A 72,089-nucleotide genomic window follows, 5' to 3' on the forward strand; every position below is an offset into this window, starting at 1 on the left:
AAATGGTCTAGAGATATAGTCGAGGATGATTCTATCCTCGGCATCCCAACGCGATCCTGAAAGAAAGTGCAAGTACGGTATAGGAACAGTTTAAGGAAAAACTGAACACCTCCACATTGATGGAGAAATGACCCCTGGACAATATGGCGACAAAGGACAAAGGAAAGGCTGCCATTACTGCAATTAAATACTCTGCGCCAGACAGAGCAATACTTTTCAGCTTTTACAACCACCCCCAACCACTTTTGGGTATGGGCTGATGGGACAAGTATCAGCCTTGGAAAGCTGAACCTACACGTGGACGTTGAAGGAAGAGTAAAGGCTAATATAAAAAGAGAAGTGAGCAATCCAGAAAGGGGGGCTGGGAAAAAAGGCCAAGAACCAGAGCCTCCCAGGCCATGCCGAGGAGAAAGACTTCTTGAGCAAAGATGATTCACCTTTGTATGAGTACCATGACTAACCACCGTCCTGTAACCAAGACCTAGCCTTTCAAGCTCACGCTCTACAAATTTTATTGTTTGGGCCTTAAATGTGCGAACCCAATACCAGTTTAGGGTCGTTACAAATTGAATCCTTACAACAACAATAACAACAATATTTTAGTCTTAAATTTTTTGGGTTGATTATGGATACTCAATAAAAAAAATTATAATAACAAAAAATTAACAATAAATACGGTAAAAAACAAAAATAAATAAATCATTTATATATGAAAAAAAAAAGAAGCAAAATCTTTATGATATTTTTCTTGGGCTAAACTATAAAATTGATATATCATGTAAATACAACAAATTCAACACATTTTTATATAGTTTTATTTGAGAGCAAGTATATCACCACAAATTATAAAACATTCTTGCAAAACATAAATTAAATTAAAAAAATACAAGAAAAAATATACCTTTATCACTTTCCTCCAAGTCCATTTCCACCATGCTTTTACTTGAAACCAAATAAAATAGTATTCTGGTTTGTTCTATCCACCACTTGTCTTTTGCCTTTGCTTTGTTTTGTTGTCTTTATGGCTTTTAAGCCATTAAGTTGAGAACCCTACTATTATATCACTTATTTTAATGTGCTGGCATGGTCCTATTGGTTGGGACTATAATGTCAGCATGATGCCATGGAGATGTGTGATGTTAATTGGAAAGAGTGAATGTGGCTTCAAAGTCGAAATAAATGCAGACATATGTGGTGGTGTAATTGAAAGAGATATTGTCATAGGACTCGATGAGCTGGCAGTTCAGTTGAGGTAAGCAAGTTTTAATGTGCTGGCATGCTCCTATTGGCTGGGATTATAAGGATAGCATGATGACGTGGAGATGTGTGGTGTTAATTGGAAAGAGTGAATGTGGCTTCAAAGTCGAAATAAATGCAGACATATGTGGTGGCGTAATTGAAAGAAATACTATCATAGGACACATCTCCTTGGCATTATCATCATCCATCTTGTCCCTTTATTGAGAAAAGTCCCAAAACTCATTGAAATTTAATTCTAATTTAAATAAGGGTCTGATTGATGTATGGCCTTAAAAAAATATATTTTAGAGAAAATTTATCAAAAATTGAAAATGTTATCTTTTTCAATTCTCAATAAAAATTTTCTTAAAATGATTTTTACTAAAATATGCCCAAAGAGCATAAAATTAGTAAAAACCCTTTATATAATTGTTTAATTTTCCTTTTATCTCCGATTATTTTATTTTATTTTATTTGATAACACGTTTATCTCCATTTTTAGCTGATGGACCAGGACCAGCTTATTTAACGGATTAGCTCTGACCCTCACACCCAAAAAAAGCGTAAGAACTTATATATAATACCACTCCCAAAATTACCGCTTCATAACCTTTCTTCCTTACAAGTTTTTTGATCTAAAATCAAATGGAGAAATCTGGGTATGGGAGAGATGGGATATACAGGTCAATGAGACCACCATTAGTGTTACCAAAAGACCCAAATCATTCTATAGTCACATATCTCTTCAGAAACGCATCCTCGTACCCAAACAAACCTGCTCTCATCGACGCAGAAACCTCCGAAACCTTAACCTTCTCGCAATTGAAATCCACAATCGCAAAAGTGTCCCAAGGATTGCTCAGCCTAGGCATCACCAAAAACGACGTTGTCCTCCTTTTCGCTCCGAGCTCGATCCGATACCCAATCTGCTTTCTCTCCATCGTCGCAATAGGTGCAATCGCCTCAACAACCAACCCTCTCTACACAACCCAAGAGCTCGCCAAACAGGTCAAGGACTCGAACCCAAAGTTAGTCATTACCGTTTCTGAATTGTTGGACAAAGTCAAAGGTTTCAACCTGCCAGCTGTCATTTTAGGACCAAACTCCAACACCAACCACAACCTTAATTCAAACCCAAAAGTTATCCATTACAACGATTTGCTAAACCTTAACCAATCATCATCAGATTCCGAGCTGAACATCAACAATGTTAAGCAAAACGATACCGCCGCGTTGCTGTACTCGTCGGGAACCACGGGGACGAGCAAAGGCGTGATTTTGAGCCATGGGAATTTCATCGCGGCGTCGCAGATGGTGACGATGGATCAAGAGGTGGCCGGGGAGAGAAACAACGTGTACCTGTGCGTGTTGCCGATGTTTCACGTGTTTGGGCTGGCGGTGATTCTGTACGCGCAGTTGCAGGCTGGGAGTACGCTGGTTTCGATGGAGAGGTTTGAGCTGGAGAAGGTGTTGGCGGCGGTGGAGAGGTATAGGATCAGCCATTTTTGGGTGGTGCCGCCGATAATACTGGCTCTGGCGAAACAGAGTGTGGTGAAGAAGTACGACTTGTCGTCGGTGAAGCATATTGGGTCCGGTGCTGCGCCTTTGGGCAAGGATTTGATGGAGGAGTGCAGTAGGAATGTCCCAAACGCTGTCGTTATGCAGGTACTTTACAACTTGTTATAAACCATACATTATTTTTTTTTTATTGATAATCTTCTATTTTAAACTACTTTACAAGTTTATTGAATTAAAATATAATTTTTCCTATGCAAAGTATGACCACCACATGTACCTTGTGTCAACTTTGTCAAAAAAAAAAAAAAAAAAGTTATGTACCAATCAAGAGTTAACACGTAAGGAAGTGTGATTCTTTTTAAACCATGCCTAAGAATCTTTAAGAGAGAAACTGAGAGAGCAAAATAAAGGCAAGGATAATAGTTGAATATGATGTGTTTTGGATTTCTATTCTAGCTTTATGAATTGGTTATGGGTGTTTGTTGTCTGATGGAACGACTGTAACATCTTATGTTTTTGAAAAGTTCTATTTGTTGATTTTTTTAAAATTACATTTAATCAAGGCTTTAGAAATCTCTGGGGTTCTCGGCATCGGCAAGACCAGGACTCTTTAACAATCTGGCTTCATAAAATTTTTTGTCTATTTTAGTATAAGAATATATTTTTTTTATTTTACATTTTTATTTTTCAAAATACTCCATATTAGATTATCTATTTTATACTGCATTTCTTTAAAAAATCAAATTTTCTGGATTTTTAAAATTGTTTCTCATTTTTCACACACAACAAGTATCATCCATTCTCTTTCTTCATTCTCAAGATATGTAAAGAAAGAATAAACAACTAAATACAAAATGAATAGTATCAATGTAAATTTATACAATTACTATAGCAGACTTATACATTTACACAATTATACATGATTGATGTAGGTCAATTTTAGGCAAAATTGTGTAAATTCTACATTTTTTTATTATTATATACAATCCATGTATAATAAAATATGCCACTATCTGTGTCTCAATGATTGTTGGAGTTTAGTAGAGGTATAAAATTTTAAATCCAAATTAGTCATTGTTGGATCTTGAAACTTTAAATATTGGTTTTTGTTTATTTATTATTTTGTTTGTTTTTTATATTTCGTCTCTAGGTAGGAACGGTAGGGGCATGATTTGGAGCCCAAGCTCAAATTGTATGGAGTCTTGGTCTAATGAGCCCAATACAATGAATTTATAGAATATGGGTCAAAGAACTAGATCTTAATGAGTTGGGTAACAACTAATGTTGAATTAAAAGACAATTAAGCACAAATAAGAGACATTGGTGTCAATAGATTTTTAGTCTGAGGAGGCCAAAGTTAACGTATATTGATCACAGTTGGATATTAAGATAGTTAAGTATGCTATAGTGTTCTCTCTCTACTTTTTCACCACCCCTTCTCATGGGGGTTTTTCCACATTATATAGCTCATTTCTAATCATCTAGACCCTACACTTGTTGATCATCTGGAGCCCTACTTGAGTGCCCATCCTATCAGACACCCCTTTTAGCCTTTTGTGAGTTGTGGTAGCCAAGACAGCACTGTTTAGAGGTCCTCTCCACATTAATGTGGCCAGAAAAGTAGTTGCAGTGCACTTAATGCGGTGGTAGCAGTTTTGCCTTAGATATTTCGAGTTTCCTTCCCTCTCAGATGTTCATGGGATGCATTTCAATTGCTAGAGTATATACTTGGATTGCATTTGTCGTGTCCGAGGAGGAATTCCTCCTCGGACCTCTTTCCCTTCATCCCCTACTAATGAGACTTTTATTGGGAGTCATTTAATAGTTATCTCCTCCTTCTCGAACTTGTTAGTGTCCTCGGATAAGGCTCAAGACCCAATACATTATTTTGGGCCCTAGTCCCTACAAGACCATAGAAAAGAAAAAGAAAAAGAGAAACCAAAGGTAAGCATTCACAACAAGTTTGCTAAAAATTTTAATTTTTAGCAATTCAAAAAGCTACTTCATCTATTTTACCACCTTATTTAACAATACATCTTACATCAAATGTTTTATTTTAGTATACAACACATTAAAATAAAATAAACAATTTCTACTCACAAACACCATTCCACAACCTCAAAACACCCACAACAAAACACTTATCCACAACCACAAAACAACCATACCCATAGCTAAGCAACCATATTTCATGGCAAGCTACCAACCACAACTCTCTCCACATAGAATTACTTTGAAAACTCATAAAAGTTCTTAGCAAAATACAATTCCCATACACCCTTTCATCTTTAACCTCAAAACACCCACTACAAATTTTCTTTTAATCGACACAAAAGAAAATCTCATGAAAAACAAAGAAGCTTTTGAACCATATCATGGAGTTGAAGTTCACATTGATCCAAATCACTCTAACGCCAAGCTAAGAAATGCAAGAAGAAAGAGAAATCTAAGAAGTTGAAGATCAAGAAAGCCATGGAGAAAGTTAGCATTGATAGAGCTCAAATTTGCGCTGAGAATGCAATCCAGAAATGCATCGAGCAGATGAACTATCTCCGCCTCACTTCTCGCCTCGACACTGTCGTAGCTCATCTCAACACGTAGGCGAAGATGTTGACGATCAACAAGTCCATCGGGAAGCTGGGTTCAGTTAGAGAGAAAAGAGGAGAAAGGTTAGGCGAGGCTGGGTTCGATCAGGTGTGGCAAGGTTGCGTTTGGTTAGGCGTAGGGGAAGGGGAGAGAGGGGTTGGTGAAGAGGAGAGAGGTTGGTGTGTTTGCATGGGTGAGATAGAAAATTTTAGGAACCATTAGAAGGAGAAGACAGAGACGGGAGAGAGGCACCTTAGTTTCACAAATAAACTAAGATTATTTTGTTATAACATTCAACTACACTAAGCTGCTGTAGATGGTAGTTCACTGTAGGTAGGAATGGCAAAAATTGTCCAACCCAAGGGTACCCGACCTGACCCTAATGGGGCGGGTTTTACCCAACCCGTAAAGCAAACAGGGCAGGTTTAGGTTTTAAAAACCCAACCCATAGTGGGTTTGGGTTGGGTGCAGATATTATGCATATTTGCCCTAAACTTGACCCGTATACATATGTAATATTAAAAAATTTTAAAAACCCTAAATATAAATACTGCTCTTTCCCATTTCTCTATTTTCACTTCCCTAACCATAATCACTCTCTTAGCCACCCTCCATCTCCCTCACTCTCACTCTCACTTGTTGTAGCCGCTCTTTCCTCCCTGCCTTCCCCTATTGTGCCACTCACTTCTCCATTTGGGTGGGGATGGGGAATATTCCTTTGTTTTGTGGAAGAGAAGTTGCTATAGTGTGAATGATATTGGATTTTGTTCTAAAAGAAAATTTCCAATAGAATCTCAATTAAAGAATGACCCTAATCACCATTTTTGTGATGTATTCATTTGGCGAGGATTGGTAGAGTTGAAAGCTTGTGGTGAGTCTCGTGGGAGTGTTGGATGATTATGATTTAGGTCTTTGTTGGAATGGGCTAAGCGGCGTTGTTTCGCTGTGACACACTATGTTAGGGCTACTGCACTTTGAGTGGATGGATCGTCGCGGTTGTGGTGGTTCTGGTTTGGTCTTAATTGGAAAAATGAGGGTTTTTTTTTTGGGTTTCCAGGTGTTTTGTGGTTCTGTTTTTGGAGTGTTTTACATTTTATTTATTTATTATTTCATCTTGAAAAATATTTAGAAGTTCTATATTTGGGTTTGTGATTTTGAAAGGAAAAATGATATGAAATTAAATTATTGTAGATTTGTGTGATATATTGATATTGATATATATATATATATATATATTTAGATTGAGCCAGGATTTAGGGTCTTCAAATTGGGCCTTGTGTTTGTGTTTGTGATTTTTGTGTTGGTGATAGGATTTGTGTTTGTGATTGTGATTTTGAAAGGGAAAATCATAAATCAGGAAAATATAAAATTGATTTTTATTTTTAAACATTTGGTCATGGATTGGGCCACGGATTAGGGGCTTTAGATTAGGCCCTAAAGTGGCATGGTGGGGCGGGGCCTGCGGGGCTGGACGAGGCAGGTTTGGGGGTTAAAAAAAACCATTTAGTTAACGGGGTGGGTGGTGGGTTGGGTTCGAGCATAAGGAAACTCGCTTCAAATCCAATCTAGATTCCTAACTGTAGGTTGTAACTGAAACTCAAAATTTTTTAAGTTAGACACTTTTGATGTAGTGAGTGTTTTTAGTGTGTTGAGTATTAAATTAGCTTTTTAGTCATTTTATTAACTTAGTATGAATGCTCAATAATAACTAGTCTATAGTAAGTGTTCATCAAAAAAAAGAAAGTTCATAAAAAAAAACTAGTCTATAGTAAGCAAAACTAAGCTCGCCTCGTCGTCCCTGCTAGGCTATAGATTAGTCCTATGACAGTAATTGTTTCAATTACGACGCCACATTTATTGATCTTTCAACACGACAGATCTCCGCGTCATTATCACTATCATCATTTGTCTTGTGTCTCTTTTCCCCTTATAGAGAAAAGTTCAAACTCATTGAAAGTTTTTTTTGGTAAACAAATCATTGAAAGTTGACACTTAAATAATTGTTTAATTTTTTGTTATGTTCAACTTGGATTTCACATCCTCTACCTCTTCCTCTCTTACCTATTTTGATGAAATAGATATTAGAAAGTGGTTGAGTGCGCTTTAAGTGGTTTTCTTCGAGAGAAACTGGGCCACCTTTAGAATTTAATTGAAATAAACTGATCTACCATTCTATTTCATACTTCTAAATATAAATACACATTACAAGATAATGATAAACTTACTACCAACCTATATTGGATAGCTATTATAGCTCATCCTTTATTTGAAACCCTTGCTAAGATAATGCTTAGCTTATTGGAACTTGAAATCAAACTAATCTAAACAACCCAATCTAAACAATACCAATCTAAACCACCGATCCTAAACAATTAAAACCAAACCAATTTAAACAAGAAGTGATATCAGGAAACGTCATATATTTCTCTTTAGCAACGTGGCTGGCTATGGAAATCTTCTTGTCAACGTGGCTATGCAAGTCTTCTTCCTTAGCATCGTGGCCATGCAAGTCTTCATTCTCTGCAACGTGGTTATCTGAGGATGCTTGTAACATTTTCCCTCAATGTTATCTTCATTTTTAGCTTATTTAATGGAATAGATCTGACCCCCACCTCACACCGAAAACCCAAAAACTTATATATAATACCACTCCCAAAATTCCCACTTCATAACCTTTTTTCCTTCCAAGTTTATTGAGCTAAATAGTACAATACAAATGGAGAAATCTGGGTATGGGAGAGATGGGATATACAGGTCAATGAGACCACCATTAGTGTTACCAAAAGGCCCAAATCATTCAATGGTCACATTTCTCTTCAGAAACGCATCCTCGTACCCAAACAAACCTGCTCTCATAGATGCGGAAACCTCCGAAACCATAACTTTCTCACAATTAAAATCCACAATCGCAGTAGTGTCACAAGGATTGCTCAGCCTAGGCATCACCAAAAACGACGTTGTCCTCCTCTTCGCTCTGAACTCGATCCGATACCCAATCTGCTTTCTCTCCATCGTCGCAATAGGTGCAATCGCCTCAACAACCAACCCTCTCTACACAACCCAAGAGCTCGCCAAACAGGTCAAGGACTTGAACCCAAAGTTAGTTATTACAGTTTCTGAATTGTTGGACAAAGTCAAAGGTTTCAACCTGCCAGCTGTCATTTTAGGACCAAACTCCAACACCAACAGCAACCTTAATTCAAACCCAAAAGTTATCCATTACAACGATTTGCTAAACATTAACCCATCATCATCAGATTCCGAGCTGAACATTAACAATGTTAAGCAAAACGACACCGCCGCGTTGCTGTACTCGTCGGGAACCACGGGGACGAGCAAAGGCGTGATTTTGAGCCATGGGAATTTCATCGCGGCGTCGCAGATGGTGACGATGGATCAAGAGGTGGCCAGGGAGAGACACAACGTGTACCTGTACGTGTTGCTGATGTTTCATGTGTTTGGGCTGGCGGTGATTCTGTACGCGCAGCTGCAGGCTGGGAGTACGCTGGTTTCGATGGAGAGGTTTGAGCTGGAGAAGGTGTTGGCGGCGGTGGACAGGTACAGGATCAGCCATTTTTGGGTGGTGCCGCCGATAATATTGGCTCTGGCGAAACAGAGTGTGGTGAAGAAGTACGACTTGTCGTCGGTGAAGCATATTGGGTCTGCTGCTGCGCCATTGGGCAAGGATTTGATGGAGGAGTGCAATAGGAATGTCCCAAACGCTGTCGTTATGCAGGTACTTTACAACTTGTTATAAACCACACATTATTTTTTTTATTGATAAACTTCTATTTTAAACTTGTGGGGCCCAAATGATTTATGGGCCAGGCCCATCTACCCGGGGAGAATCCGAAGGCCCAAGCCGAGGAGAGCTATGGCCCAAACTCGACAAGATAGCCTTTGGATACCGCTGAGGGCAGTTCAGTCCTCGGCAGACCCAAAGTACCCCCAGAAAGAAGGGTAAAAACAGTATAGGACTGAAACTTGGAAGAAAGATCTAAAATATCCAGGGAAAGCTGCTGTTACTGCCATTTAATGCTCTGAACCTGACAGAGCCGTATTCTTTGGCTTTTACAACCCTTCCCAACGACTTTGGGTATGGACTGACGGGACAAGTATCAGCCTTGGAAAGGTTAACCCTATACGTGGATGAAGGATAGTGGACGCAGGCGAGTATAAAAGGAAAAATAAGGAACCTAGAGAGGGGGTTGGGAAAAATGGCCAAAAACCAGAGCCTCCCAGCTCACCTCCAGGAAAAAGACTCCAGGGGTGAAGGAAAACTTAAACTTGTACGAACACCATGAAAAACCCACCGCTTGTCGATCAAGGCCTAACCTTCCAAACCCACGCTCTACAAATGATATTGTTAGGGCATTTTCACGCGCGAACCCGACACTGTTACGGTCCGCCACGAATTGTGTCCTTACAATTGGCGCCGTCTGTGGGGAAGGCTTGTGTGTTGGTATAGGATGTGGGTCGATAGAGTTTCTTCGTTATTTCTAACTGTTGGTTATAGAGTTCTAGTATAAAGTTCTGCTAGGGGCTACGTTTCTTGACTAGGGGCTTGGCTGAGGAGCTAACTCCCTTAAAGCCAATGTCCCCCGTAAAGAGCAAACTAGGCACTTGATAGCGTTAATCGTATGGATAAACTCTAGGGGCTTGGTTGAGGAGCTAACTCCCCTAAAGCCAAGATCCCACACAAAGAGAAAACTAGGTTTTGGACAGAACCAAGGCATTGTATGGTCCACGGACTCAAGCCTATGGGGAAACCAACTACCTGGATGAGGAAAACTAGGTTTTGGACAGAACCAAGGCATTGTATGGTTCACGGACTCAAGCCTACGGGGAAACCAACTACCTGGATGAGGAAAACTAGGTTTTGGACAGAACCAAGGCATTGCATGGTCCACGGACTCAAGTCTATGGGGAAACCAACTTCCTGGATAAGGAAAACTAGGTTTTGGACAGAACTAAGGCATTGCATCGTCCTCGGACTCAAGCTTATGGGGAAACCAACTACCTGGATGAGGAAAACTAGGTTTTGGACAGAACCAAGGCATTGCATAGTCCTCGGATTCAAGCCTATGGGGAAACCAACTACCTGGATGAGGAGCATTGCATGGTCCACGGACTCAAGCCTATGGGGAAACCAACTACCTGGATGAGGAAAACTAGGTTTTGGACAGAACCAAGGCATTGCATAGGACTCAAGCCTGGGGAAACCAACTACTGGATGAGGAAAACTAGGTTTTGGATTGCATGGAACTCAACCTACTCAAGCCTATGGGGAAACCAACTAGGATGAGGAAAACTAGGTTTTGGACAGAACCAAGGCATTGCATGGTCCTCGGACTCAAGCCTATGGGGAAACCAACTACCTGGATGAGGAAAACTAGGGACAGAACTAGGTTTTGGACAGAACCAAGGCATTGCATAGTCCTCGGACTCAAGCCTATGGGGAAACCAACTACCTGGATGAGGAAAACTAAGTTTTGGACAGAACCAGGGCATTGCATGGTCCTTGGACTCAAGCCTATGGGGAAACCAACTACTTGGATGAGGAACCAACTATTTTAAAAAAAAAACTATGGCACATAAACCTCAAAATCCATGGCACATAAACCTCAAAATCCATGGGAAGAAAACTCTTCGTTAACAGATGGGTTAATCCCTCGATTGCACGGATTCCCCGGTCTACCCTCGGATCCCCAGTACCAAAGGAGTTGATGCGGTACGGTGTAATATATTACCCAAAAGCACAATCAAAGTCTCTCGCTACTCGGCTACCCTCTCGGACGAATTATTTAGAGTTTATCGTTCTCGGACATTGGTCTAGCATGCATCGCGCAGCACTCAGCGATTATCTCGGTTAGTTCCAAGAGTTTAATTTATTGAGGATTAACCTTGTTATACTTGATAATATTTGTGAGTTTAAACCAGTAGGACTCTGTGTTAAGGCATTTTTCCGCCTGGAGTATCATTAAAGGCGAGCTTACATTTAATATTCATGCACCAAGTAGTTGTTGCAGAGAAGGAAAGTATGTAAAAAGAAATAAACACATCTTTTATTAAGACAAAGGAACAGTACAGTGTACAACGAAAAACTGAAGCAAGCTTACATTAAAGCTAACTACGCAAGTAAAGAAAAATACAAGAGAATGAAGAAAAGCCGAAGAAGAAAAGGCGCAGATGAGAGATTGGCTACTGTTCCAAGATGTCGTCTAAGGAAACTATTCCTCGACGCTTCTACATGCCCATAACTCAGGCAGCCAAAGAACCCAACTTGGGGCCTGCACCGATGAAGAAAAGGTGCAGGAAACCTGACCTCAGGCTAACACCATCTACAGAAAAGGTGCAGGGAGCCGGAAGTTGGGGAGCCCCCGCAAAAATTTGCCTGCTACAAGGCAGACGGCGCTGATGGCGGAAATTCCTTCTTCTGACATACCAAAAATCTGTCATAACCAGAACCTGCTTCGGATTTTGACTAAAAGAAGGAGGAATACCATCTTCCTCCTGTCAAGACGGAGGACTGGCTTGAATCTGTGCCATCCTTGTCCATACCATATCACCTTAAGGATTCGGTGCCTCTGAAGCGTGCGGAGACCTTTCATCCCCATCCACGCCTCAAACATCTTGCTTTAAGGTAGTGGCACTAGAAAGAGAGATCGCGGATATGGAAGAAATATGGTTCTGAAGGGAACAGGAGAGTTCATGTGCAAGTGAAGTGATCCCCTATCCCATTTATACCCAGAAGTAAACCGGTGGCATTTAATTCACGCAGCGTCCCAAGGAACGCTACAGACAAAACGTCTCTGCCTCGATTTCCAATGTCGTCTGCAACCCTGAGGTTAAAGGAGTCTCGAAAAGGCGCACCTCGAACACTGGGACGCCAAAAAGTACCGCGTGATCAAAGACTACGGAAATACCTCTTAATTTGCGGGCCCAGTAAATTCGCGGCCCAGGCCCGTTCAGCATAGGAGCCCAGGGACAGAACCAAGGCCTTGCATGGTCCTCGGACTCAAGCCTATGGGGAACCAAGTACATAAAAAATTACAAGTTTTGGACAAAACCAAGACCTTGCATGGTCCTTGGACCCAAGCCTATAGGGAAACCAAGTACAAAAAATTATAATTATTACAAGTTTTGGACAGAACCAAGACCTTGTATGGTCCTCGGACCCAAGCCAATGGGGAAACCAAATACTTGGATAAGAAAAGGTTTGAATTTCGTAAGATGGGTTACTTGATAAAAATGTCAGGTCACTTCATCCACGGCTTAAACACCATAAAAGGTTAAGGCCAATAAAGGTGTAAGGAAGGTGGTGGAACGCCCCAGCATTTAGTCGTATAAGAAGGCTGTTCATTTGGTGGGTGATATATCTTCAAATGGTTATTCCTCACACGGCATCAAACCTTCGTTTTTCTCCTCGGCTAGCATGGGGTAAGTATTACTTTTCACTGGTCGGCCTTATTGTGCCAAGCATTTCTATTAAAGTTATGGCGACATCTTTTTATTATCAAGTATTTTGGTCTTAGTCGTCATTGATTTAGATGCTATATTATGGTGCCGAGCAGCGTTTGTAAATTTAAAAAAAAAAGGCATAGAGACAAAACATGCGAAATAAAATAACAACAATTTTTATTAATACGAAAAATTATTACAACGTACAAAGAAGGGCTCAAACGAGCCTATACAAAATGTGAACTGCCTAAGCAACAATTACATCCGTAGTACAGATAAGTAAAATGTCAGACGTTTTTTAAACTCGTCTTCAAAGTCTCTCCAATCTCTGCCTCAATATTGCTCATATTACGATAAGAACCTTCTTTGGGAAAAAATGAATAAGAAGGAAATAGTAAGGAAGAAATCAATGAAGAAGATGGAGGAGATGAATGAAGAAGATGGAGGACATGAGTAAAGAAGGAGGAGAAGAAGAGAGAAGAGATGAAAAAAAAGAAAAAGGAGTAAAAGAGGAAGAAGTGAAAGCACCAGGATGGATCTGGTGCTGGGAAGACTAAGAAAGGGAGACGGAGGATAGCACCAGTGAAGGAAGAGAGGAAGAAGTAGAGACACTTAGTCCCTGCCTCGATCCTGACTCCCAACACACTGGAGCCATACTAGGTATGCTCATAGGAGAGCGGTTGGTACTGATGATGGGTGTTCTCGACTCAGTCACGCCGAAAGTTTGACGTGACAAGTCCCTGCTTCGGATTTGGACTGAAAGAAGGGTGAGGTTGATTTTGAGTCTTCGCCATCCCTGTCCCGATCGAGCCATAATGAGCTTTATTGGAACATGGCGTTTATGGGAGGGGTTTGGCTCCTGCATCACTCGTTGTTATGGTAAAGTGTATCACGATTTAGTGTATAAACCAGTGGGTAAAATGAACCCTAGGGGAGGCCAAGTATTTCAAATCTCAGAAGGATGAAAAGGGATTCTTTACAAAAACAATAACCTCCTCCCTTCCCTCTTATACAGAGGGTAGAGCGGGAGACATTTAATAGGTTCAGATCTCCAAAGGAATCTGCCAACACAAACATGCCGGTTCCGTTTCTCCACCCCATCAAAACAAACCGCCGAATTAAAGTAGTCTCGTAAATAGTGGTCATTAAAAGCGCGTTTTGGATACCCAAACGATAAGAACGCATCAAGCGCGAAATCAAAAAACTGTCTCATAGACCGGTGCATTTCTTGGACAGATGAAGAGCCGCCAGCATTATTAATAGGCCAAATTGATTGGGCCGTAGGAAGAGGTTCGGCATCACCAAAACCCCCCTTTCCAACCAAGAGGTTGGACAGCCGGGTTTTGAGGGGCTATTGTGGGGCCCAAATGATTTATGGGCCAGGCCCATCTACCCGGGGAGAATCCGAAGGCCCAAGCTGAGGAGGGCTATGGCCCAAACTCGACAAGATAGCCTTTGGATACCGCCGAGGGCAGTTCAGTCCTCGGCAAACCCAAAGTACCCCCAGAAAGAAGGGTAAAAACGGTATAGGACTGAAACTTGGAAGAAAGATCTAAAATATCCAGGGAAAGCTGCTGTTACTGCCATTTAATGCTCTGAACCTGATAGAGCCGTATTCTTTGGCTTTTACAACCCTTCCCAACGACTTTGGGTATGGACTGACGGGACAAGTATCAGCCTTGGAAAGGTTGACCCTATACGTGGATGAAGGATAGTGGACGCAGGCGAGTATAAAAGGAAAAATAAGGAACATAGAGAGGGGGTTGGGAAAAATGGCCAAAAATCAGAGCCTCCCAGCCCACCTCCAGGAGAAAGACTCCAGGGGTGAAGGAAAACTTAAACTTGTACGAACACCATGAAAAACCCACCGCCTGTCGATCAAGGCCTAGCCTTCCAAACCCGCGCTCTACAAATGATATTGTTAGGGCCTTTTCACGCGCGAACCCGACACTGTTACGGTCCGCCACGAATCGTGTCCTTACAAAACTACTTTACAAGTTTATTAAATTAAAATATATGGTTTAAAATATAATTTTTCCTATGCAAAGTTTGACCACCACATGTACCTTGTGTCAACTTTATAAAAAAAAATAAAAAAATTTATGTACCAATCAAGAGTTAACATGTAAGGAAGTGTGATTTTTTTTAAACCATGCCTAAGAATCTTTAAGAGAGAAACTGAGAGAGCAAAATAAAAACAAGGATAATAGTTGAATATGATGTGTTTTGGATTTCTATTCTGGCTTTATGAATTGGTTATGGGTGTTAGTTGTCTGATGGAACGACTGTAACTTCTTATGCTTTTGAAAAGTTCTTGTGGGGTCAGTTAATCAGGAAGTATTTTTAAAACAGTATGAATTGGGCCTATGGCCCTATTCGAGGACGTTAGACCATCTGAGGATGTCAAAATAAGGTTATAAGGAGAACAAAATGAAGAGAGAAGTAGAGACAATATGAGATAGGTTCAATAAGCATCTGAGGAAAAAAGCCTTCTCGGCAACATGTGTCCGAGGAAGATTTGAGTGTCATATCATCACGGACTTACTTCGGAGCTACACCACAACTAAGGGTGGGACATTGGACTAGGGGTAAAAAAAAGAAAGGTAAACAAATATTTTTAAAAGCTGCTATCTCCGCATTAAATGCCTCCCAACCAACTCTCTGGCCGCATTAATGTAGAAGTGATGCCTGAACAGTGATCAAGCAGCCTTACAGCTACTGGTTGATGGTTCTGGGAGGTGCTGGATGGGACAGGAAGGAGTCTCCCGAATCTAACCTACACGTGTGTGGTAAGGATGACACCAAGGTTGTAGTATATAACATGGAAAGATGTACTGAGAAAGGGGGAGAGGAAAAAATCAAGGAGAAGGACTATAACTCTTGTATAATTTGATTATTCAACAAAACCATATGATACAAACTCTTAATTGATTCTGAGGATAGATTTTCTAATCTTACTTGTGTCGAATCGTCTTGAATCGTTAAATCTAATCGTTTTTATTCTGAGATAGATCTAGTTCTTCTATCCACACTCTACAAATTTATTGTTTGGGTCATTGGGGTTTGAGCCCAATCCGGTTTTGGGACCAATCCGATTTTAGTCCTTACAGTTCTATTTGTTGATTTTTTTTTTAAATTACATTTAATCAAGGCTTTAGAAATCTCTGGGGGTTCTCGGCATCGGCAAGACCAGGACTCTTTAACAATCTAGCTTCATAAATCATAATAGCTCAGGTCTTATAATTAGTCTTCACTTGATGACGCCCATTTTTTCTTTTTGTAGCCCTTCATGCTTCTTTATTGTCTAGGAGCATTCATATCAGGGTGCAAATTTTTTTGTCTATTTTAGTATAAAAATCTACTTTTTCTATTTTACATTTTTATTTTTCAAAACACCCCCTATCAGATTATCTATTTTACATTACATTTCATTAAAATATCAAATTTTCGTGATTTTTAAAATTGTTTCTCCTTTTTTCACATACAACAAGTACCATCTATTCTCTTTCTTTATTCTCGAGATACATAAATAAAGAATAAACGACTAAATACAAAATGAATAATATCAACGTAATAGCAGACTTGTACATCTACATAATTGTGGGGCCCAATAATTCGTGGATCAGGCTCATTTATTCGTTGGGGTCCAAAAGCCCAAGCCGAGGAAGGTTATGGCCTAGGCTCAGCAATACAAGTACGAAATAGCCTTGGGATACAGCCGAGGACGATTCAGTCCTCGGCATGTCCGAGGTCCCACCAAAAGGAAGGGCAAAAACGATATAGGACCAACTTGGAAGAGAATCTAAAATATCTAGGTCAATAGAGAAGGATACACTGGAAAGTACAACGACCAGGGAAAGCTGCCCTTACTGCCATTCAATACTCTGTACCTGATAGAGCCATACTCTTCAGCTTTTACAACCACCCCCAACCACTTTGGGTATGGGCTGATGGGACAAGTATCAGTCTAGGAAAAGTCGATCTTACACGTGGACGAAGGATAAGGAACACATGCGAGTATAAAAGGGAAAGATGGGAATCTAGAGAAAGGGGCTGGGAAAAATGGCTAAAAACCAGAGCCTCCCAGCCCGCCTCCAGGAGAAAGACTCTAAGGGCGAAGACAACTTAACCATATATGGATATCACGAAAAACCCACCGCTTGGTGACCAAGGCCTAGTCTTTCAAACCCACGCTCTACAAATGATATTGTTTGGGTCTTTTTACGGGCGAGCCCAACACTGTTATGGTTCGTTACGAATCGTGTCCTTACAATAATTATACATGATTGATGTAGGTTAATTTTAGGCAAAATTGTTTAAATTCTACACATTTTTTTATTATATACAGTCCATGTATAATAAAATACGTCTCTATCTGTGTCTCAATGATCGTTGGAGTTTAGCAGATGTATCAAATTTTAAATCCAAATTAGTCACTATTGGATCTTGAAACTTTAAATATTGGTTTTTGTTTATTTACTATTTTGTTTGTTTTTTTATATTTCGTCTCTAGATAGGACTGTAGAAAAGAAAAAGAAAAAGAAAAACCAAAGGTAAGCATTCATAACAAGTTTGCTAAAATTTTAATTTTTAGCAATTCAAAAAGCTGCTTCATCTATTTTACCATCTTACTTAACAATACATCTTACGTCAAATGTTTTATTTTAATATACAACACATTAAAATAATATAAACAATTTCTACTCACAAACACCATTCCGCAACTCAAAACACCCACATAACAACCATACCCACAGCTAAACAACCATTTTTCATGTTAAGCTACCAACCACAACTCTCTCCACATAGAATTACTTTGAAAACTCAAAAAAGTTCTAAGCAAAATACAATTCCCATACACCCTTTCATCTTTAACCTCAAAACACGCACTACAAATTTTCTTTTAATCGACACAAAAGAAAATCTCATGAAAAACAAAGAAGCTTTTGAACCATATCATGGAGTTGAAGTTCACATCGATCCAAATCACTCCAATGCCAAACTAAGAAATGCAAGAAGAAAGAGAAATCGAAGAAGTTGAAGATCAAGAAAGCCATGGAGAAAGGCAGCATTGACAGAGCTCGAATTTGCGCCGAGAATGCAATCCAGAAATGCATTGAGCAGATGAACTATCTCCGCTTCGCTTCTCGCCTCGATACTGTCGTAGCTCATCTTAACACGCAGGCGAAGATGTCAACGATCAACAAGTCCATGGGGAAGCTGGGTTCAGTTAGAGAGAGAAGAGGAGGAAGGCTGGGCGAGGTTGGGTTTAGTCAAGTGTGGCGAGGCTGCGTTTGGTTAGGCATGGGGGAAGGGGAGAGAGGGGTTGGTGAAAGGGAGAAAGGTTGGTGTGTTTGCGTGGGTGAGATAGAAAATTTTAGGAACCGTTAGAAGAGAAGACAGAGATGGGAGAGAGGCACCTTAGTTTCACAAATAAACTAAGATTATTCTGTTATAACATTCAATTATAGTGAGCTATTATAGATGGCAGTTCACTGTAGGTAGGAATGGCAAAAATTGTCCAACCCAAGGGTATCCAACCTGACCCGAACCAACCTTAATGGGGCGGGTTTTACCCAACCCATAAAGCAAACGGGGTGGGTTTGGGTTGGGTGCAGGTATTATGCATATCTGCCCTAAACCCAACCTGTATACATATGTAATATTAAAAATTTTTAAAAACCCTTATAAATATTGCTCTTTCTCATTTTTCTATTTTCACTTCCCTAACCGTAATCACTTTCTTAGCCGCCCTCCATCTCCCTCACTCTCACTCTCACTCTCACTTCTTGTTGTTGCTTACTCCACCGCACCGCTCCCTCCTCCCTACCTCCCCCCACTGTGCCACTCACTCCTCCATTTGGGTGGGGATGGGGGATATTCCTTTGTTTTGTGGAAGAGAAGTTGCTGCAATATTGATGATATTGGATTTTGTTCTAAAAGAAAATTTTCAATAGAATCTCAATTGAAGAATGACCCTAATCACCATTTTTGTGATGTTTTCATTTGGTGAGGATTGGTACAGTTAAGAGCTTGTGGTGAGTCTCAGGGGTGTGTTGGATGATTACAATTTGGGTCTTTGTTGGAATGGGTTGAGCGGCGTTGTTTCACAGAGACACATTATATTAGGTCTACTGCACTTTGAGCGGATGGATCACCGCAGTTGTGGTGGTTCTGGTTTGGCCTTAATTGGAAAAATGAGGTTTTTTTTTTTTTGTTTTTGTTTTTAGAGTGTTTTACATTTTATTTATTTATTTATTATTTCATCTTGAAAAATATTTAGAAGTTCTGTATTTTGATTTGTGATTTTGAAAGGGAAATTAAGAAATATGAAATTAAATTATTGTAGATTTGTGTGATATACTGATATTGATATATATATATAGATTGGGCCAAGATTCAGGGTCTTCAAATTGGGCCTTGTGTTTGTGTTTGTGATTTTTGTGTTTGTGATAGGATTTGTGTTTGTGATTGTGATTGTGATTTTGAAAGGGAAAATCATAAATTGGGAAAATATAAAATTGATTTTTATTTTTAAACATTTGGTCATGGATTAGGGGCTTTAGATTAGGCCTTGAAGTGGTATGGCAGGGCGGGGCCTACGGGGGCTCAACGAGGCAAGTTTGGGGGTTAAAAAAAAATCATTTAGTTAACGGGGAGGGTGGTGGGTTGGGTTCGGGCATAAAGAAACTTGCCCCAAATCCAACCTAGATTCCTAATGGTAGGTTGTAGCTGAAACTTAAAATTTTTTAAGTTAGACACTTTTGATGTAGTGAGTGTTTTTAGTATGTTGAGTACTAAATTAGCTTTTTAGTCATTTTAGTAACTTAATTCTAAATGCTCAATAATAACTAGTCTATAGTAAGCGTTCATTAAAAAAAAAAAAAAAATTCATAAAAAAAAACTAGTTTAAAAACTAAGCGTGCCTCGTCGTCCCCCTAGGGTATAGATTAGTCCTGTGACAGTAATTGTTTCAATTACGACGCCACATTTACTCTCAACACGACAGATCTCCACGTCATCATCTATATCGTGATTTGTCTTGTGCCTCGTCTTCTTATAGAGAAAAGTTCAAACTCATTGAAAGTTTTTCTTGGGTAAACAACTCATTGAAAGTTGATACTTAAATAATTGTTTAATTTTCCCTCAACGTTATCTTCATTTTTAGCTTATCTAATGGATTGGATCTGACCCCCACCTCACACCGAAAACCCAAAACCTCATACATAATACCACTCCCAAAATTCCCACTTCATAACCTTTTTTCCTTTCAAGTTTATTGAGCTAAATAGTACAATACAAATGGAGAAATCTGGGTATGGGAGAGATGGGATATACAGGTCAATGAAGCCACCATTGGTGTTACCAAAAGACCCAAATCTTTCCATGGTCACATTTCTCTTCAGAAACGCATCCTCGTACCCAAACAAACCCGCTCTCATAGACGCGGAAACCTCCGAAACCTTAACCTTCTCACAATTAAAATCCACAATCGCAAAAGTGTCACAAGGATTGCTCAGCCTAGGCATCACCAAAAACGATGTTGTCCTCATCTTCGCTCCGAACTCAATCCAATTCCCAATCTGCTTTTTCTCCATCGTCGCAATAGGCGCCATCGCCTCAACAACCAACCCTGTCTACACAACCCAAGAACTCGCCAAACAAGTCAAGGACTCGAACCCAAAGTTGGTTATTACCGTTGCCGAATTGTACGACAAAGTCAAAGGTTTCAACCTCCCGGCTGTCATTTTAGGACCAAACTCCAACGTTACTTCAAACCCAAACGTTATCCATTTCAACGATTTGCTCAACCATAACCCATCATCATCTGAGTCCGAGCTGAACATCAACAACGTGAAGCAAAACGACACCGCTGCGTTGCTGTACTCGTCGGGAACCACGGGGACGAGCAAAGGCGTGGTTTTGAGTCATGGGAATTTCATCGCGGCGTCGCTGATGGTGACGATGGATCAAGAGGTGGCCGGAGAGAGACACCACGTGTTCCTGTGCGTGTTGCCGATGTTTCATGTGTTTGGGCTGGCGGTGATTATGTACGGGCAGTTGCAGATTGGGAATGCGTTGGTTTCGATGGAGAGGTTTGAGCTGGAGAAGGCGTTGGCGGCGGTGGAGAGGTATAGGGTCAGCCATCTTTGGGTGGTGCCGCCGATAATATTGGCTCTGGCGAAACAGAGTGTGGTGAAGAAGTACGACTTGTCGTCGTTGAAGCACATTGGGTCTGGTGCTGCGCCTTTGGGTAAGGATTTGATGGAGGAGTGTAATAGGAATATCCCAAACGCTGTCGTTGCTCAGGTACTTTTTTTTTTTTTTTTTAATTTTTTTTATTGATAAAATTAACTAAACCTGTGATTGGTTGGAAGTGAAATTGAGAGGATAAGGAAGAAAAGAGGGAAAATGGAAGAAAAAATAAAATTTGATGTCGTTTGGTAGGAGGGAATGGATGGAAAATTTTTGGTCGGACTTATGCATTTTCCCTCCTTTTCTTTTCTTTTCTTTTTTTTTGCCTCACCAAAAATCGATCTCTTTTTTTAAAATGGAGAGAAAACATGGGTGGAAAACTGGTCCAATTTGTTTTACAAGACTACCCCTGTTACAAGCAATTTTTTTTTTTATTTTTTGGCTCTCACTAAGTAACATGCTACTTCTTTTTATTTTTTTCTCTTCTTTGCTCTTCTCTGCTAAATCCAAATTAGTCACTATTCGATCTTGAAACCATATACATTGTTTTTTTTTTTTTTAATATTATTTTGTTTTTTTTTCATGAAACTTCAAATTTTGGTTTTTATTTTTTATTTTTTTATTTTGTTTTTGATTTTTTTATATTTCAGTTTCTAAATATAGTACTGTTTACCAAATCACTTAAAAATATAACTTATCAGTACGGAATTAAGATTTGAAATTGAAGGGACAAGTATAATTTTCAGAGAGGTAAATATAATTTTTTAAAAACTTATTTTCTAAAATCCTAAATATATGCCTCATGTAACACGTTCAAATAATATAAATCATTTCTACCCACAAACATCATCTGACAACCTCAAAATACCCACAAACAACCACAACACGGCCTAACACTTGCCCACAACCACGTAACACGCATACGCGCAGCCAAACAACCATATTTCACGGCGAGCCACCAACCACAATTCCCTCCCCATAGAATTACTTTGAAAACCCAGAAAAATTCTCAGCAAAATACAATTCCCATACACCCTTTCATCTTCAACCTCAAAATGCCCACCACAGATTTTCTTTTAATCGTCGCAAAAGAAGATCTCATGAAATACAAAGAAGCTTTTGCACCAGATCATGGAGTTGAAATTCACATCCAAATCGCTCCAACGCCAAGCTAAGAAATGCGAGAAGGAAGAGAAATACAAGCGTTGAAGATCAAGAAAGCCATGGAGAAAGGCAACATCGACAGAGTTCGAATCTATGCCGAGAACGCAATCCAGAAAATGCACGAGAAGATGAACTATCTCCGCCTCGCATCTTGCCTCGACGCTGTTGTAGCTCGTCTCAACATGCAAGCGAAGATGTCTATAACCAAGAAGTCCATGGGGAAGTTGGGTTCAGCCAGTGAGAGAAGAGGAGCGAGGCTAGGTTCGGTCATGCATGGGAGAAAGGGAGAGAGGGTTGGGTGAAGGGGAGAGAAATCAGGCGTGTCTACATGGTTGAGATAGAAAATTTTAGGAATAGGGAGAGGAAAAGATAGAGAGGGGAGAGAGGCACGCGTGTTTCACAAATAATATAAGATTATTCTATTTTAACCTTCAGCTACAATGAGCTGTTAGAGATGTAGTTTACTGTAGCTTAAACTCAAAATTTTTTTAGTTCACTATAGCTAAATTAGTTTTTTAGTCATTTTAGCAATTTTAGTGTGAATGCTCTAAAATCCAATAATAACAAGTCTTAGCAAGAAAAACTCAAAGCTCGCCTCGTCGTCCCCAATAGTCCTATGATAGAAACTCTTTCAATTACACCACCACATATTCCTAAATTTATTTCCACTTTGAAACCACATTCACTCTTTCATTCTAGATTTTCTTAATGCTGATGTTAATGGGCTGTATCTAAACAAATCTATTGAGCCTCTTTTGGCTGTTTCTTTAATATATTCCTCCTTTTACCCCCAAAAAAAGAAGTCCAAACTCATTGAAAGTCAATACTTAAATAATTGCTTAATTTTCCCTAAACATTATTTTCATTTTTAGCTTATTTAATGGATTAGCTCTGACCCACCCACCTCACGAGAAAATGCAACATGCATGGATGGCATGTTTCCTCCCCTCTCACATGAAGTTAAACCCCACAAGTGGAGTTTTACTTTCACGTAAGGGGAGGAAATATGCATCTGATACATGGTATACCATCTCACACACCAAAAATCCAAAACTTATATATAATTCCACTCCCAAAATTCCCTCTTGATAACCTTTCTTCCTTTACAAGTTGTTTGAGCTAAGTACAATCTAGGTTGCACGGACACGCCATTTTTGGCGTCGTGTCGGTGTCGGACACGTGTCGGACACCGGAACGGGTACGACTCGCTAGATTCCGGTGTCCGGCGAGTGTCTCTTTTTTTTTTTTTTTTTTTTTTTTTTTTTTTTTTTTTTTTTTTTTTTTTTTTTTTTTTCGCTTCTCCGACACGGCTCCGACACGCCAACGGTGAAAAAAAAAAGGAAATCACAGATTTTGACTTACCAATAACATTGATTTTGTGAAACAACAAGCCTGAGAAGTCCCGAAACCCACATCTCAAGTTCTCACTTCTCAACCCACCCACCCTCTGCTCTGCCCGCTGCTGCCGTTGCCCTCTGTTCCTTGCCGGAGCTAGATCGGGCCGATCGGCGAGCTCCATCAACGTCGACGCCGTGTTTGTCCCTTTCGATCTCTCTCTCTCTCTCAGCGTCAGGTCCTACCTCTTTAAGCTTCTCTCTGTTTTTTCTTTTCTTTTTTTTTTTTCAGATATTCGGCCATTTGGTTTGGGTGAATGACTGTATGGGTTAGTGGGTTACTTATAACACGCTTTGTTTTTTTTAATCCCACTCTCACTATCTCGTTACTGTGTTTCTTTACTCAGCCCTTCAGCCTTTTGTTTTGCCTCAAATTATAATGTTTATTATAAATGGGTCCTGTTAACAAATCTATTTTTGAAAATTTTTTATTAAGAATTAAAATAGTTGTCAAAACTTTTTCAATTTTTGATAAACTTTTTTCAAAATTGGTTTATTATTTTGTACCCTTAGGACGCATATTAGTAAAATCCATTATAAATTTAGTGATTTTTGTTTTTGTATGTCCTGCTATAGTTTTATTTATTTATTTATTAAAGTTAAATATTATAGGTGATTTTACTAAAATGAATATTGAAAGTGAAAAATCAGCTCAATCAGTTGCCTAATTTAAATTCTAGACATAAACGTATTTTATGTCTAAAAATATTTAAAAATATGCCTAAATATAAAATTTAATTAATTATTTAACCGTCGTGTCCCCGCCGTGTCGTGTCCTTATTTTTAAAAAATTGGCGTATCCCTGTGTCCGTGTCTGTGTCGTGTCCGTGTCCGTATCCGTGTCCGTGCAACATAGAGTACAATACCAATACAAATGGAGAAATCTGGGTATGGGAGAGATGGGATATACAGGTCAATGAGACCACCACTAGTGTTACCAAAAGACCCAAATCATTCCATAGTCACATTTCTCTTCAGAAACGCATCCTCGTACTCGTACCCAAACAAACCTGCTCTCATAGACGCAGAAACCTCCGAAACCTTAACCTTCTCGCAACTAAAATCCACAATCGCGAAAGTGTCACAAGGATTGCTCAGCCTAGGCGTCACCAAAAACGATGTTGTCCTCATCTTCGCTCCGAACTCAATCCAATTCCCAATCTGCTTTCTATCCATCGTCGTAATAGGTGCAATCGCCTCAACAACCAACCCTCTGTACACAACCCAAGAACTCTCCAAACAAGTCAAGGACTCGAACCCAAAGTTAGTTATTACCGTTGCCAAACTGTTCGACAAAGTCAAAAGTTTCAACCTCCCAGCTGTCATTTTAGGACCAAACACCAACCTTACTTCAAACCCGAACGTTATCCACTTCAACGATTTGCTAAACCTTAACCCATCATCATCATCATCAGATTCCGAGCTGAACATCAACCACGTGAAGCAAAACGACACCGCCGCGTTGCTATACTCGTCGGGAACCACGGGGAAAAGCAAAGGCGTGGTTTTGAGTCATGGGAATTTCATCGCGACGTCGCTGATGGTGACGATGGATCAAGAGGTGTCCGGAGAGAGACACCACGTGTTCCTGTGCGTGTTGCCGATGTCTCACGTGGCTGGGTTGTCGCTGATTATGTACGGGCAGTTGCAGATTGGGAATGCGGTGGTTTCGATGGAGAGGTTTGGGCTGGAGAAGGTGTTGGCGGCGGTAGAGAGGTATAGGGTCAGTCACCTTTGGGTGGTGCCGCCGATCATATTGGCTCTGGCGAAACAGAGTGTGGTGAAGAGGTACGACTTGTCGTCGTTGAAGCAAATCTTGTCTGGTGCTGCGCCTTTGGGTAAGGATTTGATGGAGGAGTGTATTAGGAATTTTATTATTGATAAAATTATCTAAGAGTTTATCAAATTATATATATATATATATATATATATATTATTGATAAAATTATCTAAGAGTTTATCAAATTAAAATAGGCAAATTATAACTTACACACCTATCGTTTGACCAAAATTTAAGTTGTTTACTTGTGATTTGAAATTTGACACTTTACCCATTTAAGATTTGCTCACTTAAAGTTTCATAACCCATCTCTGTAAAAAAAAAGTTCTAAATATGTAAGTTTGCACCACTTCTATGTCTCTTTCCTCTAAAAATACAAAAAATATAAAAATACAAGATCAAATAAGATTAAAAAAATTCTTAAAAAAAAAAAAGATTAAAAAGAATTTTGTTGAACATTTGTATCATGAGATGTCGAACTACAGGTAAACAACTTAAATTTTGATCAAACCTCAAGTGGGTAAAGTGTCAAATTTCAAACCATAGGTAAACAATTTAAATTTTGGTCAAATTACATGTGGGTATGTTGTAATTTGCCCAATTAAAATATATGGTTTAAAATATAAATCTTTTTCTATGCAAAGTATGACTACCACTTGTACCTTGTGTCAACTTTAAATAAAAAAAAATTATGTACTAATCAGGAGTTGACACATTTTTGTCAACTATAGATTTGTGTAACTCTTTGTTGTCAATCTCTATGATGATTATTGAATTAATGTATTAAAAATCTTACCAGTGATTACATATGTTTTCATTATTCTTAACACGCACAATCAAACTAAAGGTTCGTTCACTTCGTGCACCACACCTAGGTTCGAATCCCGCTGCCCGTAGGAGTCCGTTGGTGGGCATCCTTAATGGGGTAACTTCCCACACAGTGGTATAGGCGGGCCCCCGAGATCGGGCTATCTCGTCCAAGACCATCTGGCGCCCTGCCCGAGGGTGTAATATAGCCATAAAGGCCCCCATTTTTTATTTTCTCAAAAAAAAAAAAAAAAAAACTAAATGTTTACCAATTGTTATTTATTATTTAATGTGTACATCCATGATCCATGCTTTGTGTATAATTTTAATTAATAAAAAAAAATTGAAAGTGAATTTTTCATAGACAAGATAGTTATTTATATATTTGATTATTTTGAAAATTTGTGAGGATGGTAGGGGGTATAGCGAGACGATATAATCTTGAAGATTTTTCAAAATACAATAAAAAAGTTATTGAGTTGCGTAATATTAACACACTACACTATATTTAATTTAAATTTCTGTCTATATGTATGTGTGTGTGCATGCGCGTGTGCACAATTCATGCCTAGGAATCTTATATGAATTCATGAGAGGAGCGCACAATCCATGCCTGGAAGTCTTATATGAATGTTGAGAGAAACACATGACCCATGCACAATTGATCTGGTACATGATAGGAACAGTTTGGCACTACTTTAAGAGAGGATCTGAGAGAGAAAAAGAAAAAGTAATGATAATAGTTGAATATGATATGTTTTGGATTTCTAAATTAGCTTTATGAATTGGTTATGAGTGTTAGTTGTTTGATGGAATGTCTGTAACGCCTTATGTTTTTGAAAAGTTCTATTTGTTGCTTTTTTAAAAATGTACTTGCTGACCCTAAAATGCACAATGATTGGAATAACAAATTTATTAAGTGGTCATGTTTACCTACAGTAAATTATAGAAAATAACAAATAACGATAGTTTAGCAGATGGCTTTAGACTCCAATACAATAAACATACTCATAGATATTATACTTTAAGGAGCAGTTTGTTATACGTATTGCAAATTGAATGAACTGTAACAATAACTACTGTTTTTCTGTTTTGGGGGAAATGTCAATTTTTATATTTAACTTTGTTCTGTTTAGTCCTGTCTCTCAAATGTCATGTATTTGAATTGATTTACTAGCTATTTTGTACCCTAATTTGAAAAAGAGAGAAGAATAATAGTTTAATGAAAACTGCTGGAGTTGTATTTCAACAGTTGAACTTATGAAGGAATCTCAGGATTGTTGACCAGAGAGACCATCTTTGTGACAACTGAGTTAGAGTTGCTGGGAATGGCTAAATGGCTCTAGTATGCAGTATATCTAGTTAGTGGCTTGTCGAATTCTTCAGTCTAGGCACTGAAAATTCAAGAATACTTCATTGAGATATTACACTTTTGCACTGCTGACATTCTGGGAAGTTTTTTTTGGCAATTCATTGCCTGCCTTGGCTTTTGATTTTAAATATCTTTCTCTTCATGCTTTTCATTTTTGTTAGAGCAGCAGGTGATGGAAAAGTTCCATTTTTATTTAGAGCGCTTTTTTCTTTCAGGGCTACGGTATGACAGAAACTTGTGGAATTGTTTCCGTGGAGAATCCAAGAGTAGGAATTCGGAATACTGGTTCAGCCGGAATGCTTGCTCCAGGAGTTGAATCCCAGATAGTCAGTGTAGATACATTGAAGCCTCTCCCTCCTAATCAGTTAGGGGAGATATGGGTTCGGGGGCCTAATATGATGCAAGGTAGAGTGCTTTTTATTTGTTTCAGTCCTGATCCTTGCATTCCTGGACCTGTTTACATGGGTATATTTGCTGCTTTATAGTAGAATATTCTGCTCTTTGGTTGAAAGGGAAAGCCAGGTAGCTCATCATTGACTGATTAAATTTTTTTTTGATGTCCAACATATAGATGTGGGAAAGTCAGACCATTGACTAATTAAATTATTTTTAGTTTTCCAGCATCATAGATGTGGCAATTTATTGTATTCAAATATGGAAACATGTTTGATAAGCATACCAAAGTTGTACTTCTGATGTCAGACAAATCCTATGCATATGTTCTGAATGATAACAACTTGTGCAAATCTTTGAGATACCTTGGTCCTAGTTAGGGGTGTGCATCTATCCCACCAATCCCATGAAACCAACCCAATCCAATACCTTGGGGGTTGGTTCTCATGGATTGGAAATTTATTTAAATTTATTTTTCATATGGTAGTGCCATTTGTTATCAGACAAGTTGATGGAGCAACCATTGCATTTTAGGGAACAAGTATCATCTTTCTTTGGAAGCCTAACATTGAGGCACCGTCCACAAAAAGTGCTTGTGGTAGTTAATTAGATAACTAATTTTTTATTTTATGTTTTGTCTGGTACTTCTATAGTCAAGGGTATTGTCATAATTCTGCAATTATTGGTTGTGGCTTGTAGGTTATAGATGTTGCCCTTGGGTTTTATGTTATTAATATTAACTATAGATAAGTCTTATTTAGTTTATTCATTTTTATTGTGGACTGTAGATCAATTCAATTAGGCACATTTTAACTAGTCAAAGTTGGAGTTCTGGTGCTATTCGGAAAAATTAAGTTCTGGATTCTATATAAATGTGGGAATTTATGAAATACGGAGAGTTTGATTAATAGAAAATTTTGGGAGTTACTGGATTTAAGGCATGTTGGTCTTAGTGTGATCTTTCCTACCTTTATCTTCTACTTTGGCATTCTATCATTATTTACGATACTGTTTATGGGTACTATTTATGTACACTGCTCGTGTTACTGTTCACATGCATGATTAATATTACCGTTCATAGCCTGTGAGCAAATTCAATTTTTGTTTCTTTCCATCTCTTTTGTAATCCAAAATCAAATAGTTCCCTTTCCTACCAAAACCTTATTATTTATTTTGAACACTAACCCTTCTTCTGAAGTTTTAAACCTTACATGAAATTGTCCTAACAATAAGCCCACAATAAGTACCATTTATCCAACGTCATCAGTAAGATGATCTTGGGATAACATGTTATCTTACCATTCAGAATTGCAATTGTTTTAGCTATTTTGATCAGAATTTTGTAATAATTCCAAGACTTTGACCAATTCAGTCTCATATATAGATTTTTTTTTCCTCTAGGATTGTTGTAACTTGTAACTGCATTTATCAGTCCGCTATTGGAATTTAAAAGAAGCGGGTGAGGTAGTCCAGTCTCATGCCAAATGATGGCAGGTGGGGTACTCTGTCAAATAAAGAGTATCCAGAAGTGTGGTTGCAAAGGGAATTTGAACATATACACATTGGTTCCCTGGCCTGCTTGTTATATTTGAAAAGCTGCCACTTTGATCCCCATCGCATGCTTATTGAAGATACAACTTTAGCAGCCAAATCATGGCTGTTCAGCTCATCTCTATATGGAGGCAATGTTAGTGCTAATATGCTACCTACCATGAGCAATAAGGCCTCTTGTCCATATGATCGTATGCCTCTCTCTGAACTACCCTCTCTCTTGGTGCATATTTGACATTAAGCGTCTCTAATTGCTCTTAGGGTACCAAATCATATGTCATTGAAAGAAGGGCGACCTTTTGACTTGATATAATCATTATATTAAAGGCATTTTAGGAGGGTTACTGACGCAGGACAACCAGAACAAAATTGAAAGAACGGAAAAATAAAAGATATGACCTAGGAGTCAGCACCTAGGCCTTGCTTGGAGTCAGCACCAAGCGGGAAACCACTAGGAGTCAGCACCTAGGATAGACCTGGAGTCAACACCAGACCAAAGAAAGACCAAACGGCCATTGTTTTCATTCATCAAAATATCAACTGTCTCCTCAAGGAGTACAATAGGTTGCTTATAAAGGATTACTAAACCCTAGTTCTAAATGGCTAGGAAACCCTAATTGCCTTATTACAAAAATACCCTTGCTGGCTAGGAAACCCTAATTGCCTTATTACAAAAATAACCTTACTTCTAAATTAAAATACTAAAAGCTCAATAAACTACTAGGATCTAAAACATAAAAATACAATTGACTTGCAAACATAAATAATATTAAATAATAATTCTCTTTCATCTCCCGCATCAGTTACCAATCATGAGATTAAGCAGTGGGAATATACATTTTAAACATATTTTGATATGCCTTATAAACTTTGCTGCTATTCCACTTTCATGTCAAGGATGAGAATTAGTACTTTTCTCTGTACGACATGTTCAGTCATGCTTGCTACATAAAAGTCATCAGTAACTGTTGCCTGCGATAGTGTCTGGCCTGTTTCTTCCATATAGTTGATCTTTGTACCGGAAGTGATACAACTTAATAAGTTTCAAATGCTATAGCCTTTTCAATTCTTTTGCATGTGAGATCTGCATTTCTTTAACATGTTCTAGGCATTTTCTTACTTTATTCATTCAGAATATGTAACATTATCATTGAAGCTCTCATTTTCAGGTTATTACAACAATCCACAGGCCACCAAACTGACTATAGATAAAAAAGGATGGGTACACACAGGAGATCTCGGATATTTTGATGGAGATGGGAATCTTTATGTTGTTGACCGAATTAAGGAGCTTATCAAGTACAAAGGTTTTCAGGTAACTTAGCTTGGCACAAATGTTTTAAATAGTTGGAAGGGGCCTTTGGTTCAGTATCATGATAAACATTGAACTATGGTTGAGCATTATCAACAAGTTTCCCATTCCTAAAACTGTGTTACGTTGTGTAGACTTGACTTTTCTGTTAACAGAGAATGTTTGTACTATATTTTTTTGGTCAAACGATCTGGTTTTTTCTTTGGTATGGTTTGCTTGATAAACTTTCCACCATTTTTTTCCCTTAGGTTGCACCAGCGGAGCTTGAAGGGTTGCTTGTTTCTCATCCTGAGATATTGGATGCAGTTGTCATTCCGTAAGTATAAGCCATGAAAAATATGCATTACTCACTCAGTCCACTAAAAAATGTATGTCAATTCCTATTTAATAAACACATTATTGAAAGTTGAGTCATTTCCACCCTGCAGATTTCCTGATGCTGAAGCTGGTGAAGTCCCAATCGCATATGTTGTACGCTCACCCAACAGTTCACTGACTGAAGAAGATATTAAGAAATTCATTGCTAGTCAGGTAAGGGTCTGGGAAAAGGAAGTTTAGGATTGAATTTCATATGATATGATATTGCTCTTCTGCAGAATGTGTGACATGCCAACATCGTTTGCATGCATCTGAAATCATGTATCTACTCTTTGTTATAGGTTGCACCTTTCAAAAGATTAAGACGTGTGACATTCATAGATAAAGTCCCCAAGTCTTCTTCAGGAAAGATCCTCAGAAGAGAGCTCATTGAGAAAGTAAGGTCAAAAATGTGAAATTGAAGTCAGTTCTAAGTTAGAATCCAAATGTGTTGGTGTAGAACTTCTAAGGAATAACAATGGCTGCGGTAATGTACCCCTTCCTGCCCTGCTCCTCCGTACAGTGGATACATTTCTTTTTAAACCAGATTGTGTTGGTCTTAAACTGTAGAAAATTTTCATTCAACAATAAAACATATATATGATTACCCTCTTTTTTTTCTTCCTTTTCTTTTGTTGCAATGTAAGAATCTGAATACACTGTTCAGTTGATGATAGGAATTTCTTACCACCTTATTGAGAAATCTGTCCAATAAACATGAAATCTAAGAGTTCAACAAAAGGAATTTTTTGTGACATACAAAGTTCAGATGAAAATAGACGACAACAAAGAAGATTTGTGCACGTTATCCTCAAGTTTTACCTCCAAAGGAGATGGAATGGGTGTATACCTCAACACTCACGAAGCATCGAACTTTAAAAAAAAAAAAAAAAAATTCTCTCTTGTTACGATTATACCGGGTCTTGTTAGTGAATAAATATTAGGTGTAAATGCACTTTTGGTCCTTAAATTTTGCACTTTTTCTATTTTGGTCCCTACATTTTATTTTTACCACTTTTAGTCCCTAAATCAATTAACGTCTGACATTTAGGTCATTTCTATTACTCAACTAACGGCAAAAGCTGATGTGGCAAATAGAGTGCACTATTGACACAGTAAATGTTGACATGCCCATTAAAATAATATTAAAAAATGTTACATCAGCATCTATGTCAGCTCTCACATCAGCATTACATCAGCATCTATGTCAGCTTTCACGTCAGCATCTAACCTTAAAAAATAAATTTATCAATTATAAAAATTATAAAAAACAAAATTAAAAACAAAAAAAAATGATGGAACTAAGATCTGTTATGTTTGTGCCTAGTTTCTTTTTCTTCTTCTTCCCCAGATCTTTCTCTCAGTTTCTCCGCCTCCCTTTCTTTCTTTAGTCTTCTTTCTTTCTTCCTCTTTTTCTTCTTTCTCCCTCTATCTTGGTGCTTAGCCTTCTTGAACTCTTTAAGCAAGTTCCTCCACTTCTCTCATCTTCGACGAAATCTACTCCTACAAGTGCTTGTTTGACTTCGGCTTGAACCCACGTCTCAGCTCTCGTCTTGGACCCACATCTCGACTCACCTTGACTTCAACTTCGACTTCATGGTCCTCGTCCCCGCCACTGTTATCGTTGAGAATCATTTGCTAGTGCTGGTGGTGAGAGTGGGTGTGAGTGTGAGGGTGAGGTTGAGGAGCGTGGTGAGGTGGTAGGTCATCGCTGCCGACGCCATCGTATGAGTTTCCAGTTAGATCGGAAACCCCTTTCCCTCCTCACTTTCTCATCTCTCTCTCTTTATCTGGGTTGAGTTTGCTGTATTTGTTTTGAATTTTTGATAAATTTGAAAAGGGATAATATGGGTTTGTGAAAGGAAGTTTTTGGGTTTGTGATAGAGAATTTGTTGGGTTTGTGTATAAGGGGATTTGATGGGTTTGTGAAAAATGTTTAGATCTTAGGATTGACATAAAAAATTTGGTTGCTTGTCAGATCTGGAAATTTTTTTTTTTTGGTGAAACTGAAAAATTTGTTTGGTTGCCAAGAAAATGTATAAGAGTATCTTAATTTTCCTTAAAACTAATTTAAGTTCAAGGGTGGAGTTCTTCACTACCTTGAGTCCATTGGTTGCCACGGTTTGTGTGTGTTTTTGTGTTTGTTTGACAAGAAATGGCAAGAAAATGCTAGAAAATTTGGGTGTGTGTTGTTATATTTAAATTTGGGTTTTTGTTCATTGTGTTATTATTGAAGATGAACTCAGATCTAAATTTATGTATTTTTTGAATTTTAATTCTGCTGTTTTTTTTAATTGATAAATTAATTTTTTATGATTAATTTTAATCTTTGTTTTTAATTTAATTAATTAATGTGTGTGATTATATTATTTTTTTATTCCACTGTCAGCCACGTCAGCTTTTGCCGTTAGTTGAGTGACAGAAAGGATCTAAATGTCAGGCGTTAATTGGTTTAGGAACTAAAAGTGCTAAAAATAAAATGTAGGGACCAAAATGAAAAAAGTGCAAAATGTAGGGACTAAAAATGCATTTACGTCTAAATATTATGTGAGAGATTTCTTCATTAATTCTAATAAATGAATATAGAATTGAATTGCATGATATTCACTCATTGCATTATTACATTTAATTATTACATAGATAATTTGATAAAACATTTTTTATTAATAATTTGATAGTTAGAATGGAAAAGAGATTTTAACCATGAGCAATTCTGTTTTTTAATCTAACCATTAACGATTTTATTCAAAATATTAAAAGATTTCAATTGAAATACAAAATTCTTGACAAATTTAATATAATTTTTATAAGAGATAATTTCTCCAATGGTCTGTGTTCCAACGGGCTAAAAAAATGAGTACTCGTGAGTTCAACAAAATGTTGAACTCAAAGTGTGGGTTTGGATTCAGCGTTTTCGTTGAATTCGTCACGTTTTCCCTTTTTTTTTTTTTTTTTGCTTTCACGCGTTTAAGGGAGCAAAATTTACTGTTTATAAGACAAATTTTACTGTTCATGTACTGTTTCGTCACTATTTACGCACTGTTCATCACTGTAGCAGCACTGTTTATACATTAAAAAATATTAAAAATGGGTCCCACGATACTATTCACACATTTAAAAATTATTTTACTACAATATTTTTAATTTTCAGTTTTTAATTTTAATAACAATAAGTTCAATCCAAGCGGACTCAAAGGAGCGGGCCTTCATTGCATACCGTGCAGTTGTTTTCAAGCCGCTAATTTTGAAGTGGAATTTTGTTGGAGATAGTGTAAAAAGTGTAAAACTTTATGTCAATAAAAAGTGAAAGGAGTGTGAGATTGATATGATGGCATTCAGCATATAAAAGAATTTCTGAGCCCAAGATATATTTTAGGGAGAAAATTGAGGAACACAACTTTTTTTTTTTTTGCTACAAATTTTTTGATAATTTGACATGGTAGATTGAGAGTGGGAAAAAAGAAGAAGAAGAAGATACATTCAAGTAAAAATAATAGTAGCAACTCATAATTTATTATATCAAAATTTTGACCATAACGGGAAAAATAGTTGTGATCCTAAATTTTAACATATGAAAAATAGAGGAGAATTAACGTAGAGGACAACGTTACCCAAAAAAAAAAAAGAACAAAAGAGGACAAAAGCCTGCCAAAAAGAGATTTTGCTGTTTTTGGTGGGCTTGTTATCAGGCCCACTTGGAGATGGATAGCGACCATTGCACACATGCCCCAAAATCACGTGCGAGAGATAGTACTCTTGTCTTGTTATTATTTGCCGACTTATTAAGGACCCTTTTTTTAAAAGTTTATAAATTGATTTATTTTATTTCAAGTTATTTTATATAAAGTTGTTTTCTTGATAGGTATGAAAATTTTTACAGAAAACAAAAAATTACTTCATATGTAAAGGACACAAAAAAGCCTAAAAAATTGCAACAAAAATAATTATATATAAAAAATGTAATGACTCTTGGAACACCATAATTGAATTGCTATTCAGAAAACTCTATGCGTGAGCTCACTCATTTAACTAGTGGAGGTCGCTACCAACCGAATCCTAATACCTTCTACCTCTTGGAATATGGAAAGTGCACCAATTTTGTTTCTTCCATAGTTCACATCAAATATAAGGGAACAAGATTCAAATATTGATTGTAAGTTGATAAGTCCATTGTTATGTTTTGGTCCATCTGTTTTTATCTTAGGGATGAGTTTTGTTACAAAATTGCTAAAGGGGGCTTTAGAGTTGGAAAATTCTATGGTGTGTAATATTGTTTGACATGTAATTTTCTCATTTGTTTCTCATCTTTGATCTTGAACTTCTCTTATTGACGAACTCGACTGTGTTACTTGATTGATACACGGAAATTCTATTTTTAGATGAGTTTAATCAAAGTTGGTTGTTGACTTGGTATGTGTGCTTCACATGATAAACTATATACGGGTTCACTAAAGTCGACTTAAAAATGAGGTTTTAAGAGTATTTTTGCGTGCTATCATTGAAGAAGCCCTAAGCCTCTATTTTCATTCTAACTCGTGTGTTCAAATTGAAAATCTCAAGATGATATTTCCAATAGGTGATCAATGTTGAAGCAACAAAGTGAATCATAGTATGTGTTTGCTTTTGAGATTAAATCTTCAAGGCGGTCATTGGAGTCACAAATGTGGCTTGTGGAAGGATTTTAGATTACAAGAGTCTAAGTGGCTTGGAGCAGATAGTGGGGTTACGTCTTTAAGTTGACTAGGATCAAGAGTATAATTCAAGTTGTATAACTTCAATTCTAATAGTAAAATTCCTTCTTAGGGTTAGGGTTAACCTCATGACTTCTTTTATTTTATTATTATTATTATTATTATTATTATTATTTCTTTTGAATGCATCCATAGGTTTTTCATTTTGTCACCAATCGATTGTGTTTTTTACTAAACCACTTTATACATTATGTTTAGTGATGACCCTAATATAGGATAATTAACTGACGATAACTGAAATTGCAATTAATTTGTCAAAATTTAAAATCAACTAAAGAGTCCAAGTGCTTCTCAATATTTAAGGTCTAAATTAAGTTCAGATAAAACATTGTCTACTGATCTACAATTTCCAATAATCCATAATCCATTATGGTCTCTTATATGACCACCACTGCCTGCAAGGCCCGAATTACCTATAGAAGAACCATAAGAAATTAGTTTGAACATTTCATTTAATTGGAAATGGAGTTCTAGTTTGCAGATTGTGATGGGAGTCCAGAAAATGAAAAAATACAATAGCTCTGTTGAATGCAAACTTTAACTAAATCTTGTAATTTGTAAAGGATGATCTGGATCAAATACTTTGTTGTTATTTACAAATCTAATGGCTCCAAATGCTCATTTTGAAAGAATACTTTAATAGAATATGTCTAGAAAGGACTTGCCAACAAGGAAGATCACTTTCACAAGCACTCTAAAACAAAAAAGGGTGAGCTGGTTGGTCCCAATGGCAATGAGATGCAACTAAAACCATACTAGGAAATAAATGCAACCCAGTCCCAACCCTAGGACCAATTCTGGGCAAACAATGGTCAACTGTTCTGGCAAGGAAGTTGAGAAGTCCCCATTGCCAAAGCAATAATCTCTCCTTGGATAGAGATACTGATAGAGAATAATGAATATTTGTTAAAATATTAGTATATATTACCATTCCAAAACTTTTGTTGCTCCTTTATGCAATGTTCCAAGCTCAAAAGCTCCCCACTGTCACTGCCACTGTCACTTCCTCATCTCTAAACATATCCAGCATGTACACAGTCCATTTCAAGTGGACTGTCAGGTGTAGAAGTGCACGTGGCATTAGGCGATTCGTGGGTCTACCAAATCCCACGTGTTGGGGGCGTTTGCATCACGTGGCTCTAGACCATTTGGTTGGTGGCTGCTGGCTGGGGCATACAATTCGAGTACTAATGTCTACTTTGCATTCAAAATCCTTATCCTCTGATAATTCCACTTGTAATGGCGACTTAGAGCATCTATATTGATAACGTCATAAATTTAACAATATAATTTCACAAAAAATTACTTTATTTATCTTACACTTTCATTTTACAAAATATTCCATATCAGTAGTTTTATTTTAATTTTCAACTCAATAAAATAATATGAACAATACAATAAAACAATATATCTAATATAATAAAATAATATATTCACTACATGTGAACACATAAATATAATAATATATTTAATATAAAGCCTGTGAGCTACCGTGTGCTATGCATGGTAGCTGTGGAGCCAAGTTATTTGACTTTGGCTCCACCAATATAGTCATAAATTTATATTTAATAGTACTAAAAATAACAATATAACTTTTAGTACCGCTAATATTAATGCTCTTAGTTTAACTCAATATTTAATGCATGTACTCGTCCTTTTATAAAACTTTTTATGAAGAGTTGAAAAAATCGTAAAAAAATATTTAGTGTTTTTTTTTAAAATTTTTTAAAATGGTTTATTAATGTATATCTTTAAAGTATATATTAGTAATTTTTTTAATATATATATTTTTATATATATATATAGGACAAAATTTAGTTATAAAATTAGTTGTAGTTTAAAATTACAAACTTACTCAATATCTTTTTATTAGAGATGAATTTTGATAAATCCACCATTGGATTACATCTTCTTCTTACTATCCTCTGTGCTTACAGAATTTTTAGAAAATTAAAGATCAATAGCTATGTCATCAATAAAGTATTTAAATTGCAAGTTTTTGTATTTTAAAATTATGCATAAAATATAGACTTATAGATTATATAGTAAATCATATCTAATTGACACAAAATTTGATATGTATTAAAAGCGTAAATAACATGCAATTTAACGATTAGCTTTCCAAAATATATAGTAATATTTATTTTATTAATGAAAGTTCCTACTTTGTACGTGTTTGGGGGTGTTTGCATGGCGTTTGGTTGGTGGCTTGGGGCATACAATTCTAGTACTAATGTCTACATTCAACCACAAATTTTTAGTCTCAATATATTAATGCATGTACTTGTCCTTTTATAAAGCTTTTTATGGAGAGTTGAAACAATTGTAAAAAAATTTAGTTATTTTTAAAAAAAAGTTTCTTAAAATGGTTTGTTAGTGTATATTTTTAAAGCATATATTAGTAATTTTTTAATATATATATATTGTGGGGCCCAATAATTCACGGACCAAGCCCATTTGTTCTTAGAGAGTCCAAAGGCCCGAGCCGAGAAGAACTATGGCCCAAGCTCTACAATGCAGAGCACCAAACATTTTTGTGGTGCAGCCGAGGACAACTCAGTCCTCGGCAAATCCAAAACCTCACCAAAAGAAGAAGGATAAAACCGGTATAGGGCCAAGCTTAAAAGAGAATCAAAGAATATCCGGGAAAGCTGCTCTCACTGCCATTCAATGAGCTGCCCCTGACAGAGCCGTACTCTTTAGCTTTATCGAACCATCCCCAACAATTCCGGGATTGGACTGATGGGACAAATGTCAGTTTTTGTAAAGATTGACCCTACACGTGGACGAAGGACAGCGAATGCAAGCTAGTATAAAAGAAGAAAGTAAGTAAATCTGAGGGGGGATCCCATCCCACCTCCGAAAAAGAAAGATCACATGGGGGAGAACATCTCAACAACACCGGACTTCACTGAAGAAAGTCCGTCATTGGAGAACCGGGATAAGGCCTCAATGGTCCTCGGATCAACTCCGAGGAGTCCCATCCCATAGGGTGCGACGCCTTAGGGCTTAAATGTTCAAGCCCAACTCCTTTTTTCCATATGAATTCCTCTAAAACAAGGACCGGGCACCGCCCCGTGACCAGCGGCTAGCTTTTCAAGCCCACTCTCTACAAATCATATTGTGAGGGATCTTTCATGCGCGAGCCCAACATCCTTATTGGGTTGCCAGAGAATTGTATCCTTACATATATATAAAACAAAATTTAGTTACAAAATTAGTTGTAGTTTAAAGTTACAAACTTACTCAATATCTTTTTATTAGAGGTGAATTTTGACAAATTCACCATTGGATTACATCTTCTTCTTATATTCTTTATGCTTACAAAATTTCTAGAAAATTAAAGATCAATAGCTATGTCATCAATAAATTGTTTAAATTGCAAGTTTTTTTAGTTTAAAATTATGCATAAAATATAGACTTATAGATCATATAGTAAATCATATCAAATTGACACAAAATCTGATGTGTATTAAGAGCGTAAATAACATGCAATTCAACGGTTAGCATTCCAAAATATGTAGTAATATTTATTTTATTGAGAAAGGTTATAACCTTAGGCTACAACCAATTTTGTAGCTGAATTTTGTCTATATATATATAATTATTGATATGACAAATTACGATTTGTACAAGACAAAATATATATATATATATATATAGGTCGTGGTTCCAATAATGATGATAATTTCACTCCGAGTAAAATTTGACTTATGTTTAGTGTATTGGAGTATTAGAAAAGACGTGAACATATTGCGCGTCTCATATTGACAACGCGTTAGACTCATATTGGTCCAATATTCAAATGCAAGGATAAAGCTTATTTATTATAAAATTTGTTGTGTACTTGTCATCATTGCTTTAAGCTTTTTTCTATGTAGTAATATTTATTTTATTGAAAAAGGTTGTAAACTTAGGTTACAACTAATTTTTTAGTTGAATTTTGTCTATATATATATAATTATGGATATGACAAATTACGATTTGTACAAGACAGTATATATATATATATATATAGAGGTCGTGGTTCCAATAATGATGATAATTTCACTCTGAGTAAAATTTGACTTATGTTTAGTGTATTGGAGTATTAGAAAAGACGTGAACATATTGCGCGTCTCATATTGACCACGCGTTAGTCTCGTATTGATCTAATATTCAAATGCAAGGAAAAAGCTTATCTATTATAAAATTTGTTGTGTTCCTGTCATCATTGCTTTAAGCTGTTTTCTATGTCGTTTCATTTTTTTTTTCTTTCTTTCCCTCATGTTGTTACTATTCCTTTTGAAATACAAGAATCTGTGGTGTCCACTGTCCACACACATGATCCTAGAGGTCTCTTCTGTATTCAGTCTCACACTACCCCTCTTGTTTTCTATATAAATCTTCTTGTCATTTACAAATTAAGTTGTCCAGTGCTATACTTTCTTAGAATTTGGAGCCTGTGAGAGCGTATAGGCCAATATGTAGCCTTTATCTGCATTTGCACCTGCACCTACATACTTGTTTCTCTCATATATGACTTCAAAAACCAAAGCTAGCTTTAAAGCATGGCAAAATTGGGAGATGAACCAAGCAATAGGTGCAGGTACAGACGCAGGTGAATGCCATTTTGGCACTTGAAAGTTTAAACACACACAACAGTATGGCAGTACGTGCTTTTCATGATATTATTTACCTTTCTCTCTTTATATTTTTGGTTCCACCAAAAGGGTTTTCAGGACCAAATTAAGATCCATCAGTACAGATTGTACAGAAGGGACCTGTTAAAGTAAGTAAAGAGTCTACATCCACACTAAGAGACTTTTGGAGCTGAAAATATCACTCATCATCATCTCTTTCTTTGTATTTGTGTCTCAAAAGAGTTCTCTGAGAATCTTTTGACCCGGCAAGATCCATCGATAATGAAGCCCAGCTGATGAGGTAATGAAGACTCGCAAAAATAGGCTTTTGAAGGTAACAAACTCTCTCAGACACAGCACACTTTTGCACAGTTTTTAGAGTTCTCGAGTGCTTTGGACGTTTAAAATATAGTGAAAAATATAGATCTTGCTTCCTCTTGCTGAAAATTTTTACACACCAGTGCAAAGAATAAATTCTTGAGGAAACTGTTACCACCTGTGGGCAAGAGGACCACGTTATTTTACAGGTTGAAAAAACAACATATAAAGAATATTTATCATTGAAATTGATTCAATTTAGAGAAATCTCCTTTGCTAAAAATGGAAGAATTAGTTAGTGTTAAGAGGTTTAATTAACTCAAGCATGAAAAATGAATATTAGTATAATAGAAAATCACAATAGAATTAAGCTCACGAAGAATAGAAAGAAAAGGTATAAAAATACGTTATCGTGTCTACTGATAAATCAAAAGAACCAGAATATTTTACATGGTTGATAGTAAAACAAATAAAATGCAAACTTCAAGCAAGCTTTCACTCACAATTTTCTACAAAATAATCCCTCTCCTATTCCTTTAGAAGTAGCCAATTTCTTCAGAATATTTCGACAAACATATATAAGCCTAGAACTGCTGAATTTGAAGACACATATGGTCCTCAAATTAACTAATACTCCTATATTTATGCCTTTTTCCCCTTGTCAAGCAATAACAAAGGCTCTCTTTTTATTATTATTAATATTTAAAAGAAAAAAAAACTATTTGTATATATTCTGTTTGTTCTTCTTGTGGCCATTCTAGCTTTGTTAGTCTTGCACTTTGTATTGATTTCCAGTTTTCCACAAAATCTAATATAGAATTACAACAAAGCAACGAGAAATATACTCACACAGTCACACACCGCCTGATGACTAGGTTGAGCTCAGACAGATCATGATATCATGACATGACTTTGAAGAACTATGTTAGATTGTTAGTAACTTGCCTTGAATTAAATTTGTTTAGATTAGCCCCTACTCATCTTTTAATTTGTTGTGTACTTATTGTTGCTATATATATATATATATATATATATATATATCCCCAAATTAAGAACATAATTATTTGGGAAAGTCCATCTGTAGATAACCCGGAGAAAAATCTCTCTAGGACCAGGCTTTTAATGATGGACATATACCTTTTGCAGTCCACATTGTCAGTGCATGGGTAAATATTGTTCATACCAGTGGGGTTGGATGCAGTTTCACATGTACAAATGTGTTTGGGACTGTGGCTTATAAGCTAATTTTTTGCATTTTCATTTTTCTTACAGTTTTTTAAAACATTATTATTATTATTTTTAAGTACAAGTATATATTAGTAAGTTTTCAACAAAATTTCTTTAAGAAAAAAGCTATATAAATTGTTCCAAACGATGGCAATTCTATCTGGAAATAGAGGGTGTTAGGGTACAATTTTTTTTTTAACACCTAATATTATTTAAGTACAGTGGTGACGCCACGTTATGCTCAGGGTGTTCCGTACACCCTGTCCTGGAAATTTTTTTTTATATATAATAATTAAATTTTTTTATTTGTTTACCCTTAAAAAAAATTAGGAACACCCTCAATCAAAATTTGAAACACCCTCAAATTAAAAAAAAAAAAAAAAATTTATTTGTTCTACTTTCAAGCAAAAAAAAAAAAATTTGTAACAGAGCAAAACAACAGATGGCAAGCCCAACATCAAGCCCAACAGATTACAAAGGAAGCAAACCCACAGATTCTCCAAAAAAAAAAAAAAAAAAAAAAAAAACCAAACCCCAATACAAAAGAAAATCACTAAATCAGAAACCTTAAATCACTAAATCAGAAATCACGCTAAAGCAAACCTAAAAACAGAGCAACGCCTCTCCTCATCAGAGATTGGTCCAATCGCAGTCCATAGCACCTCATTGCTCCTCATCGGAGATCAGTCCAGTCGCAATCCAGAGCACATCGTCACCCCTCATCGGAGATCGGTCGTCAATGATGGTCATTGCCTCAGCCTCAGCCTTCAACCTCCCTCCTCCGGTATCAAGGTATTTCTCTCTCTTTTTCTCTCAGTCTCTCACTCTTTTTCTGTCTCAGTCTCTCTCTCTCTCTCTCCATTTTGGTCTCTCTCTCTCTTCATCTTAGTATCTCTTTATTAATATTTACCCTGTTTTTGGCTTTATCTGGTGTTGGTGTTGGTGTAGGTGAGATTATTAATTGTCTTTTAGTGTTGGTGTTGGTGTCTTTTGGTGAGATGCAATCAATTGGCTTTATCTAATTTACTGTGTGCTAGTGCTAGTGCTAGTGCAAGTGTGCAACTAATAATTACAGTAATAAATATGACTGTGTGTTGTGTGCTAGTTGATTAATTCAACTAATAGTCATAAAATATATAATAAATCTCTCTTTTTTAGACTTGGAATTAAGCTATACGGCCTATAAATATTTTGTGCTGCACAATTTATTGAATTTTTTTTTTTTTTTTTGGGTTAAGTAATAGTGTGATATTCCAAGTATCAAACAACTATAGTAATTAGTTGAACTAATTAATTTTGTTTGTTTGGGATATTAATTAACCAATAATTAATTGGGGAAAGAAACTAATAAACAATAATTAATAATTTAATTAACCAATACATTATAAAAGACAAACAAATTAAATTATGTTAGGCTAAATAACAATTAATAATTTTATAATTAATGAAACAATAATATAACAAATTATAGTTTATAAAAGACAAACAAATTAATGAAACAACTAAACAATAATACATTTGGGAAAAATTTCTAAAGCCGCCATTGAAAAAAATTATGCTTCTTAAGAAACATCCTGAAAAAAATTTCTAGAGTCGCCACTGTTTAAGTATCACCTATTTATTTTCAAACACCACTAAGAAGTTATTGGGCTTTTACAAAATATTTTTGCCCTATTATTATGTTAACCACAAATATTTCATATCTTATTTGGGTCATGATGTAAGCTATCAGCCAAAAAACTCATATCTTATCCAATTTTATTATTATTATTTAGTTAAGCGCAAAAACAGCCCTACGAATCCAATTCACACATCACATTTTTTTTCAAAACCCAAGGCTACTTATGCTTGGCAATATTTCAAAAGCCTAATTTTCATTGGCAATATCAAAAGCCTAATTCTCATTGGTAATATTAAAAATCCAAGCTAGCTACTTGGCACTATTTTGTAAAAAAGCCCAAAGTTATCAATACTTGGCAAAATACTATATCATAAGTATTTCACTTAAAGTCCAATGATTAACAATGTTTTAAGTTCTTAAACCTATTACTACAATATTACAAGCCTATGAAATCTATCTTATAAAACCCATGGTACGTGACACTATTAATTTTTTCAAAACCCATGGCAAACATACATCAAGCCCATGGAGAATTATGAATTTGTGTTACTAATATAAAAATCCATGGAAAGTTATGATTTATTTTAAACTCATAATATTTATTTATTTCATACCATATTATAAACCCGTTTTAATTATTTATGTTACGTAACACTATTCATTTTTCCAAAACTCATGGCAAACATATATCAAGACCGTGGAGAATTATGAATTTGTGTTACTAATATAAAAGCTCATGGAAAGTTATGATTATTTATTTTAGACCTATGACATTTATTTATTTCAAGCATAATATAAACCCATGGAATTTATATAAGAAACCATGGTCACTATTTATCTTACATCACAACATTCATAATATCTTTCCTAAACTCATGATAATTATTCACCTTACAAGCATATTATGATTATCTATAGAAAAACCCATGAGAATATCACATTATTCCATTATAGTGGTTGGTACCATATTTTATTTGAAACTCATGGATATTGCCTCTATTTAAAACCCATGGTAAATATTATTCTTAAGAAATATTGGAGGTCATTATTTAAAAGCCCCCCAAAAAATATCATTTACAAAAATAATCCATAGCAAAAATTATGAGAAACTATACAAGTTGTTATTTAAAACTCATGGAAATTAATACCCAAAACCTATCATAAATATTTATTAAAACTCATGAGTTCATTTTATTTCTACTAACAACTAAAGTCTATGTGGAATAAAAATTCATGGCAATATGTGGTAGTTTTGTCCATTTTGTAGGGCTCACAATGAGAAAGCAAAAGGATAGGCCCAAGTGGAGAGAACCACCAAGTCAGAGGCCCACCAAAACACTCAGTTCTCATGGCTAAGTCTAACATGAAATCTCAACCAAAACAGTTCATGTGTGAAAACTGTTCCCACTAGAAAACTTCATTCAATTCTGTCTTTCGCTAGAGGTCACCTCAAGAAGCAACCAAGCTCCAAAACCAAATTAGTAGCTGGCCACCTGTCCCACTGCCAACTCTGACGTGAAGAGCACCAGAGGCTGACACCTAAAAAGCTAATGGGCAATAAATACCATTCTTCCCCAAGTTTTGGTCACAACTCAAGGAAGCCATAACCAAGACCTCCAAGCTCATGAAATTCTCAACCAAATAGTTTATTTTATTACTAAAAATGTATGTAATTAGTTCATGAACCAAGTCCATGAATCCTAAAGGGGAAAATTAGAGAAAAGTGGTTTGGAGGACATAATGGGTGTCCAATAGAAGCTTCCAACAGATGCATCAATGGTTGACACTTGGCTTGGAGTGTCAACCAACTCTCTTAAGCTCTGATCCTAGTGGCAGCAATCAAGATCTCTAGTCCTTATACTTGATCTAATCCTATTGGACAAAATTAATCTCCAAATCCCAGTGTTTAATGCCTAAATTAGGAGCATCTTAGCCTTCAGCTGCATTACCCAAATAAGCAAAACACCCAAAAAACAAGTTTCACCATTTTGGGCCAAATTTCAGAAAAGATATTCTAGGATTTTGCTACTGTCAAACCTGGTCCTTTCTATATTTTTTTAATCAATCCCTTAATTTTCACTATAAAAGGGAACTACCATCAACTCATGGTGGACAATCTTATCATAAAATTCCTCCCCCATCATGCTATTTTCAGCCCATAAGTCAATCCCTTAGTTCAGAAACTAGCCTTTAATCCATAAACGCTCATATACACTTATCCATAAACATCACATTCTATCTTTTCAAAAAATCTCAGTACTTTAAAATAGTCATAAACAACCCCTCTTTACACCATACCCAAAAATGGCTAAACACCACTTCATCTCTCTTCCATACTTCAATATATTCACTCATACTTTCCATAAATTCATTTCCATCACTTACTATACATATATATTCATCATTATGGGCATGATATGGCACATGGAGATCTTGTTTAAACATTTGCTACACTAGATGGACACTCTTTCTCTCCCTTCATTCTATCCTATTTTTTCTTCTTTTACTTGTAATTATGAAGTCTTTAATCCTTGTTTATTGTTATTATAATGGAAGCCATAATGTTTTGGGTACCATGGAAGTTTTCCCGTATGTTGGCTTAATAATAATAAGAAAAACATATGATTTTTAGTATGTAAACACACTTATTAACTTGTTAGACGTCTACCTCTAGAGGTCTGTCATATTCACTGCTGGACCATTTTTCCTCTTGTGTACTTGTTATAATGGGCCAACTTTTATATTAACCAACTATGGAGGAAATGCATAATTTTTACTATGCAAATACGTTTATTGGCTTTCCAAACATCTACCGTTGGATGTTTTTCTTGCTTACCGCTAGACTATTATTTAAGCACTTGTTGTAGTGAGCCATCATTTGTGCTAGCTTATTTTGTAGGAGGTATTTTTGGGGCCTTATTATAATTTTTGTTGGATGCAACCTAGACCTTGAACAAAATGTACCTTTCACACTTCACCGATAGCCTTTGGGCCATGTTCCAATCCTAAAGTCGAGTCTTGGTCTTGACTCTCCGAACATCATATGGGTGACGAAAAACACCCGCAACAGAGGGTTTGCAACTTTTTTTTATTAGATGTTACCCTATGAAAACATAAAACTCGTGTCGGTTATATATAACCATTCAAGCAAGATATAAGATGTGAATGAGAGGGCATAGGCGGAGCTAGGGGGGGGGGGGGGTGTCAAGGGGGGCCATGGTCCCCCTAGCTTTTGAAATTATCCATTAATCTTCTTTTACATTTGGTAATAAATCTAAAAATTATACAAAAAAATATTTACCGGCCTCCTTGAGAAAATTTCTTGACTCCGCCACTGTGAGAGGGTACATCAATGAGCACTCCTGATGCCTACAAATTAAATATCATTAGGAGGACAAAAAGTCAGAACTTAAAAAATTTTGTAAACTCAATCCATACCAAATTGTTGCCTATTGCATAGAGTTAAAAATTCTACCTTTACATATCCCTATATAGTGTTTTGAAAAGCTTGATACAGTCGTCACCACCTAATATAATCAAATGAGAAAAAGCAGTGCCGACATGACCGCATAATTATGTTAAAGTGACTAACTAAAAAGAGGATAGCTAAATGTCAAGGCTCTATTTGTTTTAACTTAAAAACTATCTTCTTTTTTAGGTATAATTGTATTTTCATTCTGCTTGTTTTACAATAAATTATACAAACCAATGGAAATATATTAATCAAAGAAAAGACTTTGTTTTTTCTTATAATTCATTCTATTGTTAAAGGTTAAACAATGAGGAAAGAGGGAGTTTGAACCCTAGCTAGTAAAAGAGAGCCGTTAATATTATTAAATTATAAGACTCTTGCTACTCCAAGACAAGGCTTTGGCATTAAAAAAAAAAATAGTAAATCATTCCTGGTTGATCCTAGACAAATGACTAACCCATACCACACTTATTTTGGTATGTACTTTGGAAATATATTGATACAAGACAAGAGGGTAGACTTCAGCAGACATTGTAAAGTTTATTAGATATGCTCTCATAGATCTTTGTTTTTTTAAGAGTATAAACATGTTAGTGTGAATGGTTAAACCCCAAATTGGGTAAAAGCCATAATAGTGATTGTTTGATATGGAAGCCTTGATCCCAATTAGTTAGGGTTGACAACTTTGACATTTCTTGTTTCAAAAGCTTGATAACAGTTTGTAAGTACTGATCCAATGAGATAGCAGTAAAAGTGTTAAAACACATTTGGGCTATATGATTATGTCAGATGGATACACTAATTTATAGACTTAACAAACTGCCTTTTTTCATTTATATGTTGGTTTATTTGATGTCTGAACAAGTTGAGAAAAGGTTGTGCTATAATACTCATTGGAACTGCCTTTTTAGTTTTTATGCAATTTTCTAACTGTTTAATTGCTTACAATTACCGTTGGTAAAAACTCAACACTATTTATTTGCCTCTCTCTAAATCAAGGTTTATTTGCAAAAGCTTGCCCAAAGCACGCCTTTTGGAGCTTTTACAATAAGCTTAAAGCGATTTTTTAGAGAAATTTTTTAATTATTTATTTAAACTAAAACAAAATTAAATGTGAAATATAATTTTTTTAGATCTTACTGTTGTTGATACACATCAGGAATTTGTTATACTTAAATCAATATTATGGTATGATATCATGCACCTAATTAAGCCCACCCTCCATGCTTTAACAAATTCTAAAAAGTAAAAAATCGGCAATCCATATATTGCTCTTCCTCACAAAAGAAGACTCAAGCAAGAATGAGGTCACTAGGGAGGGCAACAAGTTCAAGATCACAAAATGCTCCTCATGAGAGAGTGACTACTAGTTTAGATGAAATAGATGATGAGGGTTACAAATTTAGTGATGACAATGTTAATGGTCCTATGGTTAATGAGAATAATGATTATATACTTTTAGGATTGCATTACATTGCATTGCTTTTGTCAAACATAGAAATCATTACTTGACATTTGAGTACTTTTTGACCTTTGTCTTTTGGATGTATATATTGTGATTTCAATAGGCTCAATTACATGAAAGCCATGCACAAATTAATCATTCATGAAAGCATAGACCACATCCAATGAATAATATTGAGCTTTTTCAAAATTTTCCAATACAAGAGCATTAGTCATCGTACTTGCATGTAAGTGATTCTAACATCTTTACAGGCGCTCCCGAAAGTGTTTAGAGGCTTTGTTCCCCCTATTTTAAATATACTTGATTATTATAATTATGTTACTTCCTTCACCATTAAATTTGTATATGCATTGATCTTGTTAAATATTAGCAATATAATGTGTTATACCATGTTGTGTATGCTAGAGTGGATGCGGAAGAGGAAGCATAGAAGAGGAACACTGAGAACACGAGGGTTACGTGGTTTAGCCTTGACGGCCTACATCTACGAAGGAATCCCTTAAGGGTTACATCTTTATTGTATGAGAGTGTAGTACAATAACTTCCTATATTACAATGAACCCTAACATGAGTATATATAGGCGACTAAACCCTAGACTACTAGTACAAGCAGGAATGGGCTTGGGCCTATTACATTGGGCTAATATGTCTAATATATATCTCTAACAGATCTGATGCAAGCAGAATGTATGCAAGTTGGTATTAACTTTATTTATTAATTAGCCCATACCTTTTAATTGATGATTCATTTCTATGCTTTAATTAATTTGGTTAATGGATTTGATTTGATTTAAAAAAAAAAAAAAAATTAAAGAAGGCATTAGTAAATTTTCCATATAAAAATATCTTTTTTTTTTTTTTTTTTGGAGAAGAGATTAACGAAAGATCTTTATGTCATCAATTATATGTGTATTGGCATAGGGTAAGTATATGCATAATTTTCATACACACAAAAAGTTGAAAGGAAAATGTAGTATGCGAAGCCATTAATCACAGATCTCACTAAAATCAGAAGTACCATTTCCTTATCAGAATTTTGGGTCAATGACTTCTTACAAATAAAAAAAGGATTTCAATTGTTAGTATTGAATTTATGTTTTTTTTTTCCCCAACTATATCATGACCAGTGTGAGCAATACTTGATGATTCTCTCTTTGTTTATAGCTCTTAGCTTTCCACATACCTTTTCTTTATTTGTTTTCAAGGATATGTTACAACTAGATGTTTGAGCAACATTATCATCACCCTCCTACATATATATTCAGTGCATTACCTCTTATTCACTTGCAGAAATTTTCGTTCTTTTGTTTTCAACATGATTCAAGTCATATGTTGAACAATATAATTTTATTATCGTGGTTCATGCCTATGCATGTAGCCTATAGATAGCCAATTATATATTGATGAAATAGGGGTGGAAATTCTACGTACGCTAAGGTGTATTACTTTCACAACATGCTTACTGACATGTAAGTTTTCCAACTCTATTTATAGTTCTAGTCGTCGTTGATCAGCCTTGACTGAATTCAATTTGTATTTGAAATCCTTATATAGTGTTTACTTTAGCAATATATATATTTATATATATATATATATATATATGGGTTAAGTTCAAGTTACACTTGTTATAACTCTAAAAAATGTTACACTAAGCATGCATGTTGAATTATTGTCTTTAAGAAAATATTTGTCCCCACTTCAAAATAGTTTTTTTTTTTTTTTTTAGAGAGTTTCAATCTATAGCGTCTACTTCTAATAATAGCTCTTTATCATTAGACCAAGATACCAATTGATCTTTGGTGTAGACAGGAATTGAATTTCTGATCTCTTATTCAACCATTAGAGATTTTATCAATTAAGCTAATTGGAACTCACCACTCCAAAATAGTTTGTTAATAGGTTACTGGTAATTCATCTCTCTCTCTCTCTCTCTCTCTCTCTCTCTCTATATATATATATATATATTCAAAATTGAAGTATTTGTTATACAAATGGGATGAAAATAAGAAGAATTAATTTGACACTAAGGCATGCATGTTGAATTATTGTCTTTAAGAAAATATTTGTCCCACTCCAAAATAGTTTGTTGATAAGTTATTGGCAAATCATCTCTCGGATATAACAAAGCCTATGAATCCTACATATAGTAATTTTGGAGAATTTTTAGGATTTTCCTTATGTTCTTGTTATATTTCAACAAATATGAAAACGAATATTTATAAATGATGAAAAGACAATTAAAAAGTGATGATTTTCAAAATGGACTAAATAACTGTTATTAGTCTTTAAAGACAATTAATTTTGTTATAAAATGTGGCTTTCATTTTGAAAGTTAATGTTTAAACCACTGTTTTTAGACCCGGACTGGACTGGGAGGTCGGACCATGAAAATTAGGAATTGGATTAAAATTCGATTTTTTAAGCATAGAGAATCGGGCATATATAGCAATTCTGTGAACCTCTAAAACTGAGGTTGGACCGCACAGTTCGTGCAAAACCTGTGGCAAGAACCGTGCGGTTCAACCCCTTAACAATTTTTTTTTTTTTTAATAATAAAAACAGCTTAACACAATTTTATTCTACTTCGTTAAATTATCCATCTCTTACAAGAAATAAAAAAATATATAATTAAAATCTTTCAAAGATATTCAACTTTACTTAAAAAATTAATCATAAATTTTAATGTTTTCATGGTTATTATTTTATTTTATTAACTTTCTTATTTAATTATTAAATATGTACTTGAAAATCATTAAATTTCCCTAATATATATAGATATATTAGTCAATTTTGCTAGTTTTATAAATTTAATATCTATATTTAGGCTTTAATTAATTATGACATCATCATGGTTCGATCCCGGTTCAACTTTGGTTCAATCTCAAAAACCTTGAACCTCTCCTTTTTACGGTTCAATGAACGGTCTGGGTTTCAAAACCATGGTTTAAACACGGCTCACTACCAATTTATTGATTTAGCAATTTAGAATCCAAGTAGTTAATTAAACGGTTTCATGGATAATAAGAATACAATAATGAAACACTCTGGGGTTGCGGCCAATTCACCAAATTCATTAGGAAGATAGTTGCAACACAATACATATAACAAAACCTCTGGTATAAGTAATTGTACTAGTATATGAGCTCTCCGCTCTTGCCGTTACATGGTTGTATCAATCGGTTCTCGTGAAAGCAATCAAATGATGCTAGTCAATCGCCAACTACAAATCCAATATCTTGGATTCTTTAAGATTACTTTAAGATTTGTGATTGCCTATATGATTTTCAACACTAATCCAATACGTACACTCGAGGATGATCAAGGTGTTTAGATGAAATCTTCTTTCAAGGATGTGTCAACTTACAGAGGGTGAAGATAGGGGGGCTATAATGTTTTCTTTTAAGGGAATAGATGATTTTAAGGTTTTATTTTTGTTCACATAGGTGTCACAATTGAGGCTTGATTGGCTACCGAAAATAACCAAGAAAAAATAAATCTAACTTTCCATAATAGTCTCACTCGACCGAGTTTTGGGCGAAACCATTCTATATATAACTAATTATTCTTGCTCAACAGCTTGCTTACCAAAGTGAATTTTGCTCGATTAAAATTCTTGTTGTAGCACTTTAAAGAATTTTATCTGGACTTTTAATCCTCATTGGCACTGCAATTGAAATTGAAATGGAAATATAATTACAATGATATTATGCAATTACAACTATTATTTTTTTATACAGAATTGAGCCAACACTAAATATCCTAAGAAAAGAAAGAAAGAAAAGAAGAACAGAGGTTCATAGATTCACCTCAAGTGGAGTCCTATAGGAGAAAGCCCAATGGTCAGCCTTCTTTGTTTGTGGCAAAGAAATCCAACGCTAGCACAACTCTAATGGAATGCCTATAGAGAATGGGTTTCTCTTGACCCAATACACAAACACATAATAATCCTAATATCTTTAACAAGTTGGCCCATAATAGCATAATATCAATGAGGTGTGGCCGATCTGCAATGCCTTTTCCTCCTTGAGTTGCTGTTCAGTGGGCCGATTTTGTCTTTTTATGGTTTCTCCCTTGAAGCACATCCTGTTATAAGCTCAGCCCAAGAGTCCATTTCCTTTTAAGTTCGACCCAAGTGAAATGGGCCCAAAATGATAACAGAATTGTAATCAGTCCAAAATAGTACTATCCTTCTCATCCCAGTAATGGCATCATGAATTCTTAGGTCCTTATTTTATTGAGATTTTCATTTTCATCAGGGTTGCAATGTATAGCCTATATTATTAATTGAGGTTGCTAGCAGTGTGAAGTATTTTAGGTGGGGTTTTGCATTTTGGCAAGTGATTTAGATTTTAGATTATTAATAATCTTATTGATATATTGAAATCAATTTTGCTGTTTTTGGATACTTCTAAGGTACTAGTATTTACTTGTACAGTGTTCCCATAATCCTACCATCGTTTATCTCATAGGTTCTATTATTTTTGGTTACTGATTTACTTCTTTTTTTTTTTTGGCTAAAAGAAAAAAGAAGATTTTTGGTGTAGGCTCGTCGAGCCCATACCATGAGACGACAATGAATAATGTAATATGTAGTAATTTACTGATTTACTTTACTCCTAACCAAGGTGAGTCAGAAGAAACAATCGAAAAAAGAAGCCCTCAAAATATTTTGCTGAGGGTACTTCAAAACTGCCAGCCAAGGTGAGTAAGAAGAAACAATCGAAAAAAAAAAACCTTCAATTTTGAAGGATCAATTTATCAAATTATACTTTAATGATGTCAGTGATAAAAAGGCAGAACGTAGATATTATGGGCAAACTTATGCTTTTGGGTTAAAATATCATGCCATCTGCTAGAGATTACTAGAAACTTGTTTCGTCCTTTACAATAAGGTTAAAAAAAAAAAAATCATTTCGGAGGTCAAGATAAGAAACAAATATCCTTTAAAACTGAAACAAGTGAGGAAGCAAAAAGCACTTACGATGCTATGATAGGGTTAATATGTAGACAAACACTTGCTAAGATGCTGATAATAGATGAGTTATATCATTCAAGTTTGTTGAAAATGAAGGATTTCACTACTTTAATTTGTAATATGATGTAACCCAACTTTCCTGTGCCATCGCATGATCGCAACCAAATTTTGCTAGAGATTGTATTAGACTTTACTTATTTGGGTTAGGAAAGGTTGAGGAATATTTTTGATAGAACTTCTCAAAGGTTCTGTCTCATGATTGAGACATGGATTTCAGTGCAAACCCTTGATTACATGAGTGTTACTTCTCATTTCACAATGATTTGGACTTTCACAAGGGTGAGTCACTGGAAAGACCAAGGAGGCTTGTTTGCTTGAATTGGACATTGATATAATTTTTATTGTCATAATTGATAATGCCAATTGTAATAGTCCTACTATATGAGATGTCGTGCATACATTGTGAACCTTATATTGTGACAAAAGGTTTGAAAGATCTTTTTTTATTTATTTATTTTTTTTAGAGAGATCTTAATATGGTAAGGTATGTGAAGTCCTTTCCTTCTAAGCATGAGAAATTTAAAACGTGTGGAGAAATAAAAAACTTCATAGTAACGGTCTTGTATTGTCTGTCTTGATGTTCCCACTAGATGGAATGGAACTCAATGTTTATGATGTTAGATGTGGCAAAGAAATTTCATAGGGTAAATGTTTTCTAATTAAGTAACCCATACTAAAGTCCTTATTCTCTTAAAATATCATCAACCTAATGACTTTCAATCAGTTTTTATGCCAACTAAATTTAGTGTTATCAATTTGATCTATCTCACTCTTATTACGCGTAATGACTTTCTACCTAATCAATTAATCATATCAAACGAAATTAGAAAGACAAACCAGGTACTATATCCTCATAACAATTGAGACAATTAAGTTAATAGTCTTATTAAAAAGTTTATGACATTCATTTTTCATGAAACAATAATAATTAATGTTGAAAATTGCCATGGCTTTGAACTATTTTTAATTTGTTACGTACTCATGATTTTAACAAGGCTTTGGAGGGTCCAACAAATTAAGTAGACAGAAAGATCTTTATTTTTAACATATATTTGATGGGATGAAAAAGGAGGGATGGAAAAGATGAGGAATGAAGAGATTGGACTACGTTTCAATCGTTTAGTTGACATGAGATAAAGGAAATTAGACTCAAGTGGGAGGAAACATTTTCCATGGAGCACGGATTCTTGTTGTCATCTCAAATTGGATGGAAAGAGAGAGGGAAGGGAGAGGGACTTTGAGGTGATTCTGACTTTTATATTATAAAATTGTTAATATTCCCTTATATTATTTCATACATGTCATATATTTAAAGATACAAAAATAACAACATTATATTTATTTTCGTACATCCAAACACATACAGTGAAAAATATTTTCTTTTTTCCTTTCCCTGCTTACGCTATCCCTTCCCTTTTAGCCAAACACATTGTAAAGAGTGTTAGTGGGTGGAATCATTCAAGAAAGTTTTGTCCACTGAAATATATAGATGTCCTGCATTGGATTTGACTCATTCAGCTTCCTAGGAGTTAGAAACTCGCACGATAATATGGTAGACCACTAGCGTTCAGAGAGTGTTTGTGCATATACATGCATGCATTGACTGATACTTCCCAGCATGAAAGTTGACCACTGACCAGTAAAATAAAATGTAGTTCAACCAAATATCCTAAATTCATGAATTAAAAGGATAATAGTAAGAAATATATATATATATATATATATATAAATGGGGTTGGGTTTAAGTTATATCTAGTGTAACTTTAAATAATGTTATATCATCCAATAACTTGTTATTGTCTTGAATCTATCACACATACATATATATAAGGTTGGATTTAAGTTACACTAGGTGTAACTTGTTATCGAATTTATATTTTGAAAATCCAACTGTTAAATTACATGTTATATTAATGTTTTTAACATGCATGCCAATTTTCATGTCAATCGGATGTAATTTACCATTCGATCCATAAACTCATATTTTATACATTATTTTAAACTACAAAAATTTGAATTAAAAAAATTGATTGATGATATGACTATTGATCTTTGATCATCTTAAAATTTTGTAAGTATTGATAATATACGAGGATAATGTAATCTAGTGGTGGATTTATCAAAATTCACATATAATTAAAAAATATTGGATGGTGTAACATTGCTTAGGTGTAACTTGAACCTAGGGGTGACAATTCGTGTTCATGTGTCGGGTTCGTGTCGCATCAACTCATGAGTATCTAACAATATGAGTTAACACTAACCCGACATGTTTATTAAATGAGTCAGGATTCCTCAACTCTAACACGACTGATTTATTAAATAGGTCAGTCATGTCAACCTGTTTATCAGATTTTATTAAAATGAAAAAAAAAATTATGAAAAAACAAACAAATGAAATATTTTTAATATAAAATCCAGAACTAACGAATAACTACATCACAAATAATCATTCAAAACTAAAGCATATCTCAATATCACAAATAATTAATCACAATATGTCAAAGAAAATAAACCACAACAACTAATAAGTTTATATACCTAAGGTTTGAAGGGTATATTCGTAAAATGTCATTTAGTCAAATGGGTCAAATGGGTCAAACAAGTTCCATTGGTTGAACACTATCCCAACCCATTTATTAAATGGGTCAGTCATGTCAAACCGAATATGATATGAACTCATTAAGCTTCAACTCATAACCTGCTAATTTTGTATCATGTTATATCGGATTTGTAGGTCGTGTCTAATTTTGCCTCCCCTATTTGAACCCAACCCATGTGTGTGTGACGGATTCAAATAGATTTGCAAAGTTTATTTGGTGCAAGCGTAAGAGAATTGAACAGGAAAATTTAGGAGTGGGAATAGATATATATTGAAAATTCTATATAGGAATCCCATCATGTTTTCTTTTCTTTCCTTCTTTGTTTTCCACGACAACAGATCTGAGAAATGACAATGTGACAAAAACAATACACATGCGTATTTTTGTCAACATTTTCCACAAAGGGTCCACCACTTAGATTGAAATGGATTGCTTGAATTTGGCAGTCTACGAAATCACATTCTCTACTGCAATCTGGTGACACATAACGAAACGTGGAGTGTGAACCAGCAACTTTTCTTGACCAACCTTAAACTTTTGTCATATACCAAGAAAAAAAATTAGAACTAAGGTTTTTTGTTTTTCTTGGTTATATTTTTCAACAGGTTAAATAATCACTAATTGACTTTAAGTAGTCTGTAATAGACTAATGAACCTGATGTTGGAGAGAGGAGCCCATGCTGGAATTCTGATATCAGTACTGTCGGCACAGCCAGATATTAGACTTAAACATATCACTGTACCAATGACTGTAAGAATACTTTTTTTTTCTCTTTCATACTTTTAAAATGGTTTGCGATGGGTATATAATAAAAGTAAAGTAGTGCCAGTAATGGTCGCTAATAAAATTAATAACTCTAAGAACACCTCTCTTTTTTTTTTTTTTTTCATAATTTTAAAATGATTTGTGATTAGTATATAATAAAAATAGTATTAGGAATGGACGATAATAAAAGTAAGATTATTCTAATCACATCATATCATATTAATGATTATAAAAATGTTGTGTTCCTAACTAATAACATTATTTTAAACATATTCTCTTTTGAGGTATCTATCAAACAGAGTCACGTCAGATTGAGATGTGCCAAAACGTAGCTTAACTGAAATGATTACCGGTATAAGCTATGTATGAAAAATAGAGCCTTATCATAACAAGTTAACAACATTTAACACTTTCTAAGTAATTATCTCTCCATGCAAGATACTACATCTCCATAGTCATCTATATGATGATTGCTCATTATCAGCATGTTCAAGATAAAAATTAATTTTTCGTGTAAGTAGGAATCAAATTTCAAATCTTTTATTAAATCACACGAAATTTTACTATTTAAGCTAACTGAAATCTACTGCATTTTTGTAGTTTAGTGCTTTAACTACTTGAGGCCTATTACTATACTCCATGCACATCCATTATGTACAGTCATTTCGTGTAATTTTTTCTTCGTAAAATCAACTTTCTGCTATACTTCTGATATATTATAATTTATAAACCTGTAGCGTTACTCTTTGCTCACATGAAGATATTTTCTTAACTCCCTTATGTATCACCATCCGAGCCATATTAAAACTGGATTAAATTTGATTAATGGTTGACGTTATCTGGTATCTGGGCCATGGGCGGCTCTACACTATTCTCAGGGGGTTCAAATGAACACCCTGATTTCCAATATATATATATATATATATATATATATATATATAATATATATTTTTTGTTAGTTTAATACTATAATTTTTTTCTTAAAAATATATTAGCACACCCTTACTTAAATTTTACACACTCTTATTACAAGTATTTCCAACTCTAAGAAAAAAAAGTAAGTGTTTGTGAATTGTAAGTGTCACTATTTTTTATAAATTTATATTATGTATGTGAGTGTGTCTAATATTGATTGTGTGCATTACTTTTTGTTATAATATTATTTGTGTGAATTATGATATGTGTGGATGTTTGTGTGTATATTATAATATAAATCTATATAATTTAATAATTAGGAAATAGATAAGGTTTGTTACATGTGTGTATATTGTTATCATGTTATAACAACTTTTTGTTATAAAGTTAGTAAAATTCAAGAAAAAAAAAATGTAAAGATAGTGGTTGTCCAAGCATTTGATTGGTTAAGTAGACACTAGTGTATAATTTTATGTATGAATGAGTTTGGTTGTGCGAGTCAATAATTAATACAAAGCCAATGAGTTTAGTTTAGTCATTTAGTTAAATTTTTTTTTATAAAAACAAAAAAAATAGATAATAAAAACTACCTAAAAATAAAAATGTTAGATAAATTAACAAAATAAAATGATTATAGGCTTATAGTTACCCACATTGGCAATAAATACTTATAATGAACTATCATATAATAATTCAAAATTTGAATATTTGTAAAAGAAAATTGTAAAACTTCATGTATTAAATTATTTATTTATTTTTTGTCAGTAACTTGATATATTCAAGTTCTTTTTTTATTAAAATTTTTTAATAACCCCTCTAAACAAAATTCTTGAAGCCGTCACTGATCTGGGCCACATAGCCGACCCATAGAACTCACTCTTAGTCCGGCCCATTGGTATGCTTTCCACAAACTGGGCTCCATCCCATATATAGGCTATTAGTGCAAAGCTTAGTCAACATTTGGGTCCCAAAAAATTTTGGCCTTGACTTTTAATTTAACAATAAACATCACATAGACCTCTCAGCAGAAAAAGGATTTAAAATAAAAACAAGGCAATGACCATTCAGGCATTCAGGATATTATCAAATTTCACTTTTGACCTACCATTTTGACCCAAGTTGTCATTTTTATTACAACATTTTACTTGTTTTCGGACAAACGATAAATTGTACTTAAATTATCTATTAGAAACATCATATATTACTGATTTTTTTTTTTTCCCCACAACTTGCTCATCAAAAGGAGGGTGAGTTTGGTTCCACATTTTGATTTTGGGTCTTTTGAAAAAGTGGCGGTTTGAAATTGCTACTCTAAAATGCAACGTGAAAATGCACATTTTCGCATTTACAAAACTAAAAAACAGTATTTCAAAAGTGTACAAAATGCCTAAAAATGGTGATTTGAAACTACCGACGTGATTTTGGCTCCAAAATCTGTGTCCAAGTGGGTACTGAAAATAAGTAAATTCCAATACAATATTGATCAAATATTTGATAGTGGGTGAGGTGACTCTTGATTGCTAAAAAATGGATAGAAGAGATGTAAAATACAGTACCTCATTTGCTTGCTTAGCTAAATGGACATTTTGCTTTAATATAAATAAATAAAAAAGGCCTAGTTATGCCTAAGACAGTCAGACTTGATGCTCTCCATTAGGGATTGGGACGGGGCTTGAGTTTTTGTTTTGTTTGTTCTGTTGTTGTATCCTTCCAGCCGAAAATAAATAATAATAAAAAAAATGCCTTGGCTCCGCCATATGAGACACAATTACTTGCTTCTTCGCTTTTTCAATGTTCAGTTTTTTAGGGAAACACATGAGGGTCATGTTTAGTTTGAGTTATTTTTTCCTTTTTCATGTGTATTTAAAACTGGTAATTGAAGTGTTAATTAAATGCAAAAAAGTTAGCAGTGAAACTGCCAACATGATTTTGGCCCAGAAGCTCTGATCAACCGGGTACTGAAAATTAAATTCCAATACAATATTGATTGTTGATGTCGTGATAATAAGATTGGGCCTGTTTGGTAGTCTATTTTGAGTAACTTTTTGAGCATTTCAAATATATTTATATACATTTTTACACATTTTTTTATCCATACGTATATCAAAAACACTCAAACAACATTATTCAAACTCTTCTACCAAACATCCCCTATTATCTGTCTGTCAGTATTTCACTGTATTTATCACTATTTTACAATGCCTGTAACTATTTATAGAAGAAAAGGGGAAGGAGAAAGCTCCAAAATTTCTACTCCTAATAAATAGTTCCTGCCTACCCTAAAGAATTAGGGAGTGTGTCCTACAAGCCGCCCATGTGTGTGTATATATATATATATATATATATCATTTTAAACTTTGGTTTTCTTTTAAGGTGAAAATAATAATGAACAATTGTCTATGTGATTAGTGAAAAATAAAGTAAAATACTAAAATTGATAAGATTTTTAATCATATTTGCTAACTTACTAGTAAGTTACTTCTTAAAATTAAAAAAATAAAAAAGAAACTACTGATTTTTTTTAGGGGGAAAAAAAAGGAAAATTACCATAGATAGGTGACCCTTTTGTTTTTTAATGGTTTGTTATGCAATTTTTGAAAAAAAATAATTATTGGAGCATAAACAAACAAAGAAACAAACAAATCCAAACGAGAACTTGATGGTGCGCACACAAAAACAAGAGGCAAAGGATACCCAAAAAATGATAAGCCCGCTAGTCTTGAGGCCCCCATCACAAATCCCATCGTCCTATCACAGAATTACCCAGAAGTTTCTCAATTCTGCGTTCGCTTCTGCCCACTAAAACGACGTCGCACGTGTGCCATACCCCCACAACAAGTCTTTAACAGTAACCTTATGGCACAAGTTTTTTTTAGAATTTAGACCGACCAATCCCATATCATGTACATGCACGCACAATACATCATAGTACACACGGTTCACACACATAACATACATACATACACAACATAAAAACAATTTCAACACCATCATCATCATGATCAATCACTCATGCCACGTTAGCATTTCCCTATTCTCTCTCTCTCTCTCTCTTTCTCTCACTCACCAACACACCATTTCCTCCTTCCTCTTTAAATACGGAGTTTACCAGACACGTTTTCATTCTACGATTCGGTTTCGGAGGAGAGCAAGCAAAAAAAAAAAAAAAAACCAAAAACCCAAAACCGACTCTGCAATGGCCAAGGTGAGTCGGCTCTGTTCTTCCTTGCTATTACTACTATTTATGCATCGTTTTCTCTGTTTTGCTCTTTGATTTTTTTGTTTTTGTTTTGTTTGGTTCATGTGTGTGTTATAATGGGGTTGAGTACTTTGGTCGATTTTGTGTTACAGAAGAAGAACAAGAACAAGAGCAACCAGAACCAGAACCCAAACCAGAACCAGAAGGCCAATGAGGCCGAGGCCAAGAGCGAGGAGGTGGTGATCGAGAAGGTGGTGGCGGCGGAGGAGAAGAAGGACAATGGCGGAGGAGAGAAGAAAAACAAGGACTCGAATTCTCTCACGTCGGTTTACAAGATCGACATGCATTGCGAAGGCTGCGCCACCAAGATTAAGCGATGCGTCAAAGATTTCCAAGGTTTCGTATCAAATACCTCTCTCCGATTCCAACAAATCTTTGTTTAACAATCTATTGCGTCGTAGTTTCTTTTTTTTTGTCAAAAATTTGTTTACAAAATTAGGAAGTAGATGTATAAGTTTGTGTTTGTTTATGCAGAAAATTTTATTTTTTTCCTAGTCAGATTTGACAAAATCGAATCTGGAAACCGTTTTTTTCCTCAAAATACTCTTGAAAGTCCAAAATTTATTTATTTATTTATTTTTTTAATATTCTGACTTTTTCCAAAACTACCCTTTAAAGGGTTTAACGATTTTGAGATTCCTTTGTACTGAAACAACGTTGGTGATTGGTTCTTCCTTTTCAGGCGTGGAGGATGTAAAGACGGAGATGGCGCTGAACAAGCTGACGGTGGTCGGAAAAGTGGACCCCACGAAACTGAGAGACAAGCTGTCTGAGAAAACGAAGAAGAATGTGGAGCTTGTCTCTCCTCTGCCTCCTAAGAAAGACAACAAAGCCGCCGCCGACGACAGCAAACCTGAGAAGAAAGCCGAGGACAAAAAACCCAAAGAGGTATCTCTATCTGCTAACATGCGCCGCTCTCTCTCTCACTTTTTTGTTTTGTATTGTAGTAGTAGTATTTTTTTAAGGTATTCACTGATATTAAAAAATAGTACTCCTCACTCCTCTCAGCCTTTGTTTTTTCAATAAAGTTGCTGGGTTTTGCGCATCCGGCGCATGTTAGCGCTGGTTTTCTTGTACTATTAATAGGCGCAGTTTAACCATTAATACGGTGCGCATGTTAGTGTCTCAAGCTTGTCATTCAAATTTATTTTGGATGTCCTTCAGAATTTATTATAGTATCAGAGCCTTAACTTTGGTTAACTTGCTATTTCAGTTTTTGTGTCGGACTTTGGGATTCAATTTTAGTAGATTGGACCTATTAAATTCGTTACAATACAATTTCTGTTTTTTTTTTTTTTTTTGGTTATTGAAAATAAGATTATTATTAATTTTGAGTTTAAAAAAAAAACAATTAATAATTTTTGTATGAATTTGAATGGTACAGGCTCCGGTGACGACGGCGGTTTTGAAGCTGTCACTGCACTGCCAGGGGTGCATTGGGAAGATTAACAGATTAGTCTTGAAGACCAAAGGTGAGGTTCCGTTACAGTAACGGTGAAACCTGAAGTTTTTATTAATTAATTAATACTTAATTAAGTTAATTAACTACTACTAATTTAATTAATGAAACTGATTTAGATTAATTTGGATGGTGGTGCTTTGATTATTGTAGGTGTGCAAGAAATGACACTGGACAGAGAGAAGGAATTGGTGATTGTGAAGGGTACTATGGATGCAAAGGCTTTAGCTGAAAGCTTGAGGGAGAGGCTCAAGAGGTCAGTGGAAGTTGTGCCCCCAAAGAAAGAGAAAGAAGGCGGTGGTGGTGACGGTGACAAGAAGGATGGCGGCGGTGGAAAGAAGAAGGGTGGAGGGGATGGTGGGAAAGAGCAAGGTGGTGGTGGTGGTGGCGGTGGCGGCGGCGGCGGTAATGTAATGATGGAGAATAGAATGGAGGTTTTGGGACATCCTGGGTTTGGATATTATGAAAATGGATACGGGTATGGTAGCGGGTTTGTTAATGGGTATGGGCATGCTAATGGGAGTGAGTATGGATATGGGCACGGATATGGAGGACCCATGGGTGGACCTATGGGTGGACCCATGGGCGTACCCGTGGGCGGACCCGTGGGCGTACCTGTGGGTGGGCACTTGCAACACGCACCAACTATGTTCAGTGATGAAAACCCAAATGCTTGCTCTATCATGTGAAGGAATGAAGGGAAAATAGTTTTTGAAGGCCATGGATATTACTGCTACTAAGTTTCAGAAGACAGATTTTGAGATATACCACTATGAAAGAGAAATGTAAATAAGAGATTAGAAGAATAGTGGGTGATGGCTTTAAAAATTTGTTTTTATTTTTATTTTTCTGTACCAATACCTAGTTGGTTTATAGAAGTACTTTCTTACTTATTATTAAATTTCAGGATTTGTTTTGTTGTTAATTGGTAGTAATGATTTCTGATTCCAATTACTTTAGATTTTTTTTGGTGCTAAACAAGAAGTAGGCTTTATCGTTTTGCTTATTATAACTCTGGGTCACTCTGTTTTTCTATATTTAAAGCCTAAACCATCATAGGCCATGGTGGTTTGGTGGTAGTATTAATTGTGAGCCGTCGTTTTATCTCTCCGATCACCGCGATGACTCAAACCACTTGGACATGGACTTGTCACTCAAGTCACATTCAGCAAGGTTATCAAAAAAGAAAAAAAAAAAAAAGTCACACTCAACAATTCCATCGTGTCCGGTATGCCAACTAATATAGTCAATATTATATAATTGCATACATGATCTGGAAGATTCTCTATCTATGATATTTTTTTTTTCTTTTCAAAATGGATAAGTTTTAAATTGATTGATTAATTAATCTCAGCTAACACACCCACCGGTCCATTGAAACTGAAAGGTCCCAAAAAAACAGAAAAACTGTTCTGATCATTGAATTGCAATTAAAAATTGGTAACGTTAACGGCTTTAGAAAATTTTTATAAAAAAAAAAAATTAATATTTTAGTAATTTTTTTTTATTTTTCATAAAAATAATGTCAAAATTTTTCTAATATAGACGGTTAACCAATGCCCTAAATGCGGTGATTGGTTAACCATCACCTAATTAGCAAATCATAAAATTGGTTAACCATCACCTAATTAGCAAATCATAAAATTGGGTAATGTTGAGGAGTATTTTTAGGGTATTAGTTAACAATTATGTTAAAGAAAGTTTTATAATGCGGTGATTGGTTAACCATCACCTAATTAGCAAATCATAAAATCGGTTAACCATCACCTAATTAGCAAATCATAAAATTTGGGTAATGTTGAAGAGTATTTTTAGGGTATTAATTAACAATCATGTTAAAGAAAGTTTTTATAAAATAATAAAAAAAAATTAATATTTTAACATTTTTTTAATATAAAAATAATATCAAAATTTTCTTAAAATAAACTATTTACTGAGACTCTAAATGATACTCTAAAAGGCTAGTTAGCATCTCCTTTCAAAATTAAACCTCAAGAGTCAAAGTCGGCGTGGCTCCGGAGCTTGATTTTTTTGTCAAAAGTGGATCCACCTCGGCAGAGCATAATAATGCCATTTGTCAAATCCTAAAGAATTATGTGATAATCAAGTAAAGTAAATTTGAATTCTCATGCCCCATGTCAAAGCTATGTGTGACTTATTGAACATTTTCATCTACCCTTATCTGAAGCATTTAATGCCAAATTATGCTACTCAAAATGGTACGAAAACCATTTTTAGTAACATGCACATATAGGCTTGTTTTTCATTAATATACTCTAGCGCCCACCCTCTCTTTTATTTTTGTTCTCACAAGTGCAAGAAAATACACTAATTTTCTAGCACACTTCAAACCACGTGTGATACCAAACTAACTATGGGTCCGTTTGGATTGAGCTTATTGTTGCTGAAACTGAAAACTGAAAACTGAAAACTGAAAACACTGTAACAAAATAATTTTTAAATGTGTAAATAATGTCGTGGGACCCATGAATAGTGCATGAACAGTACGTAAACAGTGCGTGAATAGTATTTTTTGTTCCTGCACAGTGCTTTTACTGTTCACGTGCAGAAAAAAAAAAAAAAAAAAAAAAAAAAAAAAAAAAAAAAAAAAAAAAAAAAAAGAAGGTAGGAAAACGTAGAGCTGAAACGCAAGTTTCAGCTCTACCCAAACGGGCACTATATACCCACCCTACAGCTAGCCTCCCCTAATGGCTAATGCGCTTTTGCTAACCATTACCAAGTGGTACCTATAGAATACTTTGTCCGTAATAATTAATAACATTCTGTCATTAAAGATTTGTTATGAGAAAGTGTTGGTGGGAATAATATGAATATTGCATTTCTTAATGCGGTATGTTTCACTCTCTAGAATTGGAGCTACTAAAGCAATCAACAAACAAATTTCAATAAATCTATGTCTCAAAACTCAACTAGAAAAATAAATTGAACATGATAGGGATTAGGGAATGTTAATATTGATTTCTTATTTCAACTTGTTTTGTTTAGTCTTTAAAAGCCTTATTCTTTTAAAAAAAATATATATAATAATATTTTTACAAATTGTAGTTAATATATAATAAGAATCATATCAATAATAGAATCATATAAAAACTATCTACCTAACTCACTCTAAAAATCAAACTTATCAATAAAAGGGCAAAGCTTGAATCTGTATTCAATTGTACTAGATCCATTATATGTTCACTTTTAGTTATGTGTCAAGATTCCAAGATGCTTTTTTAGTGTCACATTCACACCTATCTATCACCCATCAATTATTCACTTATTATTTGAGGCAATGAATCGACCCATGAACCTGCGAAACACGCACAACAAAATTCATAAGTGTCGTATATGCTCGTATGGGTTGGCCTGAACCTGAGGCGTTTTGTGCAGAGCCAAATGCTTTTCCTTCCTATTGTCCCTTTGTGCAGTCGCAGTACATCAATATGTACTAGCCATTAGGGGGGCAAGGGAGCATTTTGTGAAAAGTACATGGCTAGTGGAGTTTTAAGTTTTAACACTAGGCCACAGCATATTTAGGATATACATGAAATATGAATTATTGAACTAGAACTAGAACCACAAAAAATTTTATAATTTTTGCTAATAGGAACTCGCCACATGAGCTTATGTGGTTTTTACTTTTATCATTTACAAGTCATCATATAAAGACCACAAAAAATTCTATAATTTTTGCTAATCGGAACTCGCCACATAAGCTTACATGGTTTTTACTTTTATCATTTTTAAGTCATCGTATAACGAGTTGCGTGATAAAAATAGTGAAACTTTTTTATAGTCTAACATTTTCTTGACCTATTTCCTATTACCTGCGTGACTCTTAAAAAAGACAGTTGCTTTTCATTTTTTCTCTGTCAAGTACATCTATAATGCTATATGGGTTGGCTGCTCCATCACCAATACTGGCAATACACACTACTCAGCTTCTTTTACCCACTAAAAGTGGAGAGAACAAAAAAGTACTATATTAATAATATTTTTAAGTACTCAACTTTTTCTCAAAACCCATCATGCAAGGAGCATGCATGTACGGCTGATAAATTTTCAGAGAAAGGAAAAAAAAAAAAAAAAAAAATACAATACTGCATTATAGATTTTATTTATAAATTGAAATTCACACCACAACAACTTAGTATATAAGGTAGCTAGCTTGATTGCCGCTTAAAATACAAAGTTTATTACGGGGAATATGCTAAATTTTATAATTGCAATGACTTAAAACTTAGAATAATGTACTTAATTACCAAAAAGAACTATTGTATTTGGTCAAATGTACAAGAACATTCCTCGAACCTTCTTGAATGTGGCTTTGATAAAATCCAAATTATTAGGATAGTTGCAAAGAAAGAGTGGGCAAAGCTCTTTTTTCCTCTCTTTTTTTTTTTTGCTAACTTTATTGTCTAGAACCTAGGACCTATAATTACACCCAAAGAGCTAAACGTCTCTGCTATAAAGTTGCAAAAGAAAGACCTTAAAAATTAAAATTAAAATTAGAGAACGTGTGCAATCATCATGGAGTTAGTATGGATGCATATGGTGCACAATGATGCCACATGTCATGAGCCCATATGAGCATGACATATTTCTCTGTTTTTTCTCTGTAATTTTCAATTTTGTCTACGTACCTTTGTGAAAGCAACATGAACCTTCATAAAAAAAAAAGGGCTCTGGGGGAAAAGGCACACAACCGAACAACCAAAACACTTTCTCTGAATCACCCTAATATTTTGGCAATTAGCAAATCATATAAAGGTGCTAATAAATTCCAAAAATTTTTCAATGTTTGGTGAATGGGAAAGTGACATGTGTCAAAGAACAGAGAAAAAAATTTAATACAGAGAATTAATACAAGAATATTCCTTCAACGACCTCATGAGTGGTCAACATCGATCATTGAATATAAATGTATATTCTCTAAAAAGAAAATTACTGTTTATAAGTGGGTGTTGTGGGTCTAATTTAAAAAAAAAAAAAAAAAATTTACAAAACAGGTAAATGAAAATGGAGATTCCAAGTCCATGTGATCAAAGGGGTTTTATTTTTTTTAGGCCTTTGGCTTTTTCTTTGGACGTGATGATTGCATGAGCTCAATCCCATGTGTGCAGGGGTAGGGGGCATGTCAAAAAAAGTGGATTAAAGTTAAAAAAAGGAATTTCATTTTCGGATGGAAAGTCCTTTTCCCTGAGCATTTGGAGGCAATTATACTAACAAAAGTAAAAAAAAATGTATGTCACAAGGGTTCTTCTATATACTTATTTAAAAACTTTCTTTTCTTATTTTCCGGAAAAGCTAAAATACATTTTTGAGTATGTTTGACAAATACTTGCAGCTTTTAGCTTTTTATTTATTTAATTTTTACTTTTTTTTTTTCAAAATTTAACAAAACTTAAAAAAATAATAAAAAATACTAAGTTAGCTTTTAAGCCATTGTTATGTGTTTAATGTAAAAGTTACCAAAAGTTATATATTTTGTACCATATTTAGCAAATAAACTATCAAAAATTACGAAATACACATAATTTATTATTATTATTAAAGAGGTAAAGTAGCAAATTTGAAAGTAATGGTAAAATACATATCCTAATAATATATATAACATAAGCGTTATGTTAATGAATACCCTTATGACATTTGTTAATATACCATGAAAAGAAAGTTTTAATATTACTTTTATGAAAAATATAAAAAGAGGTCAAAAAAATCTTTTACTTTTTTTTCTTTTATCATATAAAGGTATATTCTAAACCAATGGCTCTAAGCTATCTATTAACACTTTCCATAATATAATTTGTTGCACTAGTTTTGGTGAGCAAATCAAGATCATGTATGCGTTGCTCATAATGATTGCTTGAGGGCAAGGCACAAACTCCTCGGCCTGTCAACATGTTGATCAAATGTTGCATGATGAAGCTGTATAATTTATCGGAGATAGTTCACATGTAAAAGCAAAGCATATGACAACTTTATATGATTCCTGATAGAGTCCGGGTCATAATTTTTCATATTGCACTAAGGATGTTGTCAGGTTTGATATATCAAATATGTTGTACGATGTTGGTTTGGTTCATGAACAATGATATGCTTAAGCAATCCACCTGCCAACTCTCTCACCACCAAAGAAAAGAAAAAAAAAAATTACAATTTGAAAAATATAGCTTAAGCTCTCGGATGAGAAAGAGGTGGGATTAGGTTGAGAATTTGAGATAGATCTTCTGGTTGATGAAGGTAAGGATAGTGTAATAGGTGAATGGTATGTGGTAGGTATTAAAGTTTGGATTAGGAATTGATCTTATGTCATTCTGCCATCATAAAAAAAAAACTGTATTAAGTAGACTCATTAAGAGTTTTGTAATTCAACTTATATTTCTTAGCATTTTCATAGGAAACAATCATGATTCAAATCTCGTCTTTCCCATTGTAACGGTTGAATTTATATATAAATAAATAAATAAAAGTACCTAACCTTAATATGGTACAAACTCGTCTTTGATAAGTCTATTTTTGAATGCATTCTATTATTCTTCTGTCAACTAAATTTGACGATGTAAAAAAGAAAGATGATGATATATATATATATATATATATATTTATATATAAAGAAATTAATAACATCTTTCTTTTTGGCTTACTTGTGTTTTTATCTCTTTGTCCAAAAAGAAAAAGGGAAAGGAAATCATCATATTGTCACCTTTAGGCTTCATCGATTTGCTATTGTAAACTTTTGCAATGGATCGCTGTCCACTCACTATCATCAGGTTTCTTTTTAGTCACATCGATCGCTTTGGTAAATTGAAATTTCACTAGAAAATATTGGTGAATTATGTGATGTACAATTGCAGATTCATAGGCAGAAAGTTACAAAATTTGAAAACTATTAGATGAATTGCACTTAAGCAAGTTGTTGCACAGGGTTGTTAGTGGTGATCTTTTGGAAAAGCAAAGCCATCAAAGCAGCTTTATCAAGAGGAAAAATTCCAATACCCACTGTCACTTTTCCTTTTCCATCACAGCTTGTCAAGAATATCTATGGTGTTTTTTGCTTGATTGGATTAGACAGAAGCAACCTCAGCAAAAGTTTGAAGCCTCAGGACCACATGTTTTGCTACTATATTAAATTACACACTATTGTTCTAAAATTTGAAGACCTGGTGTGTCTCATTGTGATAAATTATGATAAATTACACTTTTTTTGGGGGGGATTTTTTCTGAGTTCTATCATAGAACTTACAAGGAAAAATCAAAGTGCTAAAGTATAACTATGGGTCCCCAAAGGTTCTGAATATTTTGGAGAACAAAATGTGGACATTACTGGTAGGTGAATAGGGAGAGCTTGCTGGTAAAGAAGAGCAAGAAGATTAGGAAGAGGGTGGCAATCAGGAAACGTGGGCTACTTTTGAAGTCCCGTTGCTTTCTGATTTCACGTGTGGACTTCAATTCCAATCAACTTCTGCTGCATTACGAATGGGCTTACATTTATCGAATTGAAAATAAATTGAAAATGTCAACAGGCCTGTTTGGTACATGTGTTTGAATATAAGTTTTCAGTTCTTAAACAATATTACACGTATTTTCATACACTTTTTCACTCACACGTATATCTAAAAAACTGAAAACTGTTGTTTAAATACACGTACCAAACAGGCTCCAAGATTACTGATAAAGGCCTTTTAAGTAAAAGCAAAATATCTTTATTTTCTTTGTTTTAGGTTAAATAATGGTAAAATTTTAATTAGTTATTAAAAAATATATTGGATGAAAATGAGATTAAAGGTAAGATGAAAATAGTAATTCATTTTAAAAAAGTTTTGACCCAACTTTTATGGGAAATATTAAAAAAAAATTAATTGTTTTTTTTCTTTTCCTATAAAACATTTTTTTTTTAAAAAAAAAAGGGGAAATTGTTCTTGTACACTCACTTTCATATAAGATGTTCACATTTTTTTTTAATAATATCCACATTTAACACATGAGTCTTGAAGCATTTGCATTAGCTTATGCAAAGATTTTTTTTTTTTTTTTTGGGTCTATTTTAGCATAAAATTTTAATTTTTATATTTTTACATAACCACTTTTCAACAATATTCATACCAGATCATCTATGTTACATTATATTTCATTAAAAAAAATTAATATATACACAATTATTGTAGTAATAATCTAAATTTACACAATTTTGCATGGTTGATGTGGGTGATTTTTGGAGTTGGATGTGCAAAATTTATCCATTATACTATTATACATGGGTTGATATGAGTGCCCTAATGGTTTGTACAGAAAAATATATGGGTGAATGTGTAATGATCAATGCCTTTTCAAAAAAGGAAAAATGATGCAAAATACTAATGGCTAAAAAGTTACAAAACAAAAAGGGGGCATGAGATTTTGATTTTCAGGCACTTCCTTGGGTTATGCTCCCAGAGTCCCAAGTCCCAACTCCATGAATTGATTGAATTTAATCTAAGGCCTTCCGTGTCTTGGTTGGCAATTCCTAGAACGCATTGCAAGGAAATGTTATCAGTTAAAGAGCTTCTAAAATCATTAGCTTGATTTGGCACACTGGTCCATGATATCGACTCAGGCTTTGTTGCCTAGTTGGTGTGGTAATTGAATATGCAATTGTGCATGTTGATGCATCATGCAACATATATATTGGATGGACCTACTCGTGCAAGGATGGCCATGAGCCTTGTATCACTTTATTCTTTATCTGTATGCAATACTCTTTCAGTAATTTTTCAAGTTTTGAATGAATGATAAATCTATCATCTTGTTGTGTGTACAAACTCTGAAAATACGTACGCCTTTAATAGACCTAGTTCTTTATCATCTCTAAAACCCTTATACATAAAGAATTACTCTATTTGCTTTCGTAGAAAATATTTTCCAAAAAATTACTCCTTTTCTACCAAAAATATTTTGAAATATTGATTTGTTTTTTCTAAGTTTGTTAAAAACCTTAAAAATCGCTAAAATATGTGCAATTTATCTAAGAATTTGTGATGGGTTTGTGTGTGTCATTAATGTTCTACCTTTTCATATGTGAGGGCAATCCTTCACCCTCAGAATAACATTTTTTTTTTTAAGGCCTTTGTGCAACCCTCACAATTTTATTTTATTTAAAAAAAAAAAAATAGATGAGCAAGAAATTAAAATAAGCATCAAGCAATAACAATACAATACAATACAATACAACAACTTAGCAGCAACTTTCAACTCAGTAAACACCTACATCTAGATTACTAGTCCTAATAACAAAAACAAAGATGCCCCCCATAAACAGCATAAAGCACTGTTTTTTTTACAGACTGCCAGAATTTACTAGCACTTCCAACTCTATTCTTTAATTCCCACCGTATCATTTTTAGCTAGTCTACAGAGCAATGATTTCAAGCTTCCACCCTTTAGTCTAGATTCACCCCCAT

The 72,089-nt window shown here is 35.1% G+C and overlaps 4 protein-coding genes across 5 annotated transcripts; all 4 read left to right on the plus strand.

The window, feature by feature from the left end:
• Positions 1-1,773: 1,773 nt before the first annotated feature.
• Positions 1,774-31,825, plus strand: LOC115980792 (4-coumarate--CoA ligase-like 7). 2 transcript variants are annotated; one of them, XM_031103007.1, is made up of 6 exons: positions 1,774-2,904; positions 27,733-27,922; positions 30,631-30,776; positions 31,022-31,089; positions 31,202-31,304; positions 31,433-31,825. In XM_031103007.1, exons 1-6 carry the CDS (start codon positions 1,885-1,887, stop codon positions 31,544-31,546), a joined length of 1,641 nt encoding a protein of 546 aa, XP_030958867.1. In that variant the 5' UTR covers positions 1,774-1,884; the 3' UTR covers positions 31,547-31,825. The 2 variants fall into 2 exon arrangements, with proteins under 2 accessions (XP_030958867.1, XP_030958871.1); XM_031103011.1 differs by lacking the exon at positions 1,774-2,904 and adding an exon at positions 19,940-21,114 and having other exon boundaries at positions 31,433-31,742.
• LOC115980803 (4-coumarate--CoA ligase-like 7) lies at positions 7,479-27,726 on the plus strand. Its single transcript, XM_031103015.1, has 2 exons — positions 7,479-9,079; positions 27,398-27,726. The coding sequence occupies exons 1-2, from the start codon at positions 8,060-8,062 to the stop codon at positions 27,407-27,409; spliced, it is 1,032 nt and encodes a 343-aa protein (XP_030958875.1). The 5' UTR covers positions 7,479-8,059; the 3' UTR covers positions 27,410-27,726.
• Positions 21,783-25,452, plus strand: LOC115991962 (4-coumarate--CoA ligase-like 7). The gene is made up of 2 exons (XM_031115971.1): positions 21,783-23,294; positions 24,423-25,452. Exon 2 carries the CDS (start codon positions 24,433-24,435, stop codon positions 25,450-25,452), a length of 1,020 nt encoding a protein of 339 aa, XP_030971831.1. The 5' UTR covers positions 21,783-23,294; positions 24,423-24,432.
• Positions 31,826-60,997: 29,172 nt separating the features above from the next.
• LOC115980809 (heavy metal-associated isoprenylated plant protein 3) lies at positions 60,998-63,568 on the plus strand. Its single transcript, XM_031103021.1, has 5 exons — positions 60,998-61,130; positions 61,277-61,520; positions 61,867-62,072; positions 62,569-62,656; positions 62,797-63,568. The coding sequence occupies exons 1-5, from the start codon at positions 61,122-61,124 to the stop codon at positions 63,330-63,332; spliced, it is 1,083 nt and encodes a 360-aa protein (XP_030958881.1). The 5' UTR covers positions 60,998-61,121; the 3' UTR covers positions 63,333-63,568.
• The last annotated feature ends 8,521 nt before the right edge of the window (positions 63,569-72,089 follow it).

This window comes from Quercus lobata, chromosome 1, assembly GCF_001633185.2.
Source record: "Quercus lobata isolate SW786 chromosome 1, ValleyOak3.0 Primary Assembly, whole genome shotgun sequence".
Taxonomy (NCBI): Eukaryota; Viridiplantae; Streptophyta; class Magnoliopsida; order Fagales; family Fagaceae; genus Quercus; species Quercus lobata.

Excerpts from the sequence above, each read along its gene's own strand:
- LOC115980792 (XM_031103007.1), top strand. The coding sequence starts at position 1,885 with ATGGAGAAATCTGGGTATGGGAGAGATGGGATATACAGGTCAATGAGA. Across the intron at positions 31,090-31,201 it reads TTGGATGCAGTTGTCATTCC|ATTTCCTGATGCTGAAGCTG; the intron begins GTAAGTATAAGC and ends TCCACCCTGCAG. Across the intron at positions 31,305-31,432 it reads AGAAATTCATTGCTAGTCAG|GTTGCACCTTTCAAAAGATT; the intron begins GTAAGGGTCTGG and ends TCTTTGTTATAG.
- LOC115991962 (XM_031115971.1), top strand. The coding sequence starts at position 24,433 with ATGGAGAAATCTGGGTATGGGAGAGATGGGATATACAGGTCAATGAGA.
- LOC115980809 (XM_031103021.1), top strand. Across the intron at positions 61,521-61,866 it reads ATGCGTCAAAGATTTCCAAG|GCGTGGAGGATGTAAAGACG; the intron begins GTTTCGTATCAA and ends CTTCCTTTTCAG. Across the intron at positions 62,657-62,796 it reads ATTAGTCTTGAAGACCAAAG|GTGTGCAAGAAATGACACTG; the intron begins GTGAGGTTCCGT and ends TGATTATTGTAG.
- LOC115980803 (XM_031103015.1), top strand. The coding sequence starts at position 8,060 with ATGGAGAAATCTGGGTATGGGAGAGATGGGATATACAGGTCAATGAGA.